This window comes from Paramisgurnus dabryanus, chromosome 24 (genome assembly GCF_030506205.2).
Source record: "Paramisgurnus dabryanus chromosome 24, PD_genome_1.1, whole genome shotgun sequence".
NCBI lineage: Eukaryota > Metazoa > Chordata > Actinopteri > Cypriniformes > Cobitidae > Paramisgurnus > Paramisgurnus dabryanus.
The window spans coordinates 24238789-24299736 of NC_133360.1; the positions used below are offsets into that span (position 1 = coordinate 24238789).

A 60948-nucleotide genomic window follows, 5' to 3' on the forward strand; every position below is an offset into this window, starting at 1 on the left:
GGAGTTCATCATTTCACTTTGAAGAAATTCACAATTATTCAAACATGCTGAAAATAAAAATAAATTATGTTTAAGATTAAACACACATACAGTATACACTGGTGTGGAGTTGTCTGACTTCAAGTTGCAGCTGTGATTTGTATGGGTTTCAGTTTAATAAGCTGATAGCTAAAAGCTGCTGATCTCAGTTCCTTCTTTTTCATACTAAAACCAATGTAAAACACTTTGTCTAACCAAACTGATTAAATCAATTGCTTTATTAGTAATAGGAGCTAAACACTTATAAAAATGTACATACAATTTCACTGTCAAAATAAATATGATACACTTTGTGATTTTTTTCAATCTTCTAAACAATATTTTGGCCATGTTTAACACACTGACTCATAAACACTAAGATCAATACCAGAACAGCTAAATTAACCTCACATAAGAGAAGAATAAAAATCATAACATACCTACTTAGTTGTGCACATTTATGCATAAATTATTTTAATATCGCTGCTCCAAACTCCAGCACAGTTGTTGATGTCAATGTGTTTTACAGCTGCCAGTAAGCACAAGAAGATCAAAAGGAAGAGGAAATACTCTGGGTGCTTCTTAGATTCATGCTTCCTGTTTTTCTCGCTCCTCCGGCCACCAACCCAGAAAACTCAAACTCAGTCATGAAGGACATTTCAAAAGTCTAATAGCAGAGCGAGAAGCTGAGGATGGAGGAGTGAGGAGGTTTTCAGAGGAGTTGTGAGGGAGGATTCTCTAAATTCTCCTCTCTTTTCACATCTTCAGATCAGATTCAAACACACAAAGTCAGTATTTATTATTTCAACCCATACTCATATAATTTGTATAAATAGCACACAGTTGAAAAGTCGAGCAATACATATGCCAAATTCCAATTTTGCGTGCATATGATACGCCAGTCTTTCCTGTTCACTTATGCGGCACACCTTTTCGTGTAGTTTTATTAAGTGCCATATGTTACTTTACAGAAAAGGTAAAATCATTAATTGATAAAGGTAGTGTGGTAGGGGCTGTATTTCTTGATTTACAGAAAGCATTTGACACTATAAACCATAATAATTTATTGCATAAATTAAATGATTTTAATTTCTCAACACATTCTGTAAATTTGATCAAATCTTATCTTTCTTCTCGTTCTCAAATAGTAAAAATTGATAATTGTAATTCTAATTTAGTAGGTCTATCAACTGGAGTACCGCAAGGGTCAATATTGGGCCCAATTCTCTTTAGCTTGTACATTAATGATTTACCCAAAGAGTGTGAACAATGTAATATCTTAATGTATGCTGACGATACAGTCATCTTTACACACAGAAAAAATTCAGAAGAGGTAATAAAAAAGTTGACAGATGTTATGGTAAAAGTTACATCCTGGCTTAATCAGAGTTTTTTGAGGTTAAATGTGTCAAAAACAGTTGGTATGTTTTTTTTTCTAAAGGACATAACCCTAATATAAACCAGGACATTTTTATTTCAGGAGAGAGATTACAGGTTGTAGCAGAATATAAATATCTAGGGGTACATTTGGATTCCAGTCTTAGTTTTAAAATTCACATAAAAAAAGTTTGCAAACAGATTAAGTTTAACCTGGTCAATTTTAGGTTTATTAGAAATTGCTTGTCAAATGAGGCAGCAAAGATATATTTCCACTCAATGATTCTTTCTCAGGTCACATATTGTTTGACAATTTGGTCGAATACACATCTGACAGTCTTAAAACCTTTAGAATCCCTATACAAACAAGCACTTAAAATTTTAGATAAAAAACAATTTAGCTTTCATCATTGTAACATTTTAAATAAGTATAATTTGTTTAATTGGGAAAATCTAATCAATTTTAAAAATTGTTGTTTAGTTTATAAGATTATGCATGGTATGGCTCCTTCTTCTTTGGCTGATTTTATAATATTTAAATCTGCTGAAAATAGAATTACAAGAGGTGCAATTAGAGCAGATTGTATAATTCCACGTAGGAGAACAAAATTTGGTCAAACTGTTTTTTCATTCAGAGCTTCACATCAGTGGAATGCTGTACCTCACTCAATTAGAGAGTGCTCATCATTTATCTCTTTTAAGTTAAATCTTAAGAAATGGCTTTTTCATAACCAACAATGTGAACATTAATGTTGCTACGTTTATTATAATTTTTATTAGGATTACTTATAATATTAAATTTAGTATATACTTGTTGTATTTAATTGTGTTTAATAGAGGTGTTCATGAATTTTAACTGTTGATTGCTGTAATGTATTGATGTATTGTTGTAATGTTTAACCATTATTGTTTTAGCTTGGAGCCTAATAACATCTGGCAAAGGGACTACCAATGAAAACTAGCCCTAGGGCTAATTTGGGTACATTTACATATACAAATGTTAATTAATGTACACTGTCCCTTTTCTAAATAAATAAAAAAATAAATAAATAAAATAAATAAAAAAATAAATGTATTATTATTATTATTTATTTTCTGTTTTTTAAACCATTGTCACTGGGGTTTGGGGTAAGATTTAAGAATTGCTTTAGGATGACATTTGATATTTAGGTTTTTTTCATGTTTTGTCTAATTGTAAGCCATATATATATATATATATATATATATATATATATATATATATATATATATATATATATATATTTATATATATATTTTTTTTTAAACAAAATAAATGAAAGAACAATTTCTAAACAAAAAGGCTTTTTAAGTGCAAATTTATAGAGCATGGAACAAAACTCAATAACTCAATAAATACAGAACAAAGCAGTATCTTAAAGAAATTAAAATTAAGACAGTATTTATGCACCTGTACAGAACGCAATGAATATTTATTTATGGCATTTTCAATAGTATATTAGTAGATAAATGAATGTGTATCTATAAAGTATGAAAACGAATAAATCATTATTTTGGCTAAATTAAGCTGGATAAATAATTTTTAGTCAGAAAGATTTGTCATCATTTCAGAACAAGTTAAAATAAACTTACATTACAAAACAACTTACATTATTTCCAAGTGTTACTTGGTCAAAAATATGTAGAAATATAGCATATGCGAGTAAAAAAAAATTACAGAACATAAATGTTTAACTCACGCGGACTTAATGAAAAGCCGTTAATTAACCCTCTGGGGTCTAAGGGGTTTTTAGGGCCCTGGGGAGGTTTTGTAATGGAGAGACTGGATTGTGGATTGCGTATCCATTGACTGCAGGAGGCACAAGTCATGCATATGAATGTTTCTGCTCATTCACTTCAATGGCGCGGGGGTGTGGCCAGGGTCGGACTGGGAACAAAATTCGGCCCTGGCAATTTCCTCGTGGAACGGCCCACCACTGGACCGACGACACCCCCCCCCCCCACTCCACACACAAGCCCACCGATACCAAAATCGCCCCTCCAACCCAATGCTTTGATTTATTGAACATTTATATTAATTTCACAGTATAGTTTAAATTCAACCACCTCAAACTCTCTTTGCCATGAACAAAGCTGACACTGTTTGTCGAAGCACCACAAAAACACTTTACTATTTTTGCACTGTTATATGAAGCAATACTTGTGGATGACCCCTTTTATCAAACTCTATTGAATACAATAATATGTAAAGTATATTAATGATAGACAGTGCAGGTCTATAGATCATAAATAGGTCTATAGATTATAAATGTGACCGGTGTTATAATGGTTTATGTAGCTTTTTCACTTTATATTAGATAGAGCAGAAGCAGTAAAAGTGCCTCTCTTTCTATTTCTCTCTTGCAGATTAAAAGATTACCATCTCTTATATCTAAAATGTTTGCTCGGAAAGCAAAGATGGTTAATTAATAATATTTATAAAAATATAAGAAAGAAAGTGCATTGTGACTTTCAAAACAAGAGCCAGTTGTTATAGCCATAGAAACCAGAGCTTTAACGCATTAGCGCCGACTGGTCGATCAGACCCAGGACCCGAAGTAGCATAATTAAACTGGGACCGACCGAGACCCAACTGCCCCTTTAAAACATAGACCCGGAACTGTACGGGTCCTCTGTGAAGACCTCTAATGCATACAACTCTGCTCAAGTTCAGAAACATGGACACAACGTGACACTGAGCTTGCCTCGGCTCAAACCCAATTCATAGAGAAACAGAGAGCACGCGAACACATACCGAACTCGTTGGAAGAGACACGTGCTCGCACTCAAATGTCATCAAATAGTGTCATTATCACGGAAGAACAAAAAAAGTTATGCCAGATATATTTGGGCGGTTGTTAATGTACCTGGGCGACTTTTTCTTGCGGATCTTCTCCGCTCCCCCTTTCTTCTTTTTGGAGCCTCTGTTGTCCATAATGATTTTTCTTAAGTGCAAGGCTAAATGATGCGCTATCATCACTGTATTTTTCCCCATAAACCTAGCGGCTGCTTGGACAAATCCATTTGAGGGGTGGGGCATGGGTGCGCGATCGTAACACACACTGAACCTGTCATGAAGAAGCCGAAAATATTTTCCTATCACCCGCCCCCAAAGCCAAATGCAACTGCATTTATACATGACGGGCCGAAAATAAATAACTTAAACATTTTGGCATGAAAAAAATAAATCTCGGAGGCCACCGGCCCACATGTCGAGCGGCCCACCGGGCATTTGCCCGGTTGTACAGATTACCAGTCCGAGCCTGGGTGTGGCGATCTCATATCATTACAGATAATGAGGTAACTGGAGAAATACGGTACTTCTCCTCCTTCTCATATAGTTTACACCGAATGACAATATCTGTTTTCGATCTCACTTACATCATTTAAAAGGAGACATTCCAAGCATTATGTAGACATTAATCTTTTGTTTCTACGACAAGTATTCGTTAAGTTATTTAACAGTTTATTTTAATTTTCACCTTAGTTTCACTTTTGCATAGTATTACATTTTGAATAGAAATGTACGAAAAACAAGTTACTCTCTTAACTCTTTACAATCTATTTTGCCTTTTTTATACATATGATGTGAAAAACAAGAAGGGCATAGCTATATATGAATTTAACGTGAAAAGCGCGGTTGTTGCGGTTACTTGTCATCCATGCGGTTAAGCTTCTCAGTGCTGCTGCATATTGGTTACATAACACTTCTCTACTATTCTATGAGGTTCATAGTCGAATCAGACCTCTCCAAATCGAATCGTCGAATCCTCGACTATAAGAAGTCAGCCCTAGACAGAACCCAGGGATGTCATATATATCGAAAAGAGCAGTGGTCCAAACACGGAGCCTTGAGGCACCCCGGTATCGAGACATTGGGGTTCGGAGACATCAACTCTCCAGGATACCCTAAATGACCTAGAGGTATGACTTGAACCATAGAAGCACTGTGTCGGAGACAACTATGGCCATGAGGGTCGAAAGAGGATGTGGTGATATTTCTTCTTCTTTACAACATACACGCCTGGGATTCATGACACAACATGGCAACATAGCGATGACAAAGTTATGCAATGATTACAACAGTCTGTTAACTAAACATTACAGTGGCGTACTGAACATCTTCATTTTCTGTGGTGTTTGTGGTGTCTGAAGATGTCTGCTTTGTTTTTGAATTTACAAAATGAACGCTGCTATAATGAACATCCTCATTTTCTGTGGTGTTTGTGGTGTCTGAAGATGTCTGCTTTGTTTTTAAATTTACAAAATGAACGCTGCTATAATGAATATCCTCATTTTTGCAATCTTCTTTCTGTGTGTGTTCAGACGGCACTGCATCAATGTGCACTGAGTCATACTGAAGATAAAATAAAGTTCAGTTAAGATTACAAACAAGAAACATTTTCAAATATATGTGTGACAAATCAAATCTTTTATCAGACATTATCACCTGTGCCTCCTCCTTTGCATCCTTGTGATTTCTAGACAAGATACAGCTTCTCATCCTTATAAAGAAACAGATTAAATTATGCAACAGGTTTATAGAGTTAACATGGTCAGTGTCATAATGTACACATTAATTAATTAAACAGACTTTAGGGTCCCACTGTATTGAAACACATTTTAAATAAAGGTTTTACTGACCTGTACCACATCAGGACTCCTATGAGTGCAAGAGTCAGAAACACAGACAATATGATCGCTGTGTTTCGTAACCATGTGGATTTCTCTGGCTTTGTAGACACTGCATCTAACCAGTTCAGAAATAAATAAGATCAATTTTTTACAGACAAACTGCAGCAAACATTCAACACTAAAGTCAGATGTCTGATGAGATGTTGTGTTACCTCTTACAGCGCATGAATACTCTTGTAGCTCCTCACTGTTGATTGAGTTCAGGTACAGCTTGTTTAATCTCAATCCATCTGTTACCTGTTGTCCATTCTTATACCAGATGTAAGTATGTTTGTTATCCAGAGTGCATTTGGTTGAACAGCTTAAAATCACTTTTTCTCCATCTATCACAGGGTCTGGGCTGCTTATCACCTGTGTATCTGAGAATTCATATAACAGAATTCACATTAAATACTTTTCAAAATTAGGCTTGAAATAGTTTGTCGATTAACTCAACTGGTGGAGCATGACATGAAAAAGCCAAGAATATGGATTTGATTCCTGAAATTTTTTTTATAGAAAAAAATAAACTCAATTAATAAAAAATTAAATAAAACTGTGTCGTCGATCGACTTAGCAACATTGTCTTGCCCACAGACAGAAATAGATCATCTGACCAACATAGACAACCATGTTTTTGAAAAACCGTATGGTTAGTGTAGTAAAACCATTGATTAACTGTAGTAAAACCATGGTTAATTTTATTTCATTATAGGTCACAAAAGTTTACTAAATAAGAAAACAAGAAGAGAAAATCTGTCTAACTATAACTTTGTAACAAAGATAAATCCAAATTTATCTTAAATAGGCTCAATAATTTTTTTTGCCAAAAGTTTTCAGTTTAAGGTGTATCATGGAGTTAGATTTTACAAAAGTTACTGGAGTTAACATGAGATATTTTGTTTCAGTAAATCAGATGTGAGAAATAGAAAAGGTTAAAATTCAGCCTTACATTATGTTTACATGCAAGTAATCAATGCAAAATTAAAAAAAAAAACAAAGCTAAATTTTTTTTACATGATTAGACAGAGCAGACATTCCAGTTTACAAAGATACCTGTAAGAATCAGTTGAGTTTTGGGAAAGTTATGATATTTTTTTAACATTTGAAATCAGAGGAAAAAGTTATATATGAATGTTAATGAAAGGTGTGTGACCGAAAATGCTGCTTATTCACATGTTTTTGCTTATAACTTTCTCATTCAATCAGATATTTGCATGAAATTTAAACAGAAGTTAGAACTTTGTTAGTTCTTTCAAATGAAATCATGAACATTTACTGTTTTAGTTGGACTGGGCATCAGACTCATGGTACTCATTGCTTTTAGAATGATGCCTGCAGTTCTGATGTTCTGACAGGACGTTCACTATAATCTACCACCACAAAAGTGACTACCAAATTTCCGCAATTTACTTAAATACCTTCTCCTCCATAGGTTTCGATGGAATCTCGTCAGTACCAAGATAAAAGATATATATTTTGGTCCACCTACCTTTCATTAGAGTCCAAAGTTTAAAATATCAAATGCTTCCGGTGATCAGACCTCACGTATTCATTGTTGTATTTGTAAGCAATAAGGTACGAGAGGCTGTGCTGTATCGTGAATAAATAACGGCTGAAGGGCGTTGTTAGGCACGAAGTGAAGCAACCCCTTCAGCCGTTACTTATTCACGATACAGCACTTGCCTCAAGTACCTTATTGCTTTTATAAAATGGTTACCACACAATATTAAACAAACAAAAAAAAAAATATTAGTGCAACTTTCATGAAGTTAAATCAATAAACCATGAACAAAAATGTGTTCCAATGTGTAATATGCATGAAAGCTCAAATAAAAACAACAAACCGATACGTGTGGTTGCTAAGGGCGCAGTGATAAACAGACCCGTTGGGTGATGTGGTCATAGCCGTGTTTTATCGTGAATAAAGCACACCTATTGACCAATCAGAATCAAGGATTGGAACTAACCGTTTTATAAAGTAAAAATGTACTACAACCATGCGTCGAGGAGTGGATATTGCATGAGACACATTGTAAAACTACAGCGTGGGCTGAAACAGATTTTATGTCTTAGAATTTCGACACGCGTGCCCGCAATATGCTTTGATTTTATAAGCAGTTACCTGTAACAGTAAGAAAGACTCCAGGAAAGCCAGAAAATTCATCTGATGTGTTACTGATGATCCTAAATTGATAAAAACCAGAGTCACTCATGTTGATGTCTTTGATTCTCAGTGTGTTTCCAACAAACTCCACACGACCAGCAAACTGATGATCCTCATGCAGATCTTTGGATTTTGAATCAAAGTAATGCCAGTATGTTTTCTTTACTGTATATCCAGTGGGATGTGAGTATGAAGAGTGAATATCTACTGTTGATCCCACTAAAGCACAAACTCTTGTAGAGGTGTAAGTCACACCCCAACAGACACTGTTAGAAACACCTGAAAGAGTCACAAATCACTGCTGTAAAATTAACAATCAATTTCAAACATCTGTATGAATTTATGGATGGATGAAAGGAAAAACAGTTTTTGCACTTCCACTTTAACAGTAAATCTACAGTAAATGTTTCACTTACACACAGATGAAGAGGGATTGCCATCTGTAGAGCAGAAATAGCTGTCATTGTTTCCATTGGATGAAACAAATATGAATTTTGATTTTTCATTTTTTAAATGTTGTCCATTCTTGTACCAGGAGTACTTTTCAGATGTGAGATTGCAGGAAGAATCACAGCTCAGTTTTACTTCATCTGTAGATTCAGGATTCATCTTCACCTGTTGAACTAAATAAACAAAACCTTACATTACCTGAAAAATGAAAAGAGTTGAACTGGACTGATGAGAATGTAAATGTACCTGTGACTGTTAGATTGACTGTGACTGAGCTGAGATGTTTAACTCCATCCTTCATAATGAACATGAGCTGATATTCTCCACTGTCTCTCTCTCTCAGATCATCTATAAAGAGCTCTGAGTAATCTTCATTGATCTGCTGATTCACTCGTCCTGAGTAATCTGAATCTAAAGTCAAATCTTCAGGTTCATCTTTGTTTCTCCAGTTTGTTTTCTGTTTCTGGCTGAACCAGAACACAGTTTTGATGTTGATGTTTGGGTAAGAGCACCTCACTGTCACCTGTGCCCCTCTCACAGCACAAATATTTTGTTTATCACAGGTCACAGTAAAGCTGTCCAATGTTAGAGACCCTGGAAAGAAAAAGGTATAATACTGATATTTGTAACATACTGTAAATCTTTTTTATAGGTGCCAGAGTATGCACGGATTCAATATCTTATATTGTTCGCTGATAACTTAAATGTCTATACCTAGGATTTGGCCCCAGAATGAAATGGTCTATTATTACATTTGAAAGGGTCATGAATAACTATGTTGAGCTCTGCTCTGATTGGCTGTTTCTCAGAGTGGCTCATTTCAGTAGTTTTGTGTGTATGTAAACAGACCTTGGGCTCTATCTTGCACCCAGCGCAATTGACTTTGTCCGTGACGCATGTATCATTCGTATTTTGCCCCGGCGCACAGCGGGTTTTTCCCGTCACAGAAGCACGTCGGCAAACTAGGGAATGAACTTGCGCTCCCTGGGCGGTTCAGCGCAAAAAAAGAGGCGTGTTCCGGCGCAAACCATCCCTGATGCTATTTTGCAGTTTCAAAAAACAATTGCGCCACTGACCAGAAAAAAAAAGTTTAAAGTCAGTGGCGCGTTGCGTGTTGTTCATTATGCTATTTTAAGGGTGCATGCTTGACCATAATGTATAGGGTGCACAACGCGCATACACTTTGCTTATCTAATCTACACAGATGCAACAGTTACTTTTGCAAATCATAAATTGTTACACTTAAAAATATGAATACACGAGATAAGGGGAATCATAGTGGTGAGCATTGTGGTGATAGTTTTTATTTATTCTCATGCAAATAACGATTAAAATATTTTCATAACTTTGTTGTGTGGCTGTATTACGTTTATTTTATGTAAATAATAATTAAAATGTTTTCATAAGAAACCTTAATGTATATGAACTTGATTTGTAAGAGTACTTTGGGGTTGGACCTTGCTTGCGTTTCTTGGGTCCGATTTCAAAGCCCCCAAACCCTTTCAGCGGTGAGGGTGGACGCAGCGATGTCCTCTGCTGGGGTCAAGTCCTGAGGCAGATCCACCTCCCGTTACACGGCGTGCCCGATTTATGCTGGCAAGCGTGGGATTCCCTCGTACAAGGACGTCGGTCTCCTCGGCTGTGAACCGCTCCTGGCGTACGCCTGGTAAATCCGTCATAATAATAGCAACCCGCCATGGAACTTGCGCCCTTGCGCTTAAAGGGAATGTTGGCTAGCGTTCTGATTGGTTTATTTGACGTTACGCCTAAACCACACCTATGAATAATGAACCTACTTCAGACCAACCCCTTATTGATTTGCGCCCGGCGCAAGAGTTATTTCTCACGCCGGGAAAATAGCAACAGCGCCCAAGATCCGCCCACAAACTCACTTGCGCGTTGCGCTTCGCACTTGCGTTTCAGATCGTTAAAATAGGGCCCCTTATGTTTGAGCCTGTAACAGACGAAGATATACATTTTAACTCTTTCCCCGCCATTGATAAGTTATCTCGTCAATTAAGAGAAAACATTTAGATAAAAAAGGTGAATTTTATGTTAATCTGCAATACCGCGATTATCCACTAGATTGAACAATTTTTGAAAAAACTAATGCCAAAACGTTATTTACTAATTTTAAACTCTGTGTATGTTTTGATCATCATTATGAATCTGATCTCTAACAAAATTCCTTCCCAAAAATGCAATTATTTCAACTTTTTGCTTAAAAAAATAATTTTTAAAGAAAAATACCCATAAAGCCCTATTCGGACGGGATTAGTTTTACAGGGGGACCTCTGAGAAAATTGTGCTTCTCAGAGGTCCTCTGTGTTTTTAATCCCGTCCGAATCGGCCATGTCTGTGTTTTTCTCTGAGGACCTCCGTAAGAATTCCAGAGCAATTTACCTACTGTTTTTCGCCGAACTCAGAGGTCCTCTGAGAAATGTAATCCCGTCCGGATGCAAATGTCTGTGTTTGCCCGCAATATCTTTTGAAAACGCGGTTCATTTCCTGTTTTGGCCAACGTGATCTGCCGTAAGGTCTTACTAATGCGCGTATATTGTATTTTCTGAGTCCCGTTCATTCAGATATGGATGTTTTTTCGCATTCGGCAAAATAAAATAATTGAATCAAGACGAGCTGAATATCAAACACAGTTAAGACTGGCCACTGTAATATCAGTAACGTTATAAGAAACTCCGTTCAAAGTTCTTCAACTCCGGAATGGTAATGTTAATTAATAAAGATAATAAATTGTTATTAATCATTATTTCTTTGGGTTTATTATAAGCAGACAGTTATATAAAACACGTAGGCTAACGTTACTTTAGTAGGATTTGTATATTTTATTTTGATTTGTTAAAATTAAATTAATAAATTACATGTTCTTTCATAATTTTACATTTAAAGCAAAATATTAAACATTACAAACACGCGTATCCAGAGCACGTGCTCTTCTGCAACGCCCAAATGCATGAAACAAGACACTCCCATCTCTGGAATAGCCTGCATCATTTTAATCCTGTCCGAATCGGTACATAAAATCACAGACGTCCTGGGGGACACGTTGAAACTCAAACGTTGTTTGGAAAACTAATCCCGTCCGAATAGTGCTTAAGACAAAATATAGATGAGATTACACATTTTATTCCCGTTTTGTTTGTTTGTTTGTTTATTTTTTGTTTGGAAGCAGATGGTCTGTACTTTCATTTCATATATGTGTATGTTTATATATTTTTAGAAGAAGATTTCCCTGTGTAGCAGAGAAAGGAAGGTTATCTGCTTATTAGGTCATGTGATGGGTAAATAATTATATAAAGGCAGGTTTTGGGTTACCTGCTAATGCGTCATCCTTGTCACCGCCCTCTAGTGGGACCTCATTCATGGGTTCTCCAGGTATGTGCATTAGTGTTTTAACCTTCCGGCAAACTTTATATGTGCGCTTGCTTATGTTTCTTTGTTTAAAGGTCATATTCTTTCTGATCCTATTTTTAAACCCTAGTTAGTGTGTAATGTTGCTATAATAGCATAAATAATACCTGTAAAATGATAAAGTTGAAGTTGCCTTTAGAATTTGCCTTTCAAAGCCTACAGTGAACGGCCGGTTTGGACTACAGCCCTCTACTTCCTGCTTTAATGATGTCACTAGAACAGTTTTTGACTAAACTCCGCCCACAGGAATACGTCAGTCGCCAGCTAAGCTAATGGCAAGCTAAGCTGCTTTCGAATCACAACATACTAAAACTACACAATCAGAACTCCTTACGTATTTCTGAATGAGGGACTTCATAGAACAACGAAGACATCAGCCCGTTTTTAGGACAGTGAAAACAGCGCTATACAGATAAGTGAATTGTGTGAAAAATACCACGTTTTTTTACACGTGAAACATGAACAACATGTTATATTGCGCACTGTAAACACAATCAAAGCTTCAAAAACACAGAAAGAATGGAAGCTTTAACACTACAGGATAATTTGACTACTCTGTTGTTGACGTGGGCTGTCTGCTATCCCACGTATGTGTGCTCTATTTGTTAGTTTATATGAACTGGTGAACTGAAATTTACATGCTACACCATTTCAGCGTTGTTTGTGTCTGGTTTGTTAACCATGTACAAACCTCATTCAAGCGAAGACGCTTTGTCTAGTGAGCTACGACTACTAATCTATGGTACGTATTACTCTGGTTTCTATTTGCGCCGGTTTGTTAATAATTGTGCTTACCTTATACCTTTCACACGTGTGTCAAGTGTGTGTGTGGTTTTTGGGTGATATTCAGTGTATGTAGCTGGGTTTGTTATCTCCTCTTGCTTGAGTTGAGACCCAGCCAATGCAAGGTGTGTTCATTGTATGTGTGTTGTTCATTTAAGCGATTGAAGACTATATTGCCAGATACTTTTTAGCTGGTATAAATACTTTTTAGCTGGTAATTTTTTACTATTCTTGTGCCCTCGTCTCCTAGCACTCTTAGGTAATGAACCTGTGTCCTTTTTGGACGGTAATTCCCCCGGTATATAAGGGGTGGCATAGTCGATGTTTCATAATCATGTTGCTGGTATTTCATAATCTTCCAATAAAGATTTTACACTTCTACCTACTGCTCTGCTACACCTGAAAGGCATTTTGTGAAAATCACAAAAAAATGCTGGTGCGCAAACGTTAAGGAATAATCAATTATTCAGAGAATGGAAATGGCCGTTTCTGAGTGGTAAGTTTGTGTTTTTTTCAGAATGGACCTGCAAAACGTAATTGTAAAGTCAATAGTAGAACTTCAACTTAAACGTTAGCATATAGCATTAACTAGCATATAGCGCTAACTCAACAGTCACAACTTTGTTTTTAGCATTGTAACAACATTGCAATTAATTTAATATGTAATTTAACTATACATATAATGTCAGAGTCAGTGTTATATTGAGTTTTGGCTGTTTTCCAGCGGTCTTCTGCGTGTACATGGTTTACATAAGAAGGAGGTACGGCCCCTTTAAAGTAAAACAAAATTGAGTTTTTCTTAATTTGACCAACTTCAAGTTATAAACATTTAACTATAACAAAACATAAATACATGGGAATATTATATCGCGATAGTTTTACGATTAATAATACCTGTATTATTATTGCTATCTGTGTTTTAGAGGAAACAATATTACTGTTCATTCAGTACAAGTAGATTTTTTCCTTAAAAAAAAAAAATGCTTCACTTAAACACTGTACAACAAGTAAGGAGAAACCTGAAACATACATAAAATTTGCTCAATGTTTGCACTTTATTGTTTGGATGTAATTCTCTTCTATAGGAATGAGATTAAAAAGGTACAAGAAGAAAACTTTAATATATCTACTTACTCCAACAACAATAAACTGTAGTGCACTTATTAATGTTCATACCTTGAATGTGTAACAGCAGGATCAGAGATGAGAGTCTGGAGTTCATCATTTCACTTAAAGAAATTAAAAAATATTCAGACATGGTTAAAATAACATTTTATTCCAATTATTCAACTTCAGTTAAAAGATGAAACACACATACAGTATATACTGGTGTCTGACTTCAAGTTGCAGCTGTGGTGTTTAAGATTTTGTTTAATAAGCTGATATAGGTGATAGCTATAAAAAGCTGCTGATCTTCCTTCCTTCCTTTTTCTTATTAAAACCAATGTGAAACACTTGCAACAGTCTTAAACTGTAAAATGCAGTCTAACACAAACCGAATGAATCCATTTCTTTATTAGTAAATGGTCAATAAAAGGAGCTAAATTCTAGAAAATGTTGGTCTTTTTTTCAATCCTCCAAACAATATTTTGGCTCATAAACACAAAGATCAATGCCGGAACAGCTAAATTAACTTCGCGTAAGAGAAAAATAAAAATCATAACATACTTACTTAGTTGTGCACATTTACACATAAATTTTTTTCATATCGCTGCTCCAAACTCCAGCACAGTTGTTGATGTCAATGTGTTTTACTGCTGCCAGTGAGCACAAGAAGATCAAGAGGAAGAGAAAATACTCTGGGTGTTTTTTAGATTGATGCGAGGATACACAGGTGTGTCATACGTGAACGTGTTGTGTCGATAAAACCTGACACGCATATAAATTCTCCTCTCTTTTCACATCATCACATCATTCTGTCTGAATTTGATTTTTAATCATTGAAGTTAAATTTTAATTACAGTAAAACACAACTGTTATGACCACAAACATGCTTTTTTAACTTACTCACATTACATAATGTTGTGGAGTTGACTGATTTTAAGTGGCAGCGGTGGTTTGTGAAGTTCACACTTTAAGTCTAAGTTACTTCCTTATTTTTTACTGACGTTGGTGTGATAAAAATACAATAAAAAAATCAAGATGTTTCTTTTTTTGCCATTTTAGTAGCAAATATACATCTGTGTAGTCATTCCAAGTTCTATTTAATTTTATGTGGAAAAAATTGAGTGAGTGGGGGGCCTTCAAATATTGTTGTGTGTAACTAGGGGGCATTGAAGTGAAAAAAGTTGTGAACTACTGCACTAAAACACTTGAGCCAAATACAGGAAATACGTGATATAAGTAGTCAGATGGTCAAGTGCAAAACCCGCAAGGTGGGTATTTGGATGCAGCCCAAGTCACGTGATTTTTGCAAGTGCAGCTTCATGAAGTCATAGCTGTTTCGAAAAGTTTAGAAAATCCAATGGTTCACCACTAGGTGGAGTTGATCACAAATGACGAGTGTCTAATATGGTTAGGTCAGTGGTTCTCAAACTTTTTCTGCGTGCGGGCCCCCATGTGTACGGTGCATTCCTTCGCGGCCCCCCCAAAGAAAATTTATGACAAAAAACTGTTCTAAAATGTAACATTTTAATTAAACAAAACATATTAAGTTATACAAAGAAGTGCTGTTGCTTAGTAGCCTTATTTTTTTTTTAAGTTTAATTACACAGAATTCATGATAAATGAATGTATTTTATAAAATGTCATAAAACTGGGGCCCCCCTGGCACCATCTCGCGGCCCCCCTGGGGGCCCCAGATCCCAGTTTGAGAACCACTGGGTTAGGTGAACTCGGGTCAGTTTTATTATGCAAGTTCATAAAACATTCATCCTTCTGACTGATAACGCTACCATTTTGTCTACTTTTTGTTTATAGACAGATTCATTGACAAACATGTGCATAATTAAAAGTGTAGCTAGAGTGTTAATGATCTGTTTGCCCTAAATAAAACTAAAAACAAAAATAAACTTTTACTTAATAGCTTAAGTTAAATAATTTGTTGTTCTTAAAAACATATTTTTGAAAAACCTTTGCAAATTATTTTGTAAGAAGTGTAAAATGTTTGGACTGAGATCTTCTGAGCTTTTACAAGATTTTCACCAGCAAGTGGCGCCATATTTAGGTGTTTCGAGCACATCGAAAGCAAAAATAAAAGACTCAATTGGTCTGTTTGTTATTTTATTTCTTCTTCTTTACAACATACATGTTCAGGATTAAACATACAACACAGCAACATAATAACAATGACAAAGTTATGCAATGATATCAACAGTCTGTTAACTAAACATTACAGTGGCGTACTGAACATCTTCATTTTCTGTGGTGTTTGTGGTGTCTGAAGATGTCTGCTTTGTTTTTGAATTTACAAAATTAACGCTGCTATAATGAATATCCTCATTTTTGCAATCTTCTTTCTGTGTGTGTTCAGACGGCGCTGCATCAATGTGCACTGAGTCATACTGAAGATAAAATAAAGTTCAGTTAAGATTACAAACAAGAAACATTTTAAAATATATGTGTGACAAATCAAATCTTTTATCAGACATTATCACCTGTGCCTCCTCCTTTGCATCCTTGTGATTTCTAGACAAGATACAGCTTCTCATCCTTATAAAGAAACAGATTAAATTATTTATCAGGTTTAAAGAGTTAACATGATCAGTGTTATAAATCACAATTCTAGAGATCAAGACATATATTTCTACATTTTGTGTCATTTTTTCTTTGTTTAGAAACTTTCTGAGCACACATTAATGAATTAAACAATAAAATCCCAAAGTGGTCTCAGACTTTAGGATCCCACTGTATTGAAACACATTTTAAATAAAGGTTTTACTGACCTGTACCACATCAGGACTCCTATGAGTGCAAGAGTCAGAAACACAGACAATATGATCGCTGTGTTTAGTAACCATGTGTTATTCTCTGGGTATGTAGAGGACACTGAATCTAACCAGTTCAGAAATAAATAAGATCAATTTATTACAGACAAACTGCAGTAAACATTCAACACTAAAGTCTGATGTATGATGAGATGTTGTGTTACCTCTTACAGTACATGAATACTCTTGTAGCTCCTCTCTGTTGATTGAGTTCAGGTACAGCTTGTTTAATAATCTCAATCCATCTGTTACCTGTTGTCCATTCTTATACCAGATGTAAGTATGTTTGCTATCCAGAGTGCATTTGGTTGAACAGCTTAATATCACTTTTTCTCCATCTATCACATGTTTTGGGCTCCTTGTCACCTGTGCATCTGAGATTTCATATAACAGAATTCACATGAAATACTTTTCAGAATTAGGCTTAGATAACACAGCGTGCCCCTCTAATCGTATGGTATTAAATTAGTTAAGACAAAATTGTTGTTGTTGTTGTAAATTAGTAAGCCTTGTGTTGGTCTATTTCAAATTATTTATTCAGTCTGTTTCTCACTTTATAAAGTGTGCCCTCCCCAATGAAAACAAAATGTCCCCCGTTCTGTATGTTTCTCTAATGCAGGTTTTTTTTCCTTTTGCAAGTTAGCGTCCCACCAGGGGCTTTGTTAGGTCATTTTTAGGGGGTTTACGTCTATCTGACGTGATTGCTGATGTGTTATTCAAACATATATAGGCATTAACATCATTTCATCTTCAATTAGCATTTTTATATTCACATAAATTTATAGAAAAAATCTGATATTAATATATAACATGTGTCAGTAGTTTACCACTGCCTATACGTGGCCCACCAGGTGGTGCACTGAGGCCCATTGGTGGACGCAGACCACCGGTTGAGAATCACTGCTCTAATAAATAATGATGTACTAATAGACATTACAATACAACTGTATGCTTAAGGGGGTCACACACCGGACTCGCAGCTCAGCGTCGCGCCATTCTAAAAAAAGAGAACACATTGTTTTCTATGAGTGTACGCACGCGCGGCGCTGAGCTGCTCGTCTGGTGTGCGACCCCTTTTAACTATGCCATTCATTATTGCTCTCCCTTAAAATGTATACAATTACTATCAATGTCTATTTAAGTCTTTCATAATGCCACTGTTGTAAAATAGATTAATGAAATGGAATCTCTGCCCAAAATCAGCTTTTACTATATCTTCAATTGTATTACTAGATTAGACATAAGTGCTAGTTTGCGGCTGCTGAAGCATCATACTGTATCTGATGTATTCACTAGAGCAAAACCACTTTGTCAACCAAGGTGGTCAAACTGTATGGTCTTTCTGTTAAAGTTAGTCATATAAATCTTGTAGCTAATTTAAAAGCCTGACATGAACAGCAAAGCAGCAATATGCTGCTCTTCTTAGCAATTAAAACTTCAACAAATATTCAGTGTAAACTTCATAGTAAAAATTAATTAAACCTGTAGCTCAAATGATTGACAACATTGGGCTTTTTGATTTCGAAATGTGATCTTCCTCTTTCTAAGAACCCAGAATGCTAAGATGAAAAAATTATTTATCAGCTCTTCAGACCCCTAACCAATAGCATAAATATATTCATTATAAAACTGATCAGTGAATGAAACTTTCCAGAGAGTTTATTATGAGCAGTTACCTGTAACAGTAAGAAAGACTCCAGGATAACCAGAAATTACATCTGATGTGTTACTGATGAACCTGAATCGATATACACCAGAGTCACTCATATTGATGTCTTTGATTCTCAGTGTGTTTCCCACAAACTCCACACGACCAGAAAAATTATGATCCTCACGCAGATCCCAAACCTTCTTAGAACCCCAGTATGTTTTCTCTACTGTATATCCAGTGGGATGTGAGTATGAAGAGTGAATATCTACTGTTGATCCCACTAAAGCACAAACTCTTGTAGAGGTGTAAGTCACACCCCAACAGACACTGTTAGAAAGACCTGAAAGAGTCAAAATATACTGCTGTAAAATTCACAATCAATTTAAAACATCTGTATGAATTTATGGATGGATGAAAGGAAAACAGTTTTGCACTTCCACTTTAATCTAACAGTAAATCTACAGTAAATGTTAAACTTACACACAGATGAGGAGGGATTGCCATCTGTAGAGCAGTAATAGCTGTCATTGTTTCCATTGGATGAAACAAATATGAATTTTGATTTTTCATCTTTTAAATGTTTTCCATTCTTGTACCAGAGGTATTTTTCAGATGTCAGATTGCAGGAAGAATCACAGATCAGTTTTACTTTATCTGTAGATTCAGGATTCATCTTCACCTGTTGAACTAAATAATCAAAACTTTACATTAGATGAGAAATGAAAAGAGTTGAACTGGACTGATGAGAATGTAAATGTACCTGTGACTGTTAGATTGACTGTGACTGAGCTGAGATGTTTAACTCCATCCTTCATAATGATCATGAGCTGATATTCTCCACTGTCTCTCTCTCTCAGGTCATCTATTAAGAGTTCTGATTCAGTCTTTGTGATCTCCTGTTTCACTCGTCCTGAGTAATCTGAATCTAAAGTCAAATCTTCAGGTTCATCTTTGTTTCTCCAGTTTGTTCTCTGTTTTTGGCTGAACCAGAAGACAGTTTTGATGTTGATGTTTGAGTAAGAGCACCTCAGTGTCACCTGTGCCCCTCTCTCAGCACAAATATTCTGTTTATCACAGCTCACAGTAAAGCTGTACAATGTTAGGGAGTCTGAAAAAGAATAAAAGGCATAATACTGATATTTGTAACATACTGTAAATCTTTTTTAAAGGTGCCAAAGAATGCACGTGATACAATATGTTATATTGTTCGCTGATACCTTACATGTCTTATTTATAAACCTAGGATTTGTCCCCATAATGAAATGGTCTATTATTACCTTTGAAAGGGTCATGAATAATAATGTTGAGCTCTGCTCTGATTGGCTGAACTGAGAGCAGCTGAGTTCAGTACAGTAGCTCTGTGTGTGTAACAGACCTTATGTTTGAGCCTCTATCAGACGAAGGTACGGAATTTGAGTAATATCAATTATTCCGAGATTCTTAATGGACATTTCTGAGTGGTACGTTTGTGTTTTTTCAGCATTGACCTGCAAAACGTAACTGTAAAGTCGACAGTAGAACTTCAGCCTAAACGTTAGCATAGCTTTAACTAGTATATGGTAGTGATGGAAATTTTCGTTCATTTAGGTGACTCGTTCATTTTCAGTTCGTTCACCAAAATGATTCGTTCAGACTCGTTCACTGATTCGTTCAGTGACCATTTCTTAATTTTACAAAAATACGCCAATAGGTGGCAAAGATGTGTGTCATTATGTGTTATAAGACAATGAATGACTTTTTGCAAAAACTCATGCGTTTTTAATAAAGCTCAAATTGTGAAATACTAAGCATAATTTTATCAAGTTACCGAATATATTAAGACACACGTACATTCATAGTACATCTAATCTGGATTTGTTGTAAATAAAGACTCCCGTGCATGCCTCCTCTGGTTCAGTCAGTCATCAGATCCTCGTTCACGAATCATATAATTTCGGTCATGTCGTTCAAGACTTCGTTCAGACGCAGATGACTGATTTAAGTTCGGTGAAAGGGTGGATTAAACTATATAGACATATAAAACTATATTAAACAGAAATACCAATTTTTTTCAACAGTAATTACCTTGCTTATCATTTGTATTAAGGTAAATAGTCCGCCTAAACATGGTTACTATAACTTTATTAAAATAAAACCACATGATTCTTTCACAAGATTGTTTACGTTGCACTCGCTATCTATACGATCTCTCTCATTCATTAGGTTGTAACCTGTACCAGTCATTCAGTTTGTTTAAGAACGCGATCTCTCTATCTCTCTCTCGTTCGTTCAGACTCAAAACAGCGGCTCGGTCAGTGAAGGGCGTATTCATTCAGTACGTTGAGCCAATCATATGCTCGGCCACAGCTTATACTCGATTGCCATTGGCTCGTAGTTTTGTCACTCTTTGAAGGCGGAAAGAAAGCCGCGCATCATTTGTCCGTGCTCCTCAAGAAGGGAGGGAAATTTCAGTGAACGAGAAATATGAGTCAATGGATGGCGTGAACGAGAACGATTCGTTCACATAAAAGATTCGTTCAAAAAGAACGATTCGTTCACGAACGTAACATCACTAGTATATGGTGCTAAATCAGCAGTCACAACTTTGTTTTTAGCATTGAAAGAACATTTAAATTCATTTAATGTTGAGGTGTACATATAACGTCACAGTCAGTGTTATGTTGAGATTGGACTGTTTTCCAGCGGTATTTTGCATGTACATGGTTTACATAAAGCCCAGAATACACTGCAGAATTTTTGCAGTCCTATAATCCCATTATTTTATCACACTGTGCGACATGGATCGTTTAATTTCTGGTACGACAAGGATGCAGATTGTATGATGATGACGACATGGAGGCTTCGACGGCTGCATCACACGTGAGCGCAATGTCACCAGTAGTAAACAAATACCAGTACGCAGGTCGCAAACACACTGTGCGTTGATCATGCTGAATTTCTGACACTGTCACAAAACTATTGTAGGTTATCGTTGGATGCAAGACCGGGAAAACGGCCGTCTTTGAACCTTTCTCACTGTAGGACATAGGACCACTGTGTCTCTATGGCAATCTTTCATTTGGGACAACCAAAAATCTTAGTGTATCCCGGGCTTTAGAAGGAGGTACGGCCCCTTTAAAGTAAAGCATTTTTTTTCCTTATTTCGACTAACTTCAAGTTATAAATATTTTTACGATTAATAATACCCATATTATTACTGCTATCTGTGTTTAAGAGGAACAATATTACTGCTCATTCAGTACAGGTAGACTTTTGATGAAAAATGCAATTTCCTTTAAAACAAATGCTTCACTTAAACACTGTAAAAGAAGGATGGAGAAATAACTTGAAACCAACCTGACATATTCATAAAATTTGCTAAATTTTGGCACTTTATTGCATGGACGCAATTCTCTTCTATTGGAATGAGATTAAAAAGGTTCAAGAAGAAAGCTTTGGTCCATCTACTTACTCCAACAACAACAAAACTGTCGTTCACTCAATAGTGTTCATACCTTGAATGTGTAACAGCAGGATCAGAGATGAGAGTCTGAAGTTCATCATTTCACTTTCTATAAACTCACATATACAATACAAGACATGAAGCAAGATCTTTTCTGATTCCTGAAAAAAACATGCATTTGGTTTTATTGTGACTCTGAATTCATTATTACAGTTCAGTTCTGCCTCATTACAGTAAAATCTCAATTACAATAACACACAACTGTAACACACAACTGTTACGACAACAAACATGCTTAAAATAACAACAGCAACAACAAAAAATATATTATAATAATTCAACTTTAGTTAAAAGATTAAACATACATACAGTATATATTGTTATGGAGTTGTTTGACTCCAAGTTGCCGCAGTGGTTTGTAAAGTTTTTAGTTTGAGTAGCTGGTAGATACGCTGTTATGATCTCAGTTCCTTCCTTTTTCTTACTAAAGCCATTGCGAAACACTTGCAACAGTTATAAACTATAAATGCAGTCTAACACAAACTGAATGAATCAAATTTTTATTAAGTAAATGAAGTAAAATTGAGTAAATGAAGCTAAACACTTAGAAAATATTAAATACAATTCCAGTGTCAAAATAAATATTATACACTTAGTGATTTTATGTGAACAATATTTTGGTCATGTTTAACACACTGACTCATAAACACTAAGATCAATACCAGAACAGCTAAATTAACCTCACGTAAGAGAAGAATAAAAATCATAACATACTTACTTAGTTGTGTACATTTACACATAAACTATTTTCATATTGCTGCTCCAAACTCAACATACAGCTACCAGTAAACACAAGAAGATCAAGAGGAAGAGGAAATACTCTGGGTGTTTCTCAGATTGAGAAAGATCTCAGACTTTCTTCTTTGCTCCTCCGTCCACGAACCCATGACCCAGAAAACTCAAACTCAGTCATGAAGGACATTTCAAAAGTCTAATAGCAGAGCGAGAAGCTGAGGATGGAGGAGTGAGGAGGTTTTCAGAGGAGTTGTGAGAGAGGATACACAGGTGTGTCATACGTGAACGTGTTGTGTCGACAAAACCTGACGCATATATAAATTCTCCTCTCTTTTCACATCTTCACATCAGATTCAAACACATGAATGTCAGTATTTATTATAAAGTTGTGGTTCTTGTGCAGTGGCAGTTCTACATAAAATTATACCCTGGGCAAGACCCCCTACGAGGCCCCCCCCCCAAAAAAAATTAAAAAACAAACAAACACAAATATTCTGCACAAACAGTTATATTTTTATTTTATTAAAACAACATAGGTAAAAGAGAAAAATATAGTTCTCAACTGCACAAATTCTTTATTAAAACATTGGAAAAACACACTTGAAAGAATCCAGTTGTTTAATTATTGCAATTACAACAGGGAACACACTTTAAGGTCTCACAATCTCCACCTCCAACATTGCCAAAAGACAATGAATACAATTCTGCACAAAATATGTCAGTTTTTTGTGCTTAACCCCCTGGGGTCCAAAAACGCGGCACAGCGTTTTGATGTGTTTTCTCCTTATCATAGCAGAATCAACTTAAAATACTCCATCATTAATAATCATACACTTACGTGTTTGACATCATTTGAAACTGTAAAGGGTCTTCTTTAATTTGTGCAGATGTTTATCTGAGATGTTCTGAATTTAGTTTATGTACATGATAGTTTATCTGAATGAAGTGCTATCATTTACCCATCAGTTATGTATGTAAGGGTATTTCTGTGGACAATTTATGCTAACAGCTGTTCATAACTCTCTTACAGGTCTGCATCCCTCATCAGTACAAAACTATGAAGTGGAAAAACATATTCACACTTTTTGGACATAAAGTTATATGGTAACATGAGCCACATAAAGTTTAAAGCTCTGTATGTATCAGTTTCTTAGTTTATACAAGTTACGTTTTTGAATAGGGTTTGTTTCCAAATAAACTGGAAATGTCCCACTGACCTTCATTTCTATTTTGATTCTATTGTTAACTTCTTAATAAACCACAAACAAACATGTATACATTTGTTTTGTCCTGACATTTTTTACTGTAGTTCCCTCTCACATTTCTGATTAAAGGCTCATTATGCAGCTCATTATGCAAGTCATTTGTTTGTTCAGCTGTCAATCAATCCTTCTCGCATACGGCCCCTTTAAACAAAAAGTGTCTTACAATTTCTAAATCAATATATTGTTTTATGTGAATGAGTAGGCAGAATGATTTTCACATCATTTTAAAGAAAAAACTCTAGACTACTAGATTCTGTTCAGAAAAGTCTTGTTAAAACATGTTTAGTATGGGTTTTGTGGACTTATATCAGTGACTTAAAAATGTTGCCTTTTAAAAACCATGCATAAACATTATTCTCTCAAAAATACAAACATGTACATACATGTAGCTCATATAATATTGTAGCCCAGTTTGTGCTGAACGCAGTGTTATGAGACACTTGCCATTATTATGTTTAAAGCAACTGAAAAAAGACCAAATGTAAGAGCATGTCACAACCTCTGGCAGTGTCCAAAATTGGTCGGACCCCAGAGGGTTAACTCTTATGCATTGTTCAAATTTACTACCCTTTCGTGTTGTTAGTGACATAATAACCTAATCTCTCAACAGCGATATCATTGATGCACTGATGTTACATACAGTAACATAATAATGACTAAATCCTGTAAAAACTTCACTATGACGCATCTTTATTCAAATGATACTGCAATCTACTCGATTACATCTTCACTATCAGACTGATATTGAATTTCAGATTGCTCTTCAAAATCTGCTAATCTCTTACATGGGTTTCAGTACTTATTACTACTTTGAAATATAGGAGGGGACTAAATCTTGCAAAAACATTGTAAATTTCTGATCAAAATGCAAAGATGATCGAGATTAATCTTTATGAAGATTTGATCTTCTATTCTTGAACAAGAAGTACAGCAAAAGGAAGTATGCAATTTAATTTAAAGCGTACCTATTGTCCGATTTACGTTTTTACATTTCCTTTGGTGTATAAGTGTGTATTAGTTTTTGAAATTAGTGATTAGGTTATAATGTCATAGAGAGTTGTGACATCACTCCAGCAGTTCAGCTGATCACAGACATGTGCACCACTTGAGTCTAACAATGACAAACACAGATAAAGAGATAATGTTATAAAATCTGAGCATTAGTTTATTGTATTCCAGAAGATTCTCTATATACAGAATTTCTCACCTCTTCATGTTTGTCATCAGTTCTGTTTTTAGATTTTAATTTGTTCATGCTGATGAAAAACCTGTAGGATCAGAATTAAAACTCAATTATTCAAAGTCTTCAAACCTGAATTCATATCAAAATATCCACAGTGTGTTGTGCAGTTGTGATATTTTTTCTTACCACATCCACAGAGCTCCTAAAATGAGAAACTGAGGCAGAAACACCAGCAGACAGACTGTGTGATGACCAAACACTGAGCTGTCATACGTTTCATTGGTTTTGTCCATTGTTTCTGAAGAAAAAACAAGTGTAGTAATACTTAAGACTGACTTAAAGTAGCTCAGTGATGATGTCATAGCTGTAAATAAATCAGAATCAAGGACTGATGCTGATTGGCTCTATTTGATCATTGTATACTAAAGTCAGATGTATGATGAGATGTTGTGTTACCTCTTACAGTACATGAATACTCTTGTAGCTCCTCACTGTTGATTGAGTTCAGGTACAGCTTGTTTAATAATCTCAATCCATCTGTTACCTGTTGTCCATTCTTATACCAGATGTAAGTATGTTTGCTATCCAGAGTGCATTCAGTTGAACAGCTTAATATCACTTTTTCTCCATCTATCACAGGGTTTGGGCTCGTCGTCACCTGTGTACCTGAGAATTCACATGAAATACTTTTCACAATTAGGCTTGAAACAGTTTGTTGGTGAACTCAGCATATGTAGCATGACATGAGCAAAGCCAAGACTATGGATTTGATTCAGGAAATAAACTGATAAAATGTATACTTAAAAAAAAAACATTTTAAAAAGAAATGCAGAGATTTAATATAATATCTCAAAACATATAAATAGAAGAAACAAAGCTGCAGACATGAGTGCCATTGATCGACTGAACAACATTTTCTGGCCCACGTACACAAAAAAGACTGTCTATCCAACAGAGACCAATCATAGGTTTTGTTTGTTTTATTGTATGTGACGTTTAGGACAAATCAAATATTTAAGAATGCATGAAAAACAAATTACTTTTGTGTGTAAAATGTTTAAGGGGTTGTGCACACCAAAACTTTTAAACGTGTCTGAAAACGCCTGGAGGACGCCGAATGCCAGCCGTTTTTTCAGTTGAGTGCCAGCTTTCTTCAGCCGAGCGCTTTGGTAGCTGTGATACTTGAGCTGTGAGAGCCGGTTGGTTGCTGTCCTCCACTGTGATTGGACGGCTGTGTGAGAACTGACATTGACAAGCTGAGCTTTTCACCCAAAGTTGAATCTCTTTCAACTCTCTGCGCTCAGAGTAGAGTGCGGAAAATCCTCAGAGCACCAGCTTTCAGCGCGGAAAAAAAACCTGCTAGCTGCTGGCTTATATTAAAAAACGGCAAGCTTCCGTCAGAAACAATTGAAAACATGTGCCAGCCGTGAGCGTAAAAGCTTTGGTCTGCACGCCCCCTAACTGTCAGTTATTGATATTGAATACTTAACAGCAGGCATTGAATGAAGCATCTGACAAACAATTACTATCATTGTCTTCCATCCTTTACAAAAAGTGAGTTTTAGTCTTTTCATGATGCTACTGTTGTACAAAACTCTTATGAAATGACATCTCTGCACAAAATTAACTTCTATATGGGGCGCTTTCACAGACAAGGATTAAACTAGTCCTAGACTAAAATAAATGTAAGAGCTGTCCAAACTGAAAACAACTTGCAATGCCATCTTAAAATACACCAGTGCCCCCTTGTTTTGCTTCAAAATGCACACAAGTAATGTTTTTAGTAAGACATGTTTGTTAAAGCTAGATATATTTCCTAATTAAACTAAGGCCTAGTACTGGCTTAAGCTTATCACTGTCCGGGAAACCACCCCTATATTGTTTCTTCTCAATTTAATTAATGGATTAGGCTGGTAAGGACTGGTTTGCTGGGTTTGTTGCTGGCCTGGCTGCTGGAGCAGCATAGTTGATGTATTCACTAGCAAAACTTAGTCAACCAGTGGCCAAACTGCATGGTCTTTCTGTTAAAGTTGGTCATGTAAGTATTTAGCTAATTGAAAACTATGGCAAGAACAGCAAATCAGCATCATATGCGGTAAACAAAACATATGCTGCTCTTTTAGCAATTAAAACCGTAAACATGAATGTAAACTCCATGGAAAGAAGAGCAGGTAAAATTAAACCTGTAGCTCAAATGATTGACAATATTGGGCTTTTTAGTAGCATAAATATATTCATTATAATTCTGATCATTGAATGAAACTTTACAGAGAGTTTATTATGAGCAGTTACCTGTAACAGTAAGAAAGACCCCAGGAAAACCAGAAAATCCATCTGATGTGTTAGTGATGATCCTGAATACATATTGACCAAAGTCACTCGTGTTGACGTCTTTGATTCTCAGTGTGTTTCCAACAAACTCCACACGACCAGCAAACTGATGCTTCTCACGGAGATCCCAAATCTTCCCTAAACCCCAGTATGTTTTCTTTACTGTATCTCCAGTGGGATGTGAGTATGAAGAGTGAATATCTACTGTTGATCCCACTAAAGCACAAACTCTTGTAGAGGTGTAAGTCACACCCCAACAGCTACTGTTAGAAAGACCTGAAAGAGTCACAAATCACTGCTTTAACATTCACAATCAATTTCAAACATCTGTATGAATTTAGGGATGGATGAAAGTACAACAGTTTTTGCACTTCCACTTTAATCTAACAGCAAATCTACAGTAAATGTTTCACTTACACACAGATGAAGAGGGATTGCCAAACGTAGAGCAGTAATAGCTGTCAGGGTTTCCACTGGATGACACAAATATGAAGTTTAAACTGCTAACTGAAAAATATTTTCCATTCTTGTACCAGAAGTAACTATTTTCAGATGTCAGATTGCAGGAAGAATCACAGCTCAGTTTTACTTCATCTGTAGGTTCAGGATTCACCTTCACCTGTAAAACTAAATAATCAAAACCTTACATTAGATGAGAAATGAAAAGAGTTGAACTGGACTGATGAGAATGTAAATGTACCTGTGACTGTTAGATTGACTGTGACTGAGCTGAGATGTTTAACTCCATCCTTCATAATGATCATGAGCTGATATTCTCCACTGTCTCTCTCTATCAGATCATCTATTGTGAGTTTTATGTAATCTTCATTGATCTCCTGTTTCACTCGTCCTGAGTAATCTGAATCTAAAGTCAAATCTTCAGGTTCATCTTTGTTTCTCCAGTTTGTTTTCTGTTTCTGGCTGAACCAGAATCCAGTTTTGATGTTGATGTTTGAGGAAGAGCACCTCACTGTCACCTGTGTCCCTCTCACAGCACAAATATTTGTTTTATCACAGGTCACAGTAAAGCTGTTCAATGCTAGGGACCCTGAATAAGAAAAAGGCTGAAACTGATATTTGTAATACTGTTGTCACACAATGGAATGGCAGGCAGAAAGATGGTAAGTTAAATGCAGTTTATTTGAATCATAGATGATCTAGAATGGATAAAGGTAAGCAGTATGCAAGAACTCATAGGATGGGAACTTAGCTTGAATATAAATAGAATCTCTTTGGTTACAGATGGCTGATGAAGACGAGGAGATTACAGGTAAGTAGTGATGGGCGATTTCGAAGCACGCTTCATGAGGCTTCGAAACATTTACGAATCTTTTGTTTTGAATCATTGGTTCAGAGCTTGATTAAAACTGGCCAAAGTCACATGATTTTAGCAAACGAGGCTTCATTACATCATAACTGTTTCGAAATGTTTCGAAAATCCGACGATTCACCACTAGGGGGAGTTGATCACAAATGACCAGTGTAGTTGAACTCGGGTCAGTTTTATTATAAAAGTTCATAAAACATTCATCCTTCTGACTAATAACACTACCATTTTGTCTACTTTTAGTTTATAGACAATTTTAATTACAAAAATGTGCATAATTAAAAAGGGAGTTAGTTTGCCATAAATAAAACTAAAAACACATAATAGACTTTTTATTATGTCTTAATTAAATTAAATAATATTTTTTTCTTAAAAACATATTTTTAGAACAATCTTGCTATTATTTTGTCAAAAGTGTAAAATGTTTGGACAGATCTTGCTGCTTTTACACTATTTTGACCAGCAGGTGTCGCCAGCGTGTAAGGTGTTTCGAACGCTTTGAAAAACGGAATCAATTTACGAAGCAATTGGTTCAATTGATTCAAAGCTTCAAAAACCTTTGTTTCTTCCATGCAGTTTGGCCCTGTCCCAAATGGCGCACCTCATGTGGACTTTCGGTCTCGTGGCCTTAAATTGCGCCTTCTCGATTAGTCTATGAGTCCGTATGGTGTCCCATCTCTCACTTTTACGCTTTGAAGTGCTCATCAGCGTCTCCTTTGCCCCCTTGATGCGGTCTTCAGCGAAGCCCGCATTGCAGCAGGCTTCGCGCACTTTACCAACCCAGAAGTCCTTGCGAAAGGGCAATCAGACCAATCAGACGACGGAAGGGAGGAGTTCACACTGACGGGCAACTTCTCTACCTATTTCCGGTGTGATGCTCGAGTCTGTCCCAAAATACGACTCCGGTGCACCCACGTAGACTCGCATCAAGGGTCCCTTAAGTCTGGACTACGTGATGTCATCAAAGTGTAGACTCTGTGGAGGACCACAAGTCCGGAGTGTGCCATTTGGGACAGGGCCTTTATAAAGGCAATATATATATATATATATATCAATGTTATTATACCGTGGATACCGTGGATCATACTTTACTGCTACAAAGACTTATGGATATTGGACTATCTAAACGTACAATCGGCTGGTTTAATAACTATCTTTCAAACAGAACTCAATGTGTACAGGCAGAAGGATTCATCTCTGGTTCGCTCAATGTTACTAAAGGAGTACCACAGGGGTCAGTCCTTGGACCACTTTTATTTACCATATATATAAACAATATTGCTCAGAATGTTCATAATGTACAGTGTCATTACTATGCAGAAGATACAGTTATTTATAGTTCAGCATCCACACCCAATCAGGCTCTTTCGGAGTTACAGCTTGCATTTGATATCGTTCAGCGTAATTTATTTGAATTAAAATTAGTTTTAAATGTTGATAAAACAAAGTTTATGTTGTTTTCTAAATCCAAACAAATCTCAAGGAATAATCTTCGGCCTATTACTACATCTCAAGGTTCAGAAATTGAGTTTGTGTCTCAGTATAGGTATCTGGGGATTTTAATCGATGACGCTCTCTCTTATGGCCCTCATGTTGAACAATTGGTGAAAAGATTGAAAGTAAAATTGGGTTTTTTATTTTAGAATTAAATACTGTCTTTCCTTTGAGGCAAAAAAGAGGCTTGTTGAAGCGACTTTTATGTCTGTACTGGATTACGGTGATGTTATATATAGTTATATATATGCATGCATCTTTACAGTGTTTACATGCTATTGATACTGTTTATCATGGTGCATTGAGGTTCATAACAAATCTCAAAACCCTCACTAATCACTGCGTGTTGTATGCTCGGGTTGGCTGGTCTGCGTTGTCCGACAGAAGACAAAAACACTGGCATGTTTTCATATATAAATCTATCCTGGATTTACTTCCGTCTTATCTATGTACATATATTTGTAAAAAGTATGCTTGTAGCTATAGCCTCCGGTCACAAGAAATATTTTTACTGTCCGTTCCAGTGGTACGTACTGAATGTGGGAAAAAGGCATTTAAGTTTGCTGCTCCTTCTGCCTGGAATTGCTTGCAAAGTATTTTAAATCTGAGGACACTGGTTTCATTAGATAATCTTAAAAAACTTTTAAATGAATTGGAGAAAGAAACATCTCGCTGTAGATGTTTTAACTAGTTTTATATTGATAGTGGAATTTTGATGTGTGTGTATGTGTATGTATTGTTGATGTTTTTTTGTTCATACTCAAATGTACTTGTATCTGTTAATCTTGGCCAGGACGCTCTTGCAAAAGAGATTTTTAATCTCAATGTGCTTTCTTTCCTGGTAAAATAAAGGTTTAATAATAATTATTAATAATAATATTATTAGTGCTATCATACACTCAGGTGGATATTCATCAGTGATTTGTGGAATCTTTGGTACAATAAATAATAATAAAAAAATAATAATGTTTCACTGAGAAACTGTGCAACAATTAAGCAGAAAAACCTTTTAAACAAACAAACCAGAAAGATCAATTTACAGTAATTTGCTCAATTTTGGCACTTCATGGCGTAGACGGAATTCTCTTCTATAGGAATGATATTAAAAAGGTTCAAGAAGAAAGCTTTGGTACATCAACTTCCTCAAACATCAACTAAAACTGTTGTTCACTCAATAGTGTTCATACCTTGAATGTGTAACAGCAGGATCAGAGATGAGAGTCTGGAGTTCATCATTTCACTTTAAAGAAATTCACAATTATGCAAACATTATACAATAATTCAACTTCAGTTAAAAGATTAAACATACATACAGTATATATTGTTGTGGAGTTGTCTGACTTCAAGTTGCAGCAGTGATTTGTAAGGTTTTCAGTCTAATAGCTGAAAGCTATAAAAGCTGCTGATCTCAGTTCCTTCCTTTTTCTTACTTAATCCATTGTGAAACACTTGCAACAGTCTTAAAGGAACATTTCATCCGTAGAAACATTAATATTTATTGAAAGTGTGTCATATTTGTAGTCGAATTGTAACATAATTTTAGAATTTGGTGCCTATTTGACTAGGAAAAGGGTGTTTGTAGTCTCACACCCTCAACAAAGATATTGCACTTCCGTCTTTCAATGATGCAAAATGATGAAATCCGTATTTCTCCTGTTTCAGCGGTAACTGAGGAAATAATGCATGACCATACAAAAACATGACTGGGGATCTAACTATACAAAGCTTAATGCAAATGGGTGAAGTGTCCCTTTAAACTGTCTAAAACTGCCAAGAACAGGCAGGGGCGGGGCCAGAGGGGTGGCAATTAATTTCTGTGGAGCCCCTCGATTTGGGCAGGAACCACTCTACGTGTCATGTAGTTATTGGAGTAAATAGTAGGGACAAACTTATAGGGACGTGCAGTGGTTGTTGGTCCATGTTTTGAAGCTGTGTATGTAATGTAATATATTTATAAAGTCATATAAATATGAGTAAACACTGCAACAGCTTCTTTCTTTGTTTAAAAGCCACTTTCTGTTGTCAATGAAGTTGCTCTCTTGTTCACAACTATATACATGTATTAGGGGTGACCCCGAATAGTCGAAGATTCGATGCATCAATAGGAGAAGCCTGATTCAACTACCAATCTCACAGTCGAATCGTCGCAGATATGTTATGAAATCAGGATGATTCAGTTTATATGGGTGCACATTATCTGATTGTACAAATAACAGCTTTCTCCCAATATGAATATGCAGCCTATTATGATAATGCTATGTAAATAATATATGTAGTAATATATGTAATATATATAAGTTGCTTTCAATAAATCTTTTTAAAATGCGTTAATAAATCCAACAACCCCCGTGACAGGACTACACGTCCATGTTAAGAGGTTTCCAGGTTAATAAACTATTGCAAAGCAGTGGTCTCTTTGTTTCTGCATTTAAAAAGACAAAGCTGGCGATTCTGACTAATCTTTCGTTATTTTATTTATAAATTACGTGAGTATATTTGACTTAACTATTTGACTTGTGTTTTGTTTGTTCTGACCTAATGTTATTATTTTTTTTTATTTAGTATAAACGGAAATTCTGATTTAAGTCTGTACATTTTGGCCATGGTGCTGGCAGAGATGCTCACAAGTCTCTGAGCTCGAGTCCGAGTCAAGTCTGAAGTCTTTGAACTCGAGTCCAAGTCAAGTCTGAAGTCTCTGGGCTCGAGTCCAAGTCAAGTCTCTGGGCTCGAGTCCAAGTCAAGTCTCAAGTCTCGTTGTAACAAATAAAACTCTAATAACAAATAAAGAAATTTATTTTATTGTAAAATTAAATATTATTATTATTATTTTTAGAGCAACAGAAGTGATTTTTTTTGTCTTGGGTTGTTTGATTAACATAAATGACTTAAGTAGGTTAATTGAGGTTACTGTCTCTTTAAGAACAAATAAGCCCAGACTGGTTTCTGACTGGTTTCTTAAGACATAAACAAAAATGTTTTTATTAGAAAAAAAATACTGTGAGATCATTTTGTGTGTATGTGCCCTGTCAAGAAAAGAAAGATTTTAGGTTACACTTTATTTTGATAGTCCACTTTAGACATTCTACTAACTATAAATTACTTTGCAACTACATGTCAACTAACTTTCAATAATTTGCAACTATATGTCAACTAACTGTCATTTGTGTATTAGTAGACTGTAAGGGTTGGGGTTAGGGAAGAGGTTTGGGTTAGTGGAATAAGTTGACATGCACCTGCAAAGATACTTATAGTCAGTTGAATGTCTGTTGAGATATCATCACAATAAAGTGTTAGTAGATATTAAGCAGACAGTCTACTGATTCTCTAAAGATTGGTAGTTGATTTGTAGTTGCAAAGTTACTTATAGTTAGTAAAATGTCTAAAGTGGACTATCAAAATAAAGTGTTACCAGATTTTATGTTGGCTTAACTTTTGAAACACTTCTCTCTGTATGTGCACTACTGAGGGCACTTAAATGCGTGCTCACACACAGGCGGAGGGCGAATTCAAGACAGCGCTTCAGGAAGAAGATGCAGCAGTCGCTTCACACAAAAACGTAACATTGTTTTTCATTGCTCTATTCAGCAAATGTATGTTAATGGACTACAGTATGACACAAAGTAGCGCAACTCAACCTGACTGGAGCTGGACCAGATACAGTTAATTGCATGTGCGTACAGAAATCTACTCACTTGAGCGCCTTTTTGCGGTTAAATTGTTTAACCATTTAAACAATTGCAAGCCTTTGAAACACGTTAATGATAAACTTACCCTATTTAAATTGCATATAAATCCGCGAATCGCATGCGAGCCGAACCAGGGGTCCGTCACAGCACTACCCAAGCTTCAGATGAATGGCACAGCAGCGGCTGGTGCAGTCGACATGTATGTTCGCGGCCGCGCACTCAGAGCAGATACGTCACGTGTTACTTCGTGGGCAGGTTGAAGGTAAAGGAGGGTGGGGTATGAAAGCGAGCTCATCAGACGTTTCCTAAAAATAAACATTGTTCACGAGTCTCGCGGCTCGAGTCTGAGTCGAGTCTGAAGTCTTTGAGGACGAGTCTCAAGTCGAGTCTGAAGTCACTGTGTGTGCGATTTAAGTCCCCATCTATGGGTGCTGGCGCATGCAATTTAGCCGAACGCGCTAGGTGCTCTGCGTGTCATATTTAGGATCATATTTAGGAGGAGTTCATTACACTAAACTTCAAAAAAACTGATTTTTTTCGACAGGTATAAGATTGGAAATGTATTTAAAACATATCATGTCAAAAGTTAAACTACAACATATATTTATGCATGACACGACTGTCTCTCTTGTGAATTAAAATGATGGTTGGTGTTTACTTCCAAATGATTGAAAAGAAATTCCTGAAAAAGAATCATCAGGGGTTTCTGTACCTAAAGCGAATATAGGAATGATCAAAGGCAAAGTAAACAAGCAGGTAGTTCTGTGTAAAATAATAAAGGGTAGTGTCTATCAAATCATTAATTTCAGTATTTAATCTCTCAATTAAAGAAGATCGCTGAACTTAAACTGGACTTGCCAGGCAGGATCAGATTTGTTATTTTTTAGGTTTAGTTATCAAAAATGCTTTTATTCTTTGTGTGATGTTCTTAACAATATGACTTTAAAATGTAATGAAGAGTCATTTAATGAATGTTTATACTGCCCTTCATTTACACTTTAAAAAAAGATAAAAATGCACTGTTTTGTCTTTGTTCATCACTAGAAAGGCAGTTTTGTTCACACGGTGAAGTCCGATCAAGCTATCTCTTACAAGCAATAGTGATATAGCACTAAAATGTTTAACTCACTGTACCATTCCTGTCAGATTCAATATTGATGGAACAGCATTGCTTTTTAATCGCAGTCTCTCTGCAAATCCAGCATTGACTTGTGGCTTCTTTACAAATTAAAACAAACACTCTGTTTTCCCCATGCGAGCTGAAACTTAAAAAACAAACTTCAACCACAAATTTCTAATTCTGAGTGAAAGTTATACAGCGACTGTGTTCTTCCACAACCGGGCAATGCAATAACACTTTGGCAATCTTTAAAGGCATGTTTACTCATTAGACGCTTCATACGGTTTGTCTCGCGCATATGTGTTACTTCCCTACAAACCTGTGGGCGGGGCTACAAAAGCAGTCATTGCCATTCTACTTTGAAGGTGGTGTTTAAAATGTCTTCTACGTCCTAGATTTGTACATTCAAGAACCGGGCGTTTTCTGGGCTTGGAATTATATTTCAGTAACAATATTTCAGTTATATTTCAGTAACAAGGACGTTTTCAGTTCTGAAACTTGCAGATGTTTGTTTAAATACAATGCCCCTTATATAAAAAAATAATCAAGTTACATTTTTTTGTATTTACCACTCATTTAAGTAATACTGTAAAAACATAAAATGTAATACCTGAGAATTTGTGTGTGGTTGTTGTTATTACATCATTGGTTGCCAAACATAGAGGTGAAATGGCGAATCATATGCATACTACTGTACATTCACCCTATATAAAACATTTATTAAATAGTAGATTTAATTTAGGTCTTAACTATGAAAAAAGCCATAAAACAGTGAAATTTACAAATAACTTATAACCAGAAGATGTCAAACGAAACCATAATTTTTTTACACTCAGCACAAAAAAGACAAGTGAGTTAAGGAGTATTTCAGAAAGTACTCTAAAGCATTGATGTCATATTGTATGAATTATAACATATATTATAACAAAGTGTTGTGTTTGTGTCTTGTCAGACAGAAAAAATGTCAGGGAGTTATATAAAATAAGTATTAGTTATACTGTAATTTAACAACTGAAATTATAACTTAATACATGAAATAATGCTTGTTGCTTTGATGATGTACAGTACAGAGCTATTGTGTTGTGTACAGCAGGATAATTTAATGTTCATCTTTGGTTATTAACCTAAAAAACTTTTGTTTATTAATTAAATTTCATACTTTGTTTTCCTCTACATTCTCCTGTGCGTTTTGCATCTAATCCGAAATATTACAATGTTTTTGCAAGATTTAGGCATTGTGAAGTCTGCTTATACTTTTCTAAGCAATAAGTTCTAAAACCCATGTAAAGAGATTAGCAGTTGAACAATCTGATTTAGTGAAGATGTAATTGAGTAGATTGCAGTATCATTTGTATAAAGATGTGCAATAGCAAAGTTTTTTCAGAATTTAGGCATTGAGATGTTAAATTTTGTCATTATTATGTTACTGTATGTGACATCACTGCATCAAAATGTCACTGCTGAGAGATTTTTGATAGGTGATGATGTCATAGAGAGAGTTGTGACATCACTCCAGCAGTTCAGCTGATCTACACACAGACATGTGCACGACTTGAGTCTAACAATGACAAACACATAGAAAGAGATGATGTTATAAAATCTGAGCATTAGTTTATTGTATTTCAGAAGATTCTCTATATACAGAATTTCTCACCTCTTCATGTTTGTCATCAGTTCTGTTTTTAGATTTTAATTTGTTCATGCTGATGAAAAACCTGTAGGATCAGAATTCATACTCTATAATTCAAAGTCTTAAAATCTGAATTCATATCAAAATATCCACAGTGTGTTGTGCAGTTTTGAATTTTACTTGATATTTTTTCTTACCACATCCACAGAGCTCCTAAAATGAGAAACTGAGGCAGAAACACCAGCAGACAGACTGTGAGCTGACCAAACACTGAGATATGCTTTGTTACTGAAGAAAAATAAACACAAATAAATGTATTACAACTTAGTGAAGATTGACTGAAAGTAGTTTAGTGATGATGTCACAGCTGTAAATAAATCAGAATTAAGGACTGATGCTGATTGGCTGTCATTTTAATCATTGTATACTAAAGTGAGATGTATGATGAGATGTTGTGTTACCTCTTACAGTACATGAATACTCTTGTATCTCCTTACTGTTGATTGAGTTCAGGTACAGCTTGTTTAATAATCTCAATCCATCTGTTACCTGTTGTCCATTCTTATACCAGATGTAAGTATGTTTGTTATCCAGAGTGCATTTGGTTGAACAGCTTAATATCACTTTTTCTCCATCTATCACAGGGTTTGGGCTGCTTATCACCTGTGTATCTGAGATTTCATATAACAGAATTCACATGAAATACTTTTCAGAATTAGGCTTGAATTAGTTTGTCGATTAACTCAACCGGGGAAACATGACATGAGAAAGCCAAGACTATAAATTTGATTCAGGAAATAAACTGATGAAATGTATACTTCAAAAACATTCTGAATAGAAATGCCAGTATTTCATGTAATATTAATTCTTTTCTTAAGACTCAAAGCACATTAATAAAACAAACAAAGTTGCACGGTTGACTTTTACCTGTAACATTAAGAAGGACTCCAGGTAAACCAGAAAATCCATTTGATGTGTTACTGATGATCCTGAATCGATATTCACTAGAGTCACTCATTTTGACGTCTTTGATTCTCAGTGTGTTTCCCACAAACTGCATACGACCAGCAAACTGATCTTGATATTCACGCAGATCTTGATATATTGAAGGATTATTGTTTGGTAAACGCCAGTATGTTTTCTCTACTGTATCTCCAGTGGGATGTGAGTATGAAGAGTGAATATCTACTGTTGATCCCACTAAAGCACAAACTCTTGTAGAGGTGTAAGTCACACCCCAACAGCCCCTGTTAGAAACACCTGAAAGAGTCAAAATAAACTGCTGTAAAACTCACATTCACAAAATAAAATGCCCATTTTAATACAACTGTGGTGTTCACAAGCTGTCGAATGCAGTTTTGATGGACTGTGCCATTGATGAAACGATATTGGTTATTTAAAAATGGGGAGGTTCTTCTCGACAGTTAAGTTCTGACTTCCTGTCAGTGTTGGCAACTTGTCGACTTTTTCGCTAGATTTAGCAACATTTCAACAATTTTTAACAAAAACGCACCTAGCGACAAATCTATAAACTTTATGGATGCCCGTAGCTTGAGATCTGTATGCATTTTGTGTGCCCTGTACTGTCCCGTGAACACAAGGTTTTGTATAATAGATGGCAACACTGCTTCCCTTTCAGTTAAAATGACGTCACCACATCAAATGATGCTGCACGTTTCAAAGCACTTCAGTGAGCCTTTAAACTAAATAATGAATCACACTTACATACAGAAGAAGATTGAGAGTATTTGTCAAACTCAGAGCAGAAATAGCGGTTAGTGTTTCCTCTGGATGGCACTAATATGTTTGTGCTGTAGGTTAAATAATGTCCATTCCTGTACCAGTAGTATTTATTTTCAGATAAGAGATTGCAGGAAGAATTACAGCTCAGTTTTACTCGTCCATCTGTAGATTCAGGATTCATCTTCACCTGTAAAACTAAATAAGCAAAACCTTACATTAGATGAGAAATGAAAAGAGTTGAACTGGACTGATGAGAATGTAAATGTACCTGTGACTGTTAGATTGACTGTGACTGAGCTGAGATGTTTAACTCCATCCTTCATAATGATCATGAGCTGATATTCTCCACTGTCTCTCTCTCTCACATCATCTATTAAGAGCTCTGATTTGCGGTTTGTAATCTCCTGTTTCACTCGTCCTGAGTAATCTGAATCTAAAGTCAAATCTTCAGGTTCATCTTTGTTTCTCCAGTTTGTTTTCTGTTTTTGGCTGAACCAGAACCCAGTTTTGATGTTGATGTTTGAGTAAGAGCACTTCAGTGTCACCTGTGCCCCTCTCACAGCACAAATATTCTGTTCATCACAGGTCACAGTAAAGCTGTTCAATGTTAGAGACCCTGAAAAAGGCATAATACTGATATGAGTAACATACATTAAATCTTTTTTAAAGCTGCCAAAGAATGCACTGATACAATATGTTATATTGTTCGCTGATACCTTAAATGTCTTATTTATAAACCTAGGATTTGTCCCCAGAATGAAATGGTCTATTATTACCTTTGAAAGGGTGATGAATAATAATGTTGAACTCTGCTCTGATTGGCTGTTTTTCAGAGCGGCTCATTTCAGTAGCTTTGTGTGTATGTAAACATACTTGTTTGAGCCTGTATCAGACGAAGATATACATTATACAACTCTTTCTCCGCCATTGATGAGTTCAGTTATCTCGTCAATTAAGAGAAACCATTTGCATAAAAAAGACTTCCTGTTAAATTTACAAAACGTTATTTACTAATTTTAAACTCTGTATGTTTTGATAATCGTTCTGAATCTGATCTCTAACAAAATTCGTCCACAAAAATCCAATTATTTCAGCTTTTTGCTAAAAAAAAAATATTTTTAAAGAAAAATACCCATATTTAAGAGTTTATAAGCAGAGAAAAAATATAGATAGGAAGAATCTTTTTTTCCATTTATCTTCTTCCCTTCATTGCCAAGACTCTTGAACGCGTGGTGTACAACCAGTTTTCCTCTTTCTTCACACAAAATAACCTCCTGGATAGCAATCTGGTTTCAAAAGCGGTCACTCCACTGAGACTGCGCTGCTCTCAGTCATTAAAGTCCTAAGGCAGGCAAGGGCAGCCTCCAAATCATCTGTGCTGTTCTTACTGGATTTATCCGCTTTTGAAATGGTCAATCATCACATCCTCCTGTCGACCCTCATGTCTATGGGTGTCTCTGTGATTTTAGGGGCAGCTGATTTTCGGGGTAAGCTCCGTTACGCCAAGGGCAGATTAAATATCCACTCCTCAAAAGGCGCCGTTGATCCGGGGATCGCTAAGGCGAACGGAGAGAAGACGGCTAAAGGAGCCGGAAGAGAGGAGGGGAGATTGTTGATGCAAGGAGCATTACAGAAGAGGACACGAACACCAGTGCTTCGTTTTGCCCATGTGTTTTGTTTTGTTGTGCAGGCTGGGTTCATTGATTTCGGTGGTAGCTGTTATATACGGTGGCGAAGTGGATACTGTGTGGCTGTGGTGAACCGACGGAGGTTTAAATGTGACACGAGCTGGAAAACAGAAGAAGAGGAGAAATTGGACCTTCAGCCTGCACAACCAAACCCCTACAGATGATTCGGAATGCAGTGGCAAGAGTCCTCTTCAATGAACCAAAGAGGGCGCACGTCATTCCTCTCTTTGTCAAGCTACACTGGCTTCCTATAGCAGCTCACATCAAATTTAAAGCTCTGCTCCTGGCCTTTAAAACCACCACTGGGTCAGCAGACTCAGCACCCACTTACCTTTACTTGCTTATACAGCCTTATGTGCCCTCTCAATCCCTGTGCTCTGTCACTGAGCGATGGCTAGTGGTGCCATCTCAAAAAGGGAAAAAAACATTATCGCGTACCTTCTCAGGAGCTGTTCCACAACTGTGGAATGATCTGCTGGTTGCGACACGATCTGCTGACTCTGTAGCTGTCTTTAAGAATCTGATAAAACCCATCTCTTCCGCCATTACCTCACTTCCTGATATAGGACTTACTATCTTTTCTTTTCATTTTATTCTTCACTGAATGTTTTTTTTATTCAATTTATTCATTTTTTTTTAAGGTAAGTGGTTGCAATCAATTTGTTTAAGCTACATTTAAACAAAAGTTTTTTGTTTTGTTTTGCCTTTCTAATTTTTTTGTTTAAATGTAGCTTAAATAAATTGATTTCAAAAACTTACCTTAAAAAATTGAGTAAATTGATTGAATATTTTTTTTTCAGTGTTGATCTCTATCTATACATTCTTACAAAAAAACAAAAAAATGAACCCATGGTTATGTATACTGTGTTGGACTATTTCCAGTGCACTTATGTATTGCTATTCTTGTGTTGCTATAATTGCTTCTATTGTTTACCTCATTTGTAAGTCGCTTTGGACAATAGTGTCTGCTAAATGACTAAAAGTAAATGTAATAGTATGCATATTATTATTGCTATCTGTGTTTTAGAGGAACAATATTACTTCCCTTTCAGTCGGTCACTACGACGTCACGTCGTGACCGACGAATTGGGAACTCGCTTAGAGAGACCAATCTGCTTCGTTTACTACTAAAACGCCAATGAACTTGGCATTGAGATATTTGCATAATGCTGGCGCCGCCCCGCCAGGTGCCTTTATAAGCAGCAGGTGCAAATAGGGAAATTAGCTTTTTCGCTTCGAAAGCCGGCTTTATCTGCTACTGAGAAGCTACTCGCTGCTCTTCTGGGAACGGTTGCTGAAGTTGATTGACAAGCAGTACTAACACAGCGGACGCTCGCAGTATTCCACGGCTCTGCATCTTTTTTGTTTTGAGTTTAGTGTGTGCGTTGCCTTCCCTGTGCGCATCATCAGCTGAGCACCTAAAGAGTGATTTCCCTAAAAGAGTGATACGTGAGAGCTCTGTGTCTTTTTAAAGGCAGCCACTCTCTCGTATATGCGGAGATCAGCGTCCTTTTCAGGATAGCTTTTCGCCCGTGCGATCTTGGATGCGAGAAGTATAAGGGTTCCAGTGACGGTCACGAGCGCTGTCTTCGTGCTCAGGCATCGAGCACTCCGGGGCTGCGTTCGTGGAGAGTTTCTGTTCTCTCTGTGAGAGCATAACCCTCTTGGATTGCGGAGACGACTGTCGTTTCTACGGGAACGCTGTCCGCGCCTTGCAGTGCTGACGCCGCCATGGTGCGGCTGTCAAGCGCTCGCAGGGCGCCCTTCGCGTCACTACGCTGAGTAGGACGGAGGATGCGTCCTCCACCTACCGGCCTTCTCATCCTCAGCCGGTTGAGGCTCCGGTGGAGACTGCAGAGTCGTGTTCTACGATGTCTGCCGAATCCATTGGACCTCCTTCTGGTCCCGTCACTTCTGCAGCATCAGAGGGGTGTCCATTTTTTCCTCCGAGGCGGAGTCGTTCCGGAGATGGCGGCCGTGCCCGCTCGAGCGGCGGAGACGGTAGAGTTGGAAAGGTTAACCCCTCTCCGCCCGAACCGTCCCGCCCACATGATTGGTACTTCGGAGCTGCTCGGGCCTCTCGGTCCTCTCCTCCTGTGCCTTTCTTTCCCGACGGCACGAAGAGCTGACGTGATTTGCGGCCGTCCGGCCGTTCAGCTTTCACCCCTCACCTCCCTCACCAACGGAGCCGCTAAGGGCGGGGACCCCTTCAGTGGAGCGGGATGCGTTCCTGGAGGGACCACCCAACCCTTCCCTCCCGTGTTTGTAGACAGTCGTCCGGTTACGGGCGCTGTCCGTCAGGCATGCGGAGACGCGGCTTCAGCCCTGCACGCAATAACGTTGCTACAGGTTCACCAAGGATTTACGAGGGAGGCCGCGACCTTCAGTCGTGCGATGTCCACCACAGTGGTTCAAGATCGCCACCTTTGGCTGTGTCTGGCTGACATGACGGACGCAGGCGAGAACAACTTCTTGAATGCTCCTGTCTCACAGACCGGCCTTTTCGGCGAGGCCGTGGAGTCGTACAGCTCCGCTGCGCAGACTGAGGCGATCTCCTAGGTCATGCCCCGGCGAAGGAAAGCTGCCCTTGGTCCACCACGCCGGCTCCTCAGTCTGCCCTCGCCGTCGGCATCCTGCGGCGACCACCTCCGTTCCCCTCCTCGGACCCCATCTCGGCAGCGCAGGGGAACCGGTCGTCAGCAGCTCGCCCCGCCCGCTTAGCCGCTTCCCGTGAAATTCGGGAGTTTAAGTGGCCAGTGAAGGGCGACCCGGATTGGCAGAGGATCACTCTTCAGGAGATGGAGCTCCTTCCCCCGATAGAGGGTCGGGTGGAAAATCCTTGGTTTGCATATGTTCCACCGGCTGTTCGGCCGGTACCCACTTAACCACACATAAGAGTGCATTCCTCTTCCCTCTCTAGGTCTCCGGAGGATCGAAAGAGCCGTGAGCGGGTACACACCAGCTCCCCTACCTCTCCTCTATCGCCAGCGGGTGACCTGAGGAGTCCGAGCTCTCCGCTGAGGAGACCGGACCACCAGCACCCTCATCGGAGTCTGCGCTCTCCGTAGAGGAGACCAGACGACCGTTACCCTCAGCGGGCTCAGGTCAGTGTCACACACACACACTGTAGATGTTTATGCTGTCACAGCAGACGCACCGGCAGTCCCACCTGTCTCGCTTCGCTGCCCCACCGCGGGTACTTCGGTAGTGTCGTTATTTCTCCTCGTACGGTGCCTGGGTGCTTGGCTTCAGTTCCCAGCCCGTTTCGTTGGGGTTTACGCACGATCCGCCTCGGTTACGAATCCGGCACACCCCCAAAATTCGGGCTTTCGTTTCACTGTTGTGAAAGCGTCCGATGCACATGTACTGCGTGCAAAAGTCGATATCCTGTTGGCGAAGGATGTTCGAGCCGGTCCCTCTTACCGAGATGATGATGATAGGGTTTTTCCAGCCTTTATCTCATAGTACCCAAAATACGCGGCGGGTTACGATCGATTTGATTTACGCACCGGCTCTACGAAGGTGTTCTTTTTGGATGATAATGCCGAGGCTCGTATTTCAATATTCAGATCGGTTTGCAGCCTTAGACCTGTAAGACATGTACTTTAAATGTCCATCTCCCCTCGCTTTAGACCGTTTTTCGCTCTGCGTCGTGGGGTGGGCATATTAATACTAAGTACACCATTCGAGCTGTCTCTCTCTCTCCGTGTCTCCATGTGCTAGTCACGGCATTAAAATGTCAGAGAGAGAGCGTTGTTCGCATTCTGCTTTTTTCTACGTCGACTTATAATAGCCCGTTCTTGGCAGACGTGCGCGAACACAGAGAGTTAATGCTTCGGCATCTCGCTCGTTTAAGTCTTCAGGTCGACTGGGAAAGAGCAACTTTGCCCCGTGCAGATCCTTTTTCTCAGTATGGAAATAAGACTCGGTCGACTAATTGGCGTGTTTAACAAGAGCGCGCAACCAGTCAGTTCTGACTTGCCTCGGTTTAATTCGAGGGAAGTACGCGGTCCCTCTGAAACAATTTCAGAAGCTCCTGGACATATGACAGCATGCTGCGGCTGTGACGCCGCCCGAGCTGCTTCATATGAGACCGCTTCAGCATTGGCTTACGATCGAGTCTCGAGGAGAGCGTGGCACACCGACATACACCGTGTAAACATTGCACCTGCGTGTCATTTAAAATTTTCCCTGTGGTAGACCCGGCATTTCCGATAGAAGATATGCCCCTGAGGGGTCTCCTGGCATTCTGTATATTGCAATGCCCTCAGCACGGGATGATCAGCCACGTATGACGGGCTTGCAGTCTCAGGGGTGTGCATAGCACCCCAACTGCCGCGAGCGGTGCGCTGTATATCTGGGACTTGTACGCTCCGCTATGGAGATGCGAGGGAAGGATGTATTAGCCGACACCAATAACATTGCGACTGTTGCGTTATTTACCGTTAAGGCGGTTTTGCGCTCTCGTCACCTGTCGCATCTCGCTCGTCATCTCCTCCTTTGGAGTCAGAAGCATCTGAGGTCCCTTCGTGCCATTTACATCCCGGGTTCGCTCAATACAGCGGCAGACGCGCTTCCCGAGCTGCGCCCCCGGCGAATGGCGACTCCACCTCCAGACGGTCCAGCTATTTGGAAGAAGTTCGGTTGTGCGTAGATAGATCTGTTTGCGTCGCCGGACGATACCCACTGTCGCCTATTTTATTCACTAACCGAGGGCAGCCTCGGCGTGGATGCGTTGGCACACAGCTGGCCGCGGGGGGTGCGTAAATACGCATTCCTTCCAGTGAGCTTTATTGCGCAGACACTGTGCAAAGTCAGGCAGGACGAGGAGAGCCTTTTATTAGTCGCCCCGTACTGGGCTACCAGGAATTGGTTTTCAGAGTTAATGCTCCTCGCGACAGCCCCTCCCTGACGGTTTCCCCTGAGGAAAAACTTCTTTCTCAAGGAAGGGGCACATTATGGCACCCGCGCCCCGACCTGTGGGATTTCCATGTATGGTCGTTGAGCGCGCGCAAGGTTTAGGTGATTTATCGCAAGCGGTATCTAACACCATCGACGCGGTTCGAGCACCGTCCACAAGACGGGCTTACGCGCTTAAAGAAACCTTTTTCGTCACCCGGTGCTCTTCGCAACGCGAGGACCCCAGAGAATGCCCATTAACATTGTGCTTTTATATCTTTTACATAGGTTAGATGGTAGGCTGTCCCTCCGCTATTAAAGTTGATATCGCCGCTATTTCTGCTCATCACTCTCTTATCAACGACAGATCAGTTGGCCAGCATGACTTAATTATTACATTTTAAGAGGCGCTCGCAGGCTAAACCCCTCGCGCCCTCCCTCTTTCCTCCTGAGACCTGTCCATGGTGCTGAAGCCTTCAGGTCTCCCTTTTGAGCCTTTGCAGTCTACGAGTCTGATGTTTTTATCAATGAAAACTCTGACCCTGATAGCATTGGCCTCCATGAAGAGAGTAGGGGATTTACATGCATTCTCTGTTGACGATTCGTGCTTTTAGTTTGGTCCTGCTGTCTCACTGAGACCCAGACCAGGCTACGTGCCCAAAGTTCCCACCACTCCCTTCAGAGATAAGGTGGTGAGCTTGCAAGCGCTGCCCCCGGAGGACGCAGACCCAACCATGGCTTTGTTGTGCCCCGTACGCGCACTGCGACTCTACGTGGTTCGCACGCAAAGCCTCAGGACCTCAGACCAGCTCTTTGTTTGTTATGGTGGCCAGCAGAAAGGGAAAGCTGTCACTAAGCAGAGGATGTCTCATTGGATAGTTGATACTATCGCCCTGGCTTATAATCTTCAGGGTATTCCTTGCCCCTTTAATTTGAGAGCGCACTCCACACGGAGTGTTGCCTCATCTTGGGCTCTAGCTCGTGGTTCCTCGCTAACAGACATCTGTAGAGCTGCTGGTTGGGCGACACCTAATACGTTCACTAGATTTTACAGTGTTCGTATCGAGCCTGTATCCTCTCGTGTTCTTTCCTCACCAGGGGGAGCACGGAGAGCAGTCTCGCAGGTCAGCTTGCAGCCTCCAACTGATGCTTCATAACTGTGTCAGTATGGAAGGCCTTCAGAACAAAAATGCGTAATGGTTTGAATTGTTCTTCCTCCGCTGCCTTGGCAGCCTTTGTTGCGGAGCATTGTCTGTCAGCCTTTCACTAGCTGTATCCTCGCGAACCTACGTGTCTGGCTCGGGCTCCACATTGTGTCCCACCGGGTTCCTTTGTGAGTATTATTCCGTGGGGTTAATCCTACCAGCCCACGTTTCCCTTAGCAGAGCACTGCTTTGCTTACACAGCCACGGCTGTCATTTTTACCTCAACTACGGTTGACTTTCGCCCACCAATAGCCCTTAATGGGGCGGTGGCTTCCGCAGCGTCCCTATACCGCTCAGATAGGGCGCTTCCCAGTCGCTGGCACTACTGTGGGGTTAAAGGAACATCTAGTGCCCGGCCTTCTGCCTTAAAACCTAATTCTCCTTCTCCTTAAGTGGAACCGGAGGGCTTTACGCAGACACTGGAAGAGGTCAGCCCTCAGTGGCGTTTTGGTAGGGATTCCCAATTCGTCGGTCACGACGTGACGTCGTAGTGACCGACTGAAAGGGAACGTCTCGGTTACGGATGTAACCCTCGTTCCCTGAAGGAGGGAACGGAGACGTCACGTCCCGTCGCCACAGGGCTGCTCCCTGCTGTTTATCGACCGGTCACTTTCTCCCGGCTTTCTCAGCGAAAAGAAGCTAATTTCCCTATTTGCACCTGCTGCTTATAAAGGCACCTGGCGGGGCGGCGCCAGCATTATGCAAATATCTCAATGCCAAGTTCATTGGCGTTTTAGTAGTAAACGAAGCAGATTGGTCTCTCTAAGCGAGTTCCCAATTCGTCGGTCACGACGTGACGTCTCCGTTCCCTCCTTCAGGGAACGAGGGTTACATCCGTAACCGAGACGTTCTCATTCAGTATTGAAAAAAAAATGCAATCTCCTTTTTTAAATGCTTAACTTAAACACTGTACAACAAGTGTGAAGAAATAACGTGAAAGAAACCTTAAACATTCATAAAATTGACTCAATTTTGGCACTATATTGTATGGATGCAATTCTCTTCTATAGAAATGAGATTAGAGGTTCATCTACTTAGTCCAACAACAACTAAACTGTAGTGCACTCAATATTGTTCATACCTTGAATGTGTAACAGCAGGATCAGAGATGAGAGTCTGGAGTTCATCATTTCACTTTGAAGAAATTCACATACTGTATACAATACAAGACATGAAGCAAAACCTTTTCTGATTCCATGAAACCACACATTTGGTTTTATTTTGACTCTCACTTCATTAATACAGTTCAGTTCTGCCTTATTACAATTAAATTATAATAACAATAACACACGACTTTTATGACAACAAACTTTTGCTTAAAATAACAACAGCAACAACAAATAATATATTTTTACAATTCTACTTTAGTTAAAAGATTAAACATACATACAGTATATATCGTTGTGGAGTTGTTTGACTTCAAGTTGCAATTTTTAGTTTGAGTAGCTGGTAGATACGCTGTTATGATCTCAGTTCCTTCCTTTTTCTTACCAAAGCCATTGCGAAACACTTGCAACAGTCTTAAACTGTAAATGCAATCTTATGCAAACCAAATGAATCAAATTTTTATGAGTAAATGAAGCTAAACACTTAAAAAATATTAAATACAATTCCAGTGTCAAAATAAATATTATACACTTAGTGATTTTCTGTGAACAATATTTCCGCCATGTTTAACACGCTGACTCATAAACAATAAAATCAATACCAAAACAGCTAAATTAACCTCGCGTAAAAGAATAAAAATCATAACATACTTACTTAGTTGTGCACATTTACACATAAATTATTTTCATATCGCTGCTCCAAACTCCAGCACAGTTGTTGATGTCAATGTGTTTTACAGCTGACAGTAAACACAAGAAGATCAAGAAGAAGAGGAAATACTCTGGGTGTTTCTCAGATTGTGAAGGATCTCAGACTTTTTTCCTTGTTCCTCCGTCAACGAACCCACGACCCAGAAAACTCAAACTCAGCCATGAAGGACATTTCAAAAGTCTAATAGCAGAGCGAGAAGCTGAGGATGGAGGAGTCAGGAGGTTTTCAGAGGAGTTGTGTGAGAGGATACACAGGTGTGTAATACGTGAACGTGTTGTGTTGACAAAACCTGACGCACATATAAATTCTCCTCTCTTTTCACATCTTCACATCAGATTCAAACACATGAATGTCAGTATTTATTATTAAGTTGTGGTTCTTGTGCAGTGGCAGTTCTACATAGAATTACACCCTTGGCAAGACCCCCTTCGAGCCCCCCCCCCCCCCCCAAAACAAAAAACAAAAAAAAAAACAAAAAAAAAATTCTTCATTAGTACATTTGAAAAACACACTTTTTTGCTTAAATCTGTTAATCAACCTCTCTATTGATCAAAACTACCAAATGTTTACAAAAATTCCATGGTTTTAACTCTTTAATTTCCAGGTTCATAAGGGATGTCACTGATTTGGGGCAAACACACAAAATGATTTTCATTATAAAAAGTGATTGTGGACTAAATTTTATTTCACCTTTTTCACAGTCTTGGGCATTTGAAAGATTAGTAAAAACATTGGCTTTGATGCAATTTTAGTTTTTGTGCAGCATCAAATTTTATTAATTTTTCTCCTTCATTTATGTTTCTGGCCGTTTTTGCCCCATTGACTTCCATTATTACAACATTTTTGATTGCAGAGCCATGACAGGTTATTATCGTGCATTCTTAATTGTTGGTGGTTTTTCCTTTTGCAAAGAGGTACAATTTGACATTTTTACTGTTGGCACCATTAACCCTTTAGTAGGCCTGTGCAAAAACAGATCTTAATTTTTGGCTTGTACATTGAGTTATAGGAAGTATAACAGCAAATTTTGATTTTGGATTTTGAAAAGCAGGTAACACTTTAATATAATGTTCATTAGATAACATTAGTTAACTACATTAGTTAACATGAACTAATGTTGAACTGCACTTATACAGCATTTCAGGGGCGGTTCTAGACCCTTTTTAGGGGGGCTCCAGCCAGCCTATCTGTCATCTTAGCCCCCTTAAAATTTGTCTTAATATTTCTACCAAACTATCAAATATATTTTTCTGAAGTTTTATTTATTTGTAAAAACACTTTATTCGAAGAAAATAATTAAAATAACGCAAAATGCAGATCATTTAGATGAAAAAGAATTACGAGTTCATGAGGCATTTGATTAGATTTGCTGTTCTGCGCATGCGTGGAGTAAAGTCAAGTGAGTGGAGGAGACCACGAGCGCCTGTGCTGAAAGGTCACACAGAGGCAGAAGCAAACTTAAAGTCATTCTTTCATAAAATATCCAGCGTGGAAGCTCAGAAGGTATTTTCCCTAAAGTTTTAGTTTGTTTGCTAGCGCCAGTATTAATGCAGTCATGTCTGCAAAATATATAAGAATACTTGCCGTCCTAAATAAGCTAATATTAGTTATCCCCCATTCATAATTCAAATTGCTTTGCAAACTGAAGCCGTGACGTTTTAAGTTTACCGTCATGACACATTTTGCAATACAAGGTCTATATTTTTGCCTTTTTCTAGCTGTAAATAATATGATGCTATGTTTTTGAATGTGCAATCGAGAAAGCTATGCACGGAGACAAAAAAACACACACACCTGGCATGTAACAAACCCAGTGCACTCACACATTTTGTATATGAAACGCACAAATAAGATAGACTATAAACAACATGTGACTTGTTTGCTTTTATAGATATAGCGTTTTTTTAAATGCTGGAAAGGAAAGCAAAGAGTTGGAGAAAGAGTTAGAGAAACTGAAGGGGTCAGAGACAGGTAAGAGATGATTAAGTGTATGTAGTAGTTTCATATAAAGATTTTTAGCCCCTAAAATAAACATAATTCCATTATTTACTCATCCTTATGTTGTTATAAAACATTACATCTTTTAATTTTCCGATCAGGAACTAAAGGGGTCATGTATGATTTATTCAGGGCCGGCCCTGGGCATAGGCGGAATAGGCAAATGCTAAGGGCGCCGCCGACCCCTTGGGGCGTCCGTGCGCTCAAATTATTATTTTTTTTAATATATGTATATAAACATTTAACTATAAATATTTATATATTTTATTATATAAATATTTTGCACAAGAAAACAGCAGTTAATAATGAATTATTAGTAGCATAGTATCTCGGAAGATCGTGCTTGTTAAATAGCTCTGTGGCTATATTTAAAATATAAACCCAGAATTCAGCGAACGTCAAGAACAAGAAAACGGAAACAACAATCAGACAGAGACGCGGAATTTACATAATGTTACACAGACCATGTTGGCCGCGGTGCTGAAGACGCGCTCGGAAAGAGTACTGGTGGCAGCACAGATATTTACGTGCAACCTATTGGAAACTATTATTCGTTATTATATAATTATTATTCGTTATTTTACTTTATTACTTCCTCTTAAGAAGAGTTTTGCAATTTTATTTCAATATTTCTCTTTATATAAATACTATTTTGTACTTAAATCTATAATTTCATTATTTTACTAACCCAACTAACTCATCTGAAAAAAATATATCTCTTTACAAAAAACTTGTTTTCTTCTATTTAAAAGCTGTAATTTCGTTATTTTACTAACCCAACTAATGACTCCTCCACTTTCCAATAGATTGCACGTAGATATCTGTGTATATGTGCCATCACGCGTCTTCAGCACCGCGGGGAGCAGCCAGCACTCCAATGTGCAGCTTATTAATACCAGACAAAGTTGGTATTTCTGTCCAGAAAAATTGAAATTTATACATGGTCCGTGTAACGTAATTTAAATCCCGCGTCTTGGCCTTATTGTTTTTCTCTTGTTCTTGACGTTCGCTGAATTCTGGGTTTATATTTTAAACTGCCGCTCCAGTGCAATAGCCACAAAGCTATTTAACAATGAGCACAATCTCCCGAGACACTACAACATGCTACTAATAATTCATTAATAAGAGCTGTTTTCTTGTACACAATTAAATATTTTAAGTTAAATGTACAGTGTTAAAACATGTAAAAAAGACAAGATTTTAACAATGTCAAGATCAAATGCCTGAGTAACAGGGTATTGTGTGTATGTGTTTGTGTGTTTGTGTGTGTTTCCAAAATATTTTCAAAATAAAGAAAAACAAGACAAAGCTGTGCAGTTTGTTTCTGTGTAAGTTATGAACAAAATGATTGGAACACAATTGTGATTCTGTGATTCTAAAGGGCACCAGGTGAAATCTTGCCTAGGGCAGCAAATTGGCCAGGGCCGGCCCTGGATTTATTACAGTCATATTTAGAATCAGTGCAGGTTTATGAATCAGGTTATGCATGCTACAAGCATGCATGAGACATCTGGAAAGTAAAACTGATTTAAAATGTATAACTAAAAGTAAAGTCTGACTTGTATAAATATAAATTCGCATATAAATTGTTAGTAGTCATTAAACTTTAAATATACATATAGTATACATAAACTTTAATTATAGATACACAATAATAAATAATAGTGATAAATAACTTTTATACCTTTATATCTGTACAGTTTTTTTATTATTAGCTTAAATCAAAAATCATAAGGGCTTAGAACAATATAGAAGAGTAATGTATGTAGCCTACATGAATTTATGAATATAATAATAGTCAATCAATTTGCAAAAAGGCATCACAATGCTTTCTTCACATCATCACTGAGGGCTAAGCCCCCCTAAGAATGAAATCCTAGAACCGCCCCTGCAGCATTTATTAATTAGGGCTGGGAAAAAAAATCAATTTTTCGATTAATCGTTTTTTAAAACGTGGTCGATTCAAAGAGCAGAATCGATTTTTTTTTTCTTTCATATTTATTTCTGCAAACATTGAACGAAAGATTAACATTAATCGAATTACTTGTCTTCTTCACTAGATGTCACCCTCTTTTTTGTCTAGCGCATGTAAACAAGGAGCAAGAGGCAAGCCTGTCATTCATTCATTCAGTGCTTAAAATTGCGGTTTCAGGTGCTTTGTCGATTTTATTAATTACCCACTTCTAACCTGCTGTTCACGGTTCTTTTTATTAATATAGTATTTGTTATAAATCTATATTCATTGGGTTGAATAGAGTATAAAAAACGGTCCGAGAACCAGAACCGAAAATTGAATCGACAATCGAAATCGAATCGATTTGGTAGCATGTGAATCGAAATTGAATCGATCTAGAAAATCTGAATCGATACCCAGCCCTATTATTAATCTTTATTAATGTTAATTTCAATAATTACTAATACTTTATTAAAATTTGGTTAACGTTAGATAATGCACTGTGAACTAACATGAACAAACAATGAACAGCTTTATTCTATTAACTAACTTTAACAAAGATTAATAAATACTGTAACAAATGTATTGCTCATGGTTTCTTCATGTTAGTTAATACATTAACTAATGTTAACTCATGAACATTATAATAAAGTGTTACCGAAAAGCAATCTGAAATTCAATAAAAGTCTGATAGTGAAGATGTTATCGAGTAGATTGCAGTATCATTTGTGTAAAGATGTGCCATAGAAAAGTTTTTACAGGATTTAAGCATTGAGATGTTACTGTTTGTCCTACACAAGACTGTCATTATTATGTTACTGTATGTGACATCACTGCATCAATGATGTCGCTGCCAAGAGATTAGGTGATGATGTCATAGAGAGAGTTGTGACATCGCTCCAGCAGTTCAGCTGATCTACTCACAGACCAGATGTGCACCACTTGAGTCTAACAATGACAAACACATAGAAAGAGATGATGTTATAAAATCTGAGCATTAGTTTATTGTATTACAGAAGATTCTCTATATACAGAATTTCTCACCTCTTCATGTTTGTCATCAGTTTTGTTTTTAGATTTTAATTTGTTCATGCTGATGAAAAACCTGTAGGATCAGAATTCACACTCAATAATTCAAAGTCTTTAAATCTGAATTCATATCAAAATATCCACAGTGTGTTGTGCAGTTTTGAATTTTACTTGATATTTTTTCTTACCACATCCACAGAACTCCTAAAATGAGAAACTGAGGCAGAAACACCAGCAGACAGACTGTGAGATGACCAAACACTGAGCTGTCATATGTTTTATTGTTTTTGTCCATTGTTTCTGAAGAAAAAACACAAATGTAGTAATACTTAAGACTGACTGAAAGTAGCTCAGTGATGATGTCATAGCTGTAAATAAATCAGAATCAAGGACTGATCTATTTTATCATTGCGTATTAAAGTCAGATGTATGATGAGATGTTGTGTTACCTCCTACAGTACATGAATACTCTTGTAGCTCCTCACTGTTGATTGAGTTCAGGTACAGCTTGTTTAATAATCTCAATCCATCTGTTACCTGTTGTCCATTCTTATACCAGATGTAAGTATGTTTGTTATCCAGAGTGCATTTGGTTGAACAGCTTAATATCACCTTTTCTCCATCTATCACAGGGTTTGGGCTGCTTATCACCTGTGTATCTGAGATTTCATATAACAGAATTCACATTAAATACTTTTCAGAATTAGGCTTGAAATAGATTGTTGATTAAACATGACATGAAAAAGCCAAGAACATGGATTTGATTCAGGAAACAAACTGATGAAATGTATACTTCAAAAACATTATGCATAGAAATGCAAAGATTTAATGTAATAGTAATACTTTCTTAAGACTTAAACATCGATCATTGATTGCCTGGACAACCTTTTCTTCCCCATGTACACAAAAAAGAGACCAACCACACACTGTTAGATGTCGCTGTAGATTTAGCAGTACATTACTGTAAAAATCCACAGTACTATACTGTATGTGTACATTACAGTACAGTACTGCAGTTCATAATGCATTCTGGGTAAATTTGTTTGAGCGGGAAAATTTTACAGTATATTTTGGTCTTGATGTAACCTTGCTGTAGCCATTGCTGTAATGTGCCAGGTGTACTTGCAATAATCAGAGAAAGTGCGCCAACGTCAAATCACACAGACAGAGGGAGAGCACAACTCTTGGCTGCAGCTGAAGGAGGACGATTGATTTCTGGCAGTTCGGTAAGTTTGAAATATTTCTGTTTCATGAAAACTTAATTTTTAGTTTAAGAATGTTGTCAATAGTTTGTCACAATATTGTTTTAAACGTGCAATGAGAGAGAAAAACGGTCGCCAACAAAGTTTCAATCTCCCTCAGAAAGTAAGCTTACACACAGATGTCTACCGCTGCTTTAACTCGCTTTACACCTTTTTTTTAATGAATATAGGGTTGTTTTAACTAAATTATGAGGGTTTTGGTGAGTTTATATTGTGTTGAAAGTGTGGTGACAATGAAACTATTTTTAACGAAATGGACAAAGACAACCCGCCAGCGCGGTCTTGCGGTCCCAGCATAATGGTCGTTTATCTCGGCGTTTCATCCGTTCAGTTAGCGTCAGAGAAAAGTATTAAGTTCGACTGTTTGGCAAGGCTGACTCGTGGTTGTAAACAGTCAGGACTTGTCACACCGTACACAGCATACTGTAGTACTGAACTCCTCCACAGAAGTGAAAACAAGAAACCTCATAACTGGATACATGCATCGAACTCATCGCAGCTTTAACTTCTACCAAATATCATTCAGACCTGGGCTCATCTTAATATCAGATGAACGAAAGGGATTGCCGCGCGTATTGTTGTTGTTATTATATTACGGTATATCATCAAAAGCAGAGAATATCTTCTCTAAAGCGTTTTACACGTCCAGTAAGTTGTCCAATACATTTTTATGGCATATTGTTTCCACCACTTCAGATGCATTACACGCTGTATATAAGTTTCCAAAACACATCAAATCAATGCACGAAAAGAGAATGGGCTCCGCATTTACGTACCTTTGTCTTCTCGTCTCTGTCATCTGATCCTTCATCTCTGGATGTAAAATACGGTAGTCCATTATAACATCGTGTAGGAAACTGGCATCACCAGGATTGCTCAGATTTAGGCGATCATGTTTATCTTTAAAGTGAGCAGCTAGCTACTTGTTAAAAAACTTTGCGTGACATAGTGTTACACCGCAGCCGGTCCGGGTAAAACATTAAAGGGACAGTCTTTTTACCTTATCACTATAAATCGCTATTTTCTGCACTAAACGAGACATTTTCAGAGATTTTCTGTAGACAAGATGTTATAATTAAAAAAAGACTTATTTAGATATTTATATATAATATATAATATAACAACTAATATATATATATATATTTGTTTTACAACTGACTTAACACTTACAGTAATGTTTTATTTGTTAGCATAGCATGATATTAGATTTAAACACTTAATACATTTTTAAATCAATCACTTTGTCTCTGCACAATGAACATTATCAAATATTATTAATGTTGTAAAATATATTGTTCATTGTTAGTTCATATTAGCTAAGGCATTACCAAATGTTAAGGAATAAACTCTTATAGTAAAGTGTTACTAAATTTTCTTTTACCATTTCCTTCACAATGTCTATTTATTTCTATGGCTAACAGATTTTGTAACATTTGTCTTTTTTACAGTCTTACCATTGCTTGTAAGCTGGATTGGGTAAGATGGATCATCTTTAAAGGCACCAGGCAAGTACATGATGTACAGTTACAAGTCATGTATTTTTTCGACTGCAATATTAAATGCTTTCACGTCACATGTAAAAGTACACAGGAATGTGCTGATCACTTTTTATTTGTAGTTTACATGAGTGTCATTGCACTTTTCAGGAGTTAAGGCAGATGTGGAGGCACAACGGGTGATACCAGACACACACCAAGCACATTATGTTCGGTAAGTTTGCACTTTACCACTACAGTTTCTTTAAATACCCATGTATACACTCATTCACTCATTCCCACACAACACTGTAACACGACCATACACAACATGTACACAATTGTCTTAGTTTGCCATGTAGAAATATACAAACAGAAATATTCAGACTTTGGTTATAAGAAATTTAATTTAATAATTGTATTTATTTAGCAGAGGTGTCCCTGGACTTTATTGACAAAAGATTTTGTTTTCAGAATAAAAAGTTGTGTCCAAATCAGTAACAATTGTACTTTCTGTTCAGGACATTCAATCATGACATGATCCAGGTGGATGCTGTCCATTGATGAAAGAGTTTGTTCAGCGGTAAGTGAATCTTCTGTATTTTAATGTAATTAGATGTGGAACAGTAGAATAAGAGCAAAAGGTTTCAGAATAGGAGTAAATTCAAGGCTGAGTTTAATTTTTTAAGAATCTTTTTCTATCTTATATTTGTTGACTTAATGTTTATGATATTTCTAACAGGTTTCTGGATAGAATTAATTCCAAAGATGGGAAAAAGTGCACATCCAGACAAGGAGCAAGCAAAAAGACAAGGAACTTGGTGCAGAGAAAAGCTGTGGCCATTAACCCCCATGTGAACAGCTTCATGCAGTCGCTGATTGAGTTCGAATGGACGACTTCAGTAAAGGCCACTGTGGTCTGTCTGCCACAGTTTAATTTTTAATTTATTTTTAGTGTTCAATGAAATTCAAGTAGAATATTTAAAACTATGGGCCAGTGTTGTTTTTACCACGGTGAAATGTTACCTTTTAGTCGATGATGGACTTTAAACTGAAAACTTCAAACTATGGAACAGTGTTCTATTTGCCAGAGTTAAATATGTTACAGCAGGGGTCTCCAAACTTGTTTATACTTGTTGATTTTATTTTATGTTACTTGATTATATGTTTATTATTGTTTAAAATCTTGTTTTAAATATGTTTGTTTCAATTAAATGTTTTTTTTAATAAAATTTTGATACAAACATTGCTTGGATTGCCTTTTAATTCATTATGTTTTAATTTAGCATTTTTACCATATTAATAACTATAGATTTAAACCTAAATCTCTAGCTATTTTATATAATATTATTGTATTAACTGTAATAAGTAATAAATAGTATTTATGGGTCAATATAGACATTACAGTAAATTACTGTAAAAATAGACTACTGTAATAAAATATTGTAAAATTACAGTACAGTACTGCTTTGTAACTATACAGTACTAGTTTGTGTACTGTAAAATGGTATTACAGTACAGTACTGTAAAACCAAAATACAGTAACTTACTGGCAACCGTGCTGCCAGTACCGTACTGTAAAAATACAGGGAAATCGTTAACAGTGCAGGTTTTGTTTTATTGTATATGATGTTTAGGACAAATCTTAAATTTAAGTATGAAAATGAATGACTTCACCTTACTTATGTGTGTAAAGAAAATGTTTAACTATCAATTATTCATACTGAATTCTTTACAGTAGGCATTAACAGAAAAGCATCTGACAAATGATAAGATCAGATGTCATCTAATGAATAATGATCTACTCATAGAACTGTACATCAATGTCATGAAGTCTTAATCTTAATCTTAGGAGAAAATAATGCAAGAAGTGATTGCTGCCCCTTGATATTAATATTATTACTATCATTGTCTTCAATCTTCTTCAAAAATTGAGTTTTAGTCTTCATGATGCTACTCTTGAACAAAACTCTTATGAAATTACTTCTCTGCAAAAAATCTACTTTTAACCAGTAAAATAAATATAATTATTATAAACCTGATCACTGAATGAAACTTTACAGAGAGTTTATTATGAGCAGTTACCTGTAACGATAAGCAAGACTCCAGGATTACCAGAAAATACATCTAATGTGTTACTGATGATCCTGAATCGATATTCACCAGAGTCACTCATGTTGACGTCTTTGATTCTCAGTGTGTTTCCAACAAACTCCACACGACCAGCAAACCGATGATCCTCACGCATATCTCTGAAATCCCCATGATCATAGTAACCCCAGACTGTTTCCTCTACTGTATCTCCAGTGGGATGTGAGTATGAAGAGTGAATATCTACTGTTGATCCCACTAAAGCACAAACTCTTGTAGAGGTGTAAGTCACACCCCAACAGCTACTGTTAGAAACACCTGAAAGAGTCACAAATCACTGCTGTAAAATTTACAATCAATTTAAAATATCTGTATAAATAAACTCATATATTATAAATTTAGGGATGGATGAAAGTTAAACGGTTTTTGCACTTCTACTTTATTAACAGTAAATGTTTCACTCACACACAGATGAGGAGGGATTGCCATATGTAGAGCAGGAATAGCTGTCTCTACTGGATGACACAAATATGGATTTTTCATTGTTTAAATATTTTCCATTCTTGTACCAGTAGTAAATGCCAGATTTTAGATTGCAGGAAGAATCACAGATCAATTGTACTTGTCCATCTGTAGGTTCAGGATTCCTCCTCACCTGTTGAACTAAATAATCAAAACCTTACATTAGATGAGAAATGAAAAGAGTTGAACTGGACTGATGTGAATGTAAATGTACCTGTGACTGTTAGATTGACTGTGACTGAGCTGAGATGTTTAACTCCATCCTTCATAATGAACATGAGCTGATATTCTCCACTGTCTCTCTCTATCAGATCTGATATTGTGAGATATGAGAAGTCTTTATTGATCTCCTGTTTCACTCGTCCTGAGTAATCTGAATCTAAAGTCAAATCTTCAGGTTCATCTTTGTTTCTCCAGTTTGTTTTCTGTTTTTGGCTGAACCAGAACCCAGTTTTGATGTTGATGTTTGGGTAAGAGCACCACACCGTCATCTGTGCCCCTCTCACAGCACAAATATTCTGTTTATCACAGCTCACAGTAAAGCTGTTCAATGTTAGGGAGTCTGAAAAAGGCATAATACTGATATTTGTAACATACTGTACTGTAAATCTTTTTAAAGGTGGCAAAGAATGCACTAATACAATATGTTATATTGTTCTCTGATATTTACATAGAAGGTATATACAGTATCCTTATTAAGTGCAAAAATGAATCAGAGATTAATTTATAAATCTAGGATCAATCACCACTGCAAGAGTATTTACTCAATCTAAGAAATATGATCACATTTTGGCATCTTTATACTGGTCCGAATACCCGTTTAGGTAACACTTTAGAATACTGTATCATACTTACTGTATAACTAATAAGGAATTACTGCAGAATTAATCGTTAGTTCTTTATTAACACTCAAGTCACTATTATTAACTACTAAGGAATATGTGTTAATTAATCAGTATGTCATAGCGGTTTTTAATTATGTTAAGTAACTATTAGTTAATCAGTAACTAATCAATTCAGTCATGCCTCCTGAAGAACTACGATTAAGTAACTACTAATTCCGCTTCAGGAGGAATAACTATTTAGTAACTATTAATGAACTGTGATGCTCAGTATCAGGTTATGGCCTGTCTTCTTTACTACTAATGTTAGTTGATTTTTCTTAGATGGAGCCATGACCTGCCAATACCTCAGGTACGTTTATGGCCTTATATATTTTGTGTGATATTTCACATCACTATTATAAAGTGATGACAAAGAATTCTGTATTTAAGGAAATTATAAAATAATTACTTTGAACCCATTGAAAATCAATGTAGAACTACCACATCATTATCAAGGAATTACTAAGAACCTGGAACAGTATTCTAAAGTGAAAACAATTGGAACCCATTGACAATTAAGAATTACCACATAATTCTCAAATAATTACCCACTATTTACCATTTGCACCTGATCCTGCGTGCAGCAGCATTAAATGTTATGTTTCGACGCGCAGAATCAGGTGCAAATGAGTTAATTAATAAAGTAATTCTTTGAGAATTATGTGGTAATTCTACAATAATTATCAAAGGGTTCCCATTGTTTTCACTTTAGAATACTGTTCCAGGTTCTTAGTAATTCCTTGATAATGATGTGGTAATTCTTTATTAATTATCAATGGGTTCATCGTAATTCTTTGAGAATGATGTGGTAATTCTGTGATGATTGCCTTGAATACAGAATTCAATTGTCATCACTTTATAATAGTGATTTATTAAATATCTTGATTAAAAACACACACAAAATATATATATGGCCATAAACATAGGCTACCTGAGGTATTGGCAGGTCATGGCTCCATCCTGATTTTCTGGTTGCAATGCAGACAACACTTGAATAAAAAAAAACACTCAAGCGCCATCCACGGAAATTGTCCAGCACAAGGAAAAACAAGAGGAATTCACAATTCTTTTTAAAAACATAACGTTAAATGAATAAACATTTATTGCAGCTTTGAGATGCAACTTTCTTGTACTTTTACAGTTCATTAATGTGGTATCTACAGTGTTTGGTTTAAGTGTCGACAGCACATTGTTAAAATGAGAGCGCGATGCACCTCTCCGCTGACAGTTGGTAACCACCAGTCCCATCTCAAAGTGGGAGATATTACAAAACTCACAGATATTACATGTGTGCGCTCAAACTTTAACCTGAATGTGATCAGTATAGTAGGCATAAATCTAAGTAAATCAACTAACATTAGTAGTAAAGAAGACATGCCATAACCTGATACTGAGCATCACAGTTCATTAATAGTTACTTAATAGTTATTCCTCCTGAAGCGGAATTAGTAGTTACTTAATCGTAGTTCTTCAGGAGGCATGACTGAATTGATTAGTTACTGATTAACTAATAGTTACTTAACATAATTAAAAACCGCTATGACATACTGATTAGTTAACACATATTCCTTAGTAGTTAATAGTAGTGACTTGAGTGTTAATGAAGAACTAACG

The 60948-nt window shown here is 37.1% G+C and overlaps 2 protein-coding genes and 3 long non-coding RNA genes across 5 annotated transcripts; 1 reads left to right on the forward strand and 4 right to left on the reverse strand.

The window, feature by feature from the left end:
* Positions 1 to 5431: 5431 nt before the first annotated feature.
* LOC135740826 (uncharacterized) lies at positions 5432 to 6165 on the reverse strand. The gene is made up of 3 exons (XR_010529265.2): positions 6058 to 6165; positions 5864 to 5918; positions 5432 to 5770 (listed from the first exon to the last, which is right to left on the reverse strand). It is a non-coding gene; the product is annotated as an uncharacterized lncRNA (long non-coding RNA).
* A 9963-nt stretch (positions 6166 to 16128) lies between these two features.
* LOC135740973 (sialoadhesin-like) lies at positions 16129 to 22460 on the reverse strand. The gene is made up of 9 exons (XM_065259573.2): positions 22305 to 22460; positions 21988 to 22096; positions 19254 to 19601; positions 18974 to 19180; positions 18519 to 18833; positions 17007 to 17216; positions 16801 to 16909; positions 16513 to 16567; positions 16129 to 16419 (listed from the first exon to the last, which is right to left on the reverse strand). Exons 2-9 carry the CDS (start codon positions 22034 to 22036, stop codon positions 16237 to 16239), a joined length of 1476 nt encoding a protein of 491 aa, XP_065115645.1. The 5' UTR covers positions 22037 to 22096; positions 22305 to 22460; the 3' UTR covers positions 16129 to 16236.
* An 833-nt stretch (positions 22461 to 23293) lies between these two features.
* On the reverse strand, positions 23294 to 25496 carry LOC135740976 (uncharacterized). Its single transcript, XR_012335919.1, has 3 exons — positions 25365 to 25496; positions 25203 to 25263; positions 23294 to 25106 (listed from the first exon to the last, which is right to left on the reverse strand). It is a non-coding gene; the product is annotated as an uncharacterized lncRNA (long non-coding RNA).
* Positions 25497 to 35648: 10152 nt separating this feature from the next.
* Positions 35649 to 48164, reverse strand: LOC135741220 (sialoadhesin-like). Its single transcript, XM_065259881.1, has 10 exons — positions 48063 to 48164; positions 47692 to 47840; positions 47383 to 47454; positions 38778 to 39125; positions 38492 to 38704; positions 37694 to 38026; positions 37228 to 37437; positions 36964 to 37054; positions 36791 to 36851; positions 35649 to 36694 (listed from the first exon to the last, which is right to left on the reverse strand). The coding sequence occupies exons 3-10, from the start codon at positions 47429 to 47431 to the stop codon at positions 36644 to 36646; spliced, it is 1356 nt and encodes a 451-aa protein (XP_065115953.1). The 5' UTR covers positions 47432 to 47454; positions 47692 to 47840; positions 48063 to 48164; the 3' UTR covers positions 35649 to 36643.
* A 7355-nt stretch (positions 48165 to 55519) lies between these two features.
* On the forward strand, positions 55520 to 57418 carry LOC135740980 (uncharacterized). The gene is made up of 4 exons (XR_010529311.2): positions 55520 to 55867; positions 56009 to 56072; positions 56359 to 56420; positions 56580 to 57418. It is a non-coding gene; the product is annotated as an uncharacterized lncRNA (long non-coding RNA).
* The last annotated feature ends 3530 nt before the right edge of the window (positions 57419 to 60948 follow it).

Coding starts and splice junctions, on each gene's coding strand:
- LOC135740973 (XM_065259573.2), bottom strand. CDS start 22,036: ATGATGAACTTCAGACTCTCATCTCTGATCCTGCTGTTACACATTCAA. Junction 17,217..18,518: donor AGTCTTTCTTACTGTTACAG/GTAACTGCTCAT, acceptor ATGAAATCTCAG/ATGCACAGGTGACAAGGAGC. Junction 16,910..17,006: donor GTATTCATGTACTGTAAGAG/GTAACACAACAT, acceptor TGAACTGGTTAG/ATTCAGTGTCCTCTACATAC.
- LOC135741220 (XM_065259881.1), bottom strand. CDS start 47,431: ATGATGAACTCCAGACTCTCATCTCTGATCCTGCTGTTACACATTCAA. Junction 39,126..47,382: donor CCTGCTGTTACACATTCAAG/GTATGAACAATA, acceptor TGCCTTTTTCAG/GGTCTCTAACATTGAACAGC. Junction 37,055..37,227: donor GTATTCATGTACTGTAAGAG/GTAACACAACAT, acceptor ATTTTTCTTCAG/TAACAAAGCATATCTCAGTG.